Consider the following 72,089-nt stretch of genomic DNA (forward strand, 5'->3'; position numbering starts at 1 on the left):
AATTAAGGTGATATTAAAAAGTCAAGACTCACGTGAAGCTGCATAGATAGAAATTTGTACTTTTATTTCTCTTTTGACTGTTAATTTTTTATGTAATCAAGGATAAGAACCGCAATCTCGAGCCTCGATACAACCTAACTTAACTTCAAATTCATCACTTCATCTCTTTGAACTACATGTGACCTGATTCCTTCGTAACCCGAGATATGTAGGATGTTGTAATGACCTGGAAGGTCATTTTAGAAATTTTAAATATTCATTTAACTAGAGTTAATTAATTGATGGGTAATTGTAAACAATTGACTTTTCTACATAGTTAATGGGCTAAAATGTTAAACTTATTTAAGATCTTATACCACCTAACCCATATATATATATATCAAATAAGTTAGAAAAATTTTATAACTTTCAGATCATAATTGATTTATCAATTTAGGGAAAATAAAATAAGGGAAAAATGACGCCGCAAGACTATACGAAAGTTGCATGTATTATGAATCCTTTCAAAGTTCTTTCTATAATTTTCTTTTATGCAAAGTAATTATTGGTTGGATGATTGCTTAGTATTAATTTTATATGTATTGTTAGAATATGGAAAGGAGAAAAAGACAAAACTTGTCATGAATGGTTTTTTTTGAAAATAAAACAAAATAAAGTTTGGCTATGATGATTTGTGTTGCATTGGTCCCTGGGGAATTTGTGACTATGTTCGAACAGCAATTAATGTATGGATAACAATTAGAAATATTTGTTGGAAAATTAAGGTATATAGATTATTGTATGCTTGATAAAAGAGGGCGTGGGTTTTCTGGAAATTTAGGGCAAAGTGTTGGAGATTAATTGTGTGGTAAGGGAGGAATATATATTAATAGCATCACCTTTTGTCAAAGTAACTGTGCATTCTTCGTGATGGAATTAATTGTCCATGATTAGATAAAAATTTGATAATTATTTCATAATAAAATATAAGTTAATTGTATTGTGTTTAAAGAATGGCAGGATAGTTGTTTTTTTTGTAGCGATTTAAGCTACTGATTTGTCATTTTCTTTAGGGTCCTTCTTTTAGTGTATTATATTATATGCAATCTATTAGGGTTGTAGTGTTTGGAGGAATTACGACTTAACTCTAGGTTTGAATTTGAGAAATGTGAGAGTTCGAAATATTAATTGACATTAAGATTAGGAAAATGATTATAAATTCGAGGCGAGTTATTGACTAGACACATAGTAATATGGGTGTTTTTTGTTTTGAAATCTTATTGTGGTTAATTATTTGACTAGATCGGTTTGAGTTGGAAGTTCAACAAATGAGAAAGGCTCAAGTCACGAAGTAAATTCTTATTGGATTCAGGCAAGTGAATTTCTAAACTCTTGTTAAGTATATGGAATGCGTGTATTTCCTTGTGATATATGTGGTATATGTTTGGGAGTAATGAGACTTGGTGATGTGTTGACTTGTCCACATTGAATAATTCTAATGATGAAAACAAAGGGTGATAAAAGGCAATGTGAATAATTGCTTGTGTGTGATGTGTTGATAATAAAGAATGATTTGAAAAGTTTGTTGAATCATTGTTGATGTTGTTGTGAATTGCGCAGTGTTGTGAAAATGGTCATATCCTCATTATTTGTGTGAACATGTCATTTGCATTATTTTGTAACATGGTTGTGAAAGTGTTATGTGTATTGAGAAAGAATGAGAACTTAAAGAGGATGTACTATTTCGAGGGACGTATCGCGCGCCGCGATGGATACTATATTTCGAGGGACGTATCACGCACCGCGATTTACTATTATCGAGGATCGTGTCGTGCACCGCGAAAGATGCATGGACAGATATGTCCCCCATGGGTCCCGGACTGAGAGACAGCGGGTGTGTATCATTAGGTCAGACATGCATCATTATACTTGACATTGCATTCCATTGCATTGCACATACTTATTATTAGTGAACTTGATATCGTGTTTTGCTGATCTTCTGATTGCCTCCTGTGGAACTTGTGATAGATCAATATTGAGCTTGTTATTGAGGATATGGAATTTGTTGAATTATTGTTGTTGAGGGTATGTAATTTGTTAAAGTGTTGTTGTTGAGGATATGTAATTTGTCTAAGTGTTGTTGTTGAGCTACGTGCTATGTAAACTCTGAGCTGTTATGTTGGGTAGATTTTAATGCAGGTTGTAGTTTTGGAGGTTCAGTTGGGGGTGGTAGGAGTACTCGTATTTCATCCCCTTAGCTTGTGTTTAGAGGTTTACTTGCTGAGTACCGTGTGGTTTGGTACTCACCCCTTGCTTCTACAAAAAAAATTTGTAGGTTATGAGCCTTGATTTTTGTTGTACTTGTCATTCTCTTCTTTTCCGAGGCTTCTTGGAGATTTGTGAGGCAGCTGTTTCCATCTCTGCAGACTTTCTTCTCCTTAATTATGATCTTGTTCTATTCTAGAAACAAGTTCATTTGAGACTTGAGTTTTCTTTTGAATCAATTGTAATATTTTAGAGGCTTGTACACGTGACTACCAGGTTTTGGGGGGTTTTATTGAGTTGCTTATATTTTATTTCCGCACTTTATTGTAATGGTTGAGTTTTAGGCTGACTTGTCTTGGTGGGATAAGACGAGTGCCATCACGTCCATTTTTGGGTCGTGACAAAATGGTATCAGAGCCCCAGGTTCATAGGTCTCACGTGTGTACAAGTCGAGTCTAAATAGAGTCTCGATGATCGATATGGAGACGTCTGTACCTATCTTCGAGAGGCTATAGTGACTTTTTGGAAATATCTTCACTTCTTGGATCTCTATTGTGCGTACTTGGTCTCATTTTGATTCATATTGCTTCACTCCATTAGCTCTCTTTTATGTGATGACTCGTGCGTAGTTCCTTTTGTGAATCATTGGCATGTCATGTATTGATTTGATGTTAGATTTGGTATTAAGGTTGAAATGATATACTTATGAAACGAATGCATGATCATATTTGAAAGAGTTGAGTAAGGTTAGTTATCATTGTAAAATAATAATAATAAATATAGTACTTATCTGGTATAAGCAAAATATGGAGTGGTTCGACAATTAGAAGTTAAATGTTTGAAGAATTAACTAGATAATAACTAGTGTAACCATGAAAAATACAATTGATATAGTTGTCATACCATTAATGAGTTGCTTAGCAAATGATGTTGCACCAATTCAGGTCAGAATCCCTTCTGTGGTTTCAGAGATTGAGTGTATACCAAAGAAGGTCATGATACGACTATTACAATGGTACTGATGGGTACTTGGTTAGAATTATGGAGTGCGTTACTTTTGATATTGACCTTGCTTACGAAAGAATACATATAGCTTGGGTTAGATACAAAAATAATCTGGTAATATTTTACAGCTATTTGATGGAATCAGTGTGTGACCTATTTGGAAATGATCTTCTTAATAGATATGATATGTTCTAGTGGTGGATGTAATGAATTTTCACGATGTGTTACTAGTGGTACATGAAAACGGACATGTTGATTGTTAAGTGTAAATATTAACTACTTAAGAAGTTATCTATGGTATACATGCTCATATGATAAGATTTGGTGTTGAGTTCATATTTGAGAAACTAACTAGTTTGTTACTACGGTGTTGAGTTAAAACATTGCTATAAGGGATATTTTAGTGGTGAATTGTTGGTATGGTATTAATATGTTAATTTGTTGAGTGTATCTTGAGGTTTCTAAATGAGAAGTAGTCCAAGGGAATGGATAGAGACCAGAATGAAAAACTTATGGGTAAGAAAAGTCTCAAATAATATACTTGTGTAAAGATAATTGAAGATTTTAGCTAGAAAATGCATACAAAATTGGATTAATCCTTTGACTTTTGTTGGTATAACTGAATTTAAGGTGTCATATTGATGAAAAGGTTCACTTTGCGGTGATGATAAGAGCTAACTGAGCATAATGATTATAAGAGTTTGTGATGGATTATACAAATATGCAACTATATGATAAAGATTATTGGTTAAATGATTTTTTTTATGATAGTGACGACCTGCGAGTATTTATTGATATGATCTGCTACTATTTGATGAGTAACGTGGTTGCATAGAAAGTTATAGGAGGCGCTGAGACTCTGCTTGAATATTATTGAAAAGAGCTAGAGTCACAAATGAAAAAAATTAGTGGGATCTAGTTTAGCCATTGGAAGGAGGTGATCGAGAATAAAGATATTTACTTTGAGTGCAATTACAAAAGATATATCTTCAAATGGTAGAAAATGGAGTTTAGAGACACGTGATTTCATTTATTTTTCTCTACTTATGATAATAGTGTCACAGGTTCATCATATTGGTTAAATACTATTTGATAAAATTTAAGAAAGAAGTCTAAAGACATTTGACTTGAGTGTGATGATAAGTTTTTTTTTATGATTTTGAGTTTTATAATGAGTATGGTTCGATTTTAGGCAAATGATATGATAAGGTCGAGGGAGAGGCGATCAATGACAAACTAAGACACATTAATTCCTGAAAATATTCTAGTTAAAAGTTAATGTTGATAGATAAAGGGATTGAGTTATACAGTTGGAATCAGATTTTAAGTTTTTCATTACAAGTCGACATTCGTGGTAATATGTTTTGTCAAGGTATGAATTGGTAAGGGGTAAGAAATGATTGATCACATTGAGTATGAAGCATTTGAAGGACTTAAAAATAATTTGAGTAGTAAATTTGGTTACTTTTGATTGTTATACCTAAATGGATTTCATGTAATGTTTTAATTTCAAGGATAAGATAAAAATACCATAGGTTGTTGGTCAAAGGATAAGTTGGTAAGCGAGTCAACCAAAGAAACAAGAGTTGATGTATTGAAGAGTTCAAGATACTCAAAATTTTGTGCCATAAGAAGAATTTAAGCGAAACGAAAGAATAAGACCTTTCATATAGAATCTTGGTTTCAAGTTAAGGACGTATGAATTTTCATATATAATATCTAATATGACGTATGGAAGATTATACATGGTTATGTCGAGCTAGATTGTTTAGAATGTGATTAAGTAACAAATGGATGTTAAATAGTGTGGACCTACAGTTTAACATGGTTAATAAGGACTGGAGGGGATTAAAAGTATTTTATTGACGAGACAAAATAGATTGTTATAATGTGTTACATAGTCATTTTATGGTGAGTAGAGTTTATGAGATTATAGTATACATAAATATTGGAGTGATCAAGGGTTTCTTTGAGTTATTGCATGAGGTAAATAATGTTACAGATAGTGGTTGAAAATGGTATGTGAAAGTTTAGGTGAAGTTGACATTAAGTGTGACTTATATCTATCATGGGACGCTTAAATGGAAAGATAAGAAACCCTAGTTCAAAGTCTTGGAGACTACAATGTGCTTGCTAAGAAGAATGTGATACTACTGACGGTGTGAAAGTAAGGTAAATGGTTGGTGTGGTTATGATATTTGTTAATATTAAGAGTGTTGGCTTTGATGGAGTACTGTAAGAAGTATGCGGGGTTTGGCAAATCCAGCATGTGTAAAATTGTAATGGAGATCAGACTGGTTGGTTTTGGGTGGGAAAAAAATTAAATTAAAAAAAATTAAAATTGAGGGATGTAGTCAGATGAATGAAAATATTGATATGGAAATTATGGAGAAAGTATCTAGGGTTATTCGACCTTGATTCCGTACATTCTTAAGTTGACCATCTAATTTGTTTCGAACATGATTTGGAGTATGATTTATTGCATATGCCCATATTTTTTTTTACATCTATGGGTGAATTCCTAGTGGTGGATCGGATGTACCGACCCTCTTATTTCCTCTTGATAGAGTAGGAGCCTTTGACAGAATTGGTCATTTCATTTATGAGAATTTGGCGTTGTTGAAATAGTTAAATATCTCAACATATATACACACACAACCTTTATTATGAGAACTTATAGAAGAGCTTCTGTGAATAGTTACAGTTATTTGAGAGTGTTGTTAGAGGTTCTATATGCATGGGTGTATCATTTGCTAGGTGTTTACTCGATAACTTTCTTCTTTGGATTGGATAAGTTTGATTCTCCCTTAATGAGTACTCGATGTCTAGAAATACATTTTTTATGACTTAAGTTCACAAAAGATTTTATTGTGAGAAGGGAATCTTGAAAATAAAAGTGATCGTTTCTGCATTATGCGTATCTCGTGGTTGATTCAGGCTCACTCATGGTTGTAGCCAGTTTTGATTCAGAAGGATATCTTGGTTACGTGAGATAAGAGTCATCTTGATAGGTGTGTTATGCAGATGGGGTTCATGGGTTAGACTATGACTTGGTAATCACTCCTAATTAAAAGATTTTCTAAAATTTGGTTCAATTTTCAGTTCTTGATAGTCAATCTTGATGGAATGGTCCTAAGTATGAGTTTACTCGGAAAGAGAAACACGACTCTGAAAGTCATACCTTAGGCTCTTGGCATCCCCTAGTATTTGACTTTCTTTTACTTTATGTTCGAGGACGAACATGGATTTTAGTGGTGGATAATGTAATGACCCGGAAGGTCATTTTAGAAATTTTAAATATTCATTTAACTAGAGTTAATTAATTGATGGGTAATTGTGAACAATTGACTTAACCGATAGTTAATGGGCTAAAATGTTAAACTTATTTAAGATCTTATACCACCTAACCCATATATATATATATATATATATATATATATATATATATATATATATATATATATATATATATATATATATCAAATAAGTTAGAAAAAAATTTATAACTTTTAGATCATAATTGATTTATCAAATTAGGGAAAATAAAACAAGGGAAAAAGGACGCCGCAAGACTATACGAAAGTTGTAGGTATTATGAATCCTTTCAAAGTTCTTTCTATAATTTTCTTTTATGCAAAGTAATTATTGGTTGGATGATTGCTTAGTATTAATTTTATATGTATTGTTAGAATATGGAAAGGAGAAAAAGACAAAACTTGTCATGAATGGTTTTTTTTTAAATAAAACAAAATAAAGTTTGGCTATGATGATTTTTGTTGCGTTGGTCCCTGGGGAATTTGTGACTATGTTCGAACATCAATTAATGTATGGATAACAATTAGAAATATTTGTTGGAAAATTAAGGTATATAGATTATTTTATGCTTGATAAAAGAGGGCAGTGAGTTTTCTGGAAATTTAGGGCAAAGTGTTGGAGATTAATTGTGTGGTGAGGGAGGAATATATATTAATAGCATCACCTTTTGTAAAAGTAACTGTGCATTCTTCGTGATGGAATTATTTGTCCATGATTAGATAAAAATTTGATAATTATTTTATAATAAAATATAAGTTAATTGTATTGTGTTTAAAGAATGGTAGGATAGTTGTTTTTTTTTGTAGCGATTTAAGCTACTGATTTGTCATTTTCTTTAGGGTCCTTCTTTTAGTGTATTATATTATATGCAAGCTATTAGGGTTATAGTGTTTGGAGGAATTACGACTTAACTCTAGGTTTGAATTTGAGAAATATGAGAGTCTGAAATATTAATCGACATTAAGATTAGGAACATGATTATAAATTCAGGGCGAGTTATTGACTAGACACATAGTAATATGGGTGTTTTTAGTTTTGAAATCTTATTTTGGTTAATTATTTGACTAGATCGGTTTGAGTTGGAAGTTCTACAAATGAGAAAGGCTCAAGTCACGAAGTAAATTCTTATTGGATTCAGGCAATTGAATTTCTAAACTCTTGTTAAGTATATGGAATGCGTGTATTTCCTTGTGATATATGTGGTATATGTTTGGGAGTAATGAGACTTGGTGATGTGTTGACTTGTCTACATTGAATAATTCTAATGATGAAAACAAAGGGTGATAAAAGTCAATGTGAATAATTGCTTGTGTGTGATGTGTTGATAATAAAGAATTATTCGAAAAGTTTGTTGAATCATTGTTGATGTTGTTGTGAATTGTGCAGTGTTGTGAAAATGGTATATCCTCATTATTTGTGTGAACATGTCATTTGCATTATTTTGTAACATGGTTGTGAAAGTGTTATGTGTATTGAGAAAGAATGAGAACTTAAAGAGGATGTACCATTTCGAGGGACGTATCGCGCGCCGCGATGGATACTATATTTCGAGGGACGTATCGCGCACCGCAATTTACCATTATCGAGGATCGTGTCGTGCGTCGCGATAGATGGATGGACAGATATGTCCCCCATGGGTCCCGGACTGAGAGACAGCGGGTGTGTATCATTAGGTCAGACATGCATCATTATACTTGACATTGCATTCCATTGCATTGCACATACTTATTATTAGTGAACTTGATATCGTGTTTTGCTGATCTTCTGATTGCCTGTCACGACCCAAAACGAGCCGCGAGTGGCACCCACACTTACCCTCCTATGTGAGCGAACCAACCAATCTAAACCCCAACATTTCAACCGTAATAAACAGAATATAATGCGGAAGACTTAAAACTCATTAACGAAATCAATAATTAACTTCTAAAACTCAAAACTTATCATTATCCTCAAAATCTGGAAGTCATCATCACAAGAACATCTATCCTCAAATTACTAAATCTAAAAGTATCTAAGAAGCTAAAATAAGTAAAAGAGATGGTCCATGTCCAAACTTCAAGACATCAAGACGCGAAGGAAAGAATCCAGTCCGAGCTAGGAACAATAGCTCACCCTGAAATCTGATTGTGCTGAAGTCTGGCTAGAGTTGCGGACGAGTCGAAGTCGATGGCACGTTTGCTGCACTCCACAAAAAACAAAGAAAGAAACATACAAGTAGGGGTCAGAACAAGGCACAAGTACTGAGTAGGTATCATCGGCCAACTCAAAATAGAAAGCAATATATATCAGACAATAACATAAAATCAACTACAATACTCAACAGATAACAAAAACAAGTACCATAACCATTGGCCACAAACCAAACGCATCTATGAGGACTCACGCCTCCACACCATAATCATTTGGGAAATAGGTTCTTTAAAAATGAGTATATTAACATAATTCAAGATACATTCTTTTTACTATCCTGGTGTCGGAACGTGACACTCCGATCCTCTACTATCCTGGTGTCGGAACGTGACACCCGATCCTCTACTACTATCCTGGTGTCGGAACGTGACACCCGATCTACTACTACTATCCTGGTGTCGGAACGTCACACCCGATCCACTACTTCTATCCTGGTGTCGAAACGTGACACCCGATCCATTAACCTCATTCTTTTAGTTCATCAAGCCTTCTTTTATACCAAGGCATCATCATTAACAGAGAGGGTTTTAGGTTTAAGCTTTACAACCTCATCTTTTCCAATCCATTACAATTACATAATCACATCATTCAAGCATACAATTAAGCAGACAGAAGACTTTACAATACTACCCAATACATATCATTCGCTATTAAGAGTTTACTATGAAATAGCATAAACCATAACCTACCTCCACCGAAGAATTCGTGATCACGCAAGCTACTCCTCAAGGTCTTTGCTTTCCTCTTCGTTCTCTCTTCTCTCGCTCGTTCGTCCCTCTCTTCTGTTCTTTCTATTTTTCCTTTTTCAAACTCTTTTTCTTTTACCCTAATTACCATATAATTAAGTATAAACGATGGTAAAGGTAACCCACTATTTATTTCAAGGTTATCACCTTTAACCCCCAAGTAATTGAATTATTAACATTAACCCACTAACTTTGTAATTATAAGCAGGAATAGTCCAAAACGCCCCTTAAAACTTTTAACAGAATTCCGACCCAGTCAGGGTTACACAGTCTGTGACGGCCCGTCGTGCCTGCGACGGTCTGTCCTGCTGCTTCCGGTCACAAAGTTCAGAGACTAAATTTCATTAAAGGGGCTGTGACGGTCCGTCGTGTCCACGACGGTCCGTCCTGCCATGTCGTCGCGAAGTTCAGAGAGTTGTTCTCAATACCCAAATTTTTAGAATCTAAGTGTTTTGGAATGAGACCCCCTCGAAGGTCCGTCGTGCCCATGACGGTCCGTCATGGGATCCGTTGACCCAGACAGTTATTACCAGAAATAAAATTTACTGCTCAAAACGACTAACAGGTCGTTACAATAGATTCCAATTTACCCATCGTTCGTCGTTGAACGATCACAAGAAGAAAAACAAGGGCGAAAAGGAGTACCTTAATCTGTAAACAGGTGTGGGTATTTTTCTTGCATATCAGCCTCCTTCTCCCAAGTGGACTCTTCAATTGGTCAATTCTTCCATTGAACCTTGATAGATGCAATCTCCCTTGACCTCAACTTGCGGACTTCTCTATCTAAAATGGCAACAGGCTCCTCCTCATAAGACAAATTTTCATCAAGAAGAACTGAATCCCAACGAATGATGTAGTTTCCATCCCCATGGTATCTTTTCAGCATAAGCACATGAAATACCGGGTGCACTCCTGAGAGTCCTGGGGGCAAGGCTAATTCATATGCTACCTCCCCCACGTGCTTCAGAACTTCAAATGGACCAATGTACCTCAGACTAAGCTTACCTCGCTTACCAAACTGCATCACCCCTTTCATGGGTGAAACCTTCAGTAAGACTTGTTCACCCTCCATAAACTCCAAGTCTCTAACCTTTCGATCTGCATATTCTTTCTGCCTACTTTGAGCCGCTAGAAGCTTTTCTTGAATGCATTTCACTTTATCTAACGATTCCCTCAGAAGGTCAGTACCCCAAGGTCTAACCTCAAATGCATCAAACCACCTAATGGGAGACCTACATCTTCTCCCATACAGTGCCTCAAATGGGGCCATATCAATACTTGACTGATAGCTATTGTTGTATGAGAACTCTGCTAAGGGTAAGAAGTTATCCCAATGACCACCAAACTCTATCACACATGCACGAAACATATCCTCCAAAATCTGAATTGTTCGCTTAGACTAACCGTCGGTCTGAGGGTGAAATGCAGTACTAAGATCCAACCTAGTACCTAACTCGGCATGCAATGTTCTCCAAAACTTAGAAGTAAACTGCGTACCCTCTATCTGATATAATGGAAAGTGGAACTCCATGCAATCGAACAATTTCTGAGATGTAAAGTTTGGCTAACTTCTCTGCATTATAAATCACCTTGGCCGAAATGAAATGAGCAGACTTAGTTAATCTGTCAACAATTACCCAAATGGGGTCATACTTACCCATTGTCTTTGGAATACCAACCACGAAGACCATTGCAATTCTCTCCCACTTCCATTCAGGAATGGGCATTCTCTGAAGTGTCCCTCCAGGCCTCTGGTGTTCATACTTTACCTGCTGACAATTCGGGCATTGAGCAACAAAATCAACAATGTCACGCTTCATCCTACTCCACCAAAAATGTTGCTTTAGATCACGATACATCTTGGTTGCACCAGGATGTATAGAATACCTTGAACTATGAGCCTCTGTAAGAATAGTGTGAATCAAATCATCGACACGGGGTACACATACCCTTCCCTTAATCCTTAAAACACCTTCCTCATCGATTTTTGCTTCTTTAGCCTCTCCTCGCAATACCTTATCTCGAATCCGGATCAGTTTCTCATCAGTAAACTGCTTTCCCTTAATCTTGTCAAGAAAGGAAGATCTTGCCTCCACACAGGCCAAAAATCCTCCCTTCTCATTTACTTCTAGCCTCATAAGGTCATTAGCCAGAGTCTGAACCTCTCTAGCCAATGGGCGTCTTGAAACCTGCAAGTGAGCTAGACTTCCCATGCTCCCTGCCTTTCTACTTAAAGCATCTGCCACAACATTAGCTTTTCCCGGATGATACAAGATAGTGATATCATAGTCCTTCAATAGTTCCATCCACCTTCTCTGTCTTAAATTCAAATCTTTCTGAGTAAAGACATACTGTAAACTGCGATGATCTGTATAGACTTCACACTTAACCCCATATAGATAATGTCTCCATTGCTTTAATGCAAACACTACTGCAGCCAACTCCAAATCATGGGTCGGATAATTACGTTCATGCAACTTTAATTGCCTCGAAGCATAAGCAATTACATTCTTCTCTTGCATTAGCACTGCACCCAAACCCGAATAGCATGCATCACAATAAACAATAAAATTCTTACCTTCCACTGGCAGGGTAAGAATTGGTGCAGTAGTCAACAAGGTCTTGAGTTGCTGAAAACTTTCTTCACATTCGTCCGACCATACAAATGGAACACTCTGCTTAGTCAAGTTTGTCAATTGGGAAGCAACAGAAGAAAATCACTTGACAAATCGATGGTAGTAGCTAGCTAAACCAACAAATCTCCTTACCTCTGTAACATTAGTAGATCTTACCCAACTCTTCACTGCTTCGATCTTAGCAGGATCCACCATCACTCCATCCTTAGAAACCACATGCCCCAAGAAGGACACTGAATCTAGCCAAAACTCACACTTAGAGAATTTGGCATAATGCTTTTTCTCCCTCAACATTTCCAATACCATTCTCAAGTGCTCCTCATGTTCTTTCTTGCTCTTTGAGTATACCAGTATATCATCAATGAATACAATGACAAAGAGATCCAGGTATGGCTTAAAAATTCCATTTATCAAGGTCATGAAAGCAGCAGGGGCATTCGTAAGCCCAAAAGACATTACGAAGAACTCATAATGCCCATACCTGATCCTAAAAGCAGTCTTGGGCACATCCGTTGCCCGTATTTTCAGTTGATGATAACCAGATCTCAAATCGATTTTTGAGAAGGTACAAGCACCTTGTAACTGATCGAACGAATCATCGATGCGAGGAAGAGGATACTTGTTCTTAACAGTTACCTTATTCAGTTGTCTGTAGTCAATGCACATCCGAAAACTTCCATCCTTCTTCTTCACAAATAAAACAGGAGCACCCCAAGGGGATGCACTTGGTCTAATAAAGCCTTTCCCTAACAACTCTTGAAGTTGGGCCTTTAACTCCCTTAACTCAGCGGGAGCCATTCTATAAGGGGGTATGGAAATGGGACGAGTACCCGGCTCCAGATCAATACAGAAATCAATATCCCTATCTGGTGGCATACCGGAAGGTCTGCAGGAAACACATCCAGAAATTCACGGACTATCGAAACTGACTCAATTGAAGGTACTTGGGTAGTATCATCCCTGAGGTGTGAAAAGAAAGCTAAACAACCCTTAATAACCATCCTCTTAGCACGAAGAAAGGAGATGATACGAACTAGAGTGGGAGTGTAGTCACCCTCCCACACTAAGGGATCTGTCCCAGGCTTGGCCAATGTCACAGTTTTGGCATTACAATCTAAGATTGCAAAGTTTGGAGAAAGCCAAGTCATACCCAGTATTACATCAAAATCAACCATTTCTAAGATAACCAAGTCTACATGAGTATTGCTCCCCATAAAAGTCACAAGACAAGACTTATACACCTTTTCAACTATCACAGACTCACCCACCGGAGCAGAAACACGAATAGGCATGTCAAGCAATTCACAATGTAAATTAAGACCAGTAGCAAATGAGAAAGATACATATGAAAATGTGGATCCAGGGTCAAATAATACAGAAGCCATGCAATCACAAACCAAAAGATTACCTGTGATAACAACATCAGATGTCTCCGCTTCAGGCCTCCCAGGGAAAGCATAACAATGGGCCCTATCACCTGTCTTCCCGTTTCCCCTACCATGTTGCGCTGCAGAAGTTCAAGTTTGCCCGCCACCCCGGTTGATTTGGTGACCGCCATTACCTCGGCCACCACGTTCTCCATAATAGCGGCCTCTTCCATGACCACCTCTACCCCTGACTATTGGGGGTCTGTAACTCTGTTTTGGACAATATCTCTTAATATGTCCAATTTCTCCACATCCATAACACTCTCTGGGTTCAAGCATAGGTCTCTGTGAGAACGACGGAGTCTGGGGATAACCTCCAAACTCAGAGAAATGTTGACCGGTCTGCGGTGGACCCCCAGCTACAGCCTGTAGTGAAGACTGAATAGGTTGGGCTGGATAACCTCCTGAACTCTGCCCTCTGGAGTAAGAACCACTAAACTCACCTCCCTTACGAAAATTCTTAGTTGTTGACGCCATGGTGAAGTCATCTGGCTTCACTCCCTCCACCTCTATCACAAAGTCTACCACTTCCTGAAAGGATTTTGCTGCAGTAGATACCTGTAAGGCTGGAATCTGCAAATCTGACCTCAATCCCTTCACAAAATGGTGAATCCGCTCTTGTGGACTGAAGCAAAGCTGGGTGGCATACCTAGATAATGCACAAAACTTAGCCTCATACGCAGTAACCGACATCCTGCCTTGATCTAGGCTCAGGAACTCATCTCTCCTCCTATCCCTCAAAGTCCGGGGTATATATTTCTCCATAAACAAGCTAGAGAATGATGCCCAAGTCATGGGTGGTGCTTGTGCTGGTTGACACTCAACATATGATCGCCACCACATTTTGGCGTTTCCCTGAAATTGATAGGTCACAAACTCGACGCCAAATTATTCTACTATGCCCATCTTGTGTAGTAGCTCATGACAATCAACCAGAAAATCATAAGCATCCTAAGATTCAGCACCCTTGAAGACTGGAGGTTTCAATTTCAAGATTTTACTGAAAATTTCGTGTTGATCACTTGTTATTATAGGCCCTGTAGTCAATCGAGGAAACGTGCCTATTTCCAATGAGGCATCCATGCGGGGAGCCACAGCAGCTGCATGTTGTACTCCCGGAACATGAGGTGCTGGTGCAGAAAACACTGGAGGTGTCTAGCCTTGATTAGATAACCCGCTAAGATAAGCAAGAACCTGATTAATCATCTCTGGGGTAGGTTGGGGGGGTAATTCCTCACTCTGCACTTGTTTATTCTCCCCTTCCTCACCCTCTCTTAATACTTCCTCAGTCGGTGGAGGAGTCACCGCCCTAGTACTAGCTGGGCTAGGTGCTTGTCCTCTTCCTCTAGAGGACGTCCTCCCGTGACCTCTACCACGGCCTCTTGCCACTGTTCCTCTTCGAGTTACAGCCTCAGTGGCTGGTTCAGACGCATCTTGTCTTGCCGGTGCTGGTGTTGGCGCGGTTGTTGCTCTAGTTCTAACCATCTGCGAAATAGAGTGAAGATGATCACATAACAATTTGTATCACCTAGATACCAATTGGATCCAAGTAATAGCACGAAAAAAGGAAAGAATGGAATTTTCCTAAAGTCTTATATCCTCTCAAAGAAAAGTGAAGGCGTCCCCCTACCGTTCCTCAAGACTCTACTAGACTCGTTCTTGTGTGATGAGACCAACGAACCTAATGCTCTGATACCAAGTTTGTCACGACCCAAAATGAGCCGCGAGTGGCACCCACACTTACCCTCCTATGTGAGAGAACCAACCAATCTAAACCCCAATATTTCAACCATAATAAACAGAATATAATGCGGAAGACTTAAAACTCATTAACGAAATCAATAATTAACTTCTAAAACTCAAAACTTATCATTATCCCCAAAATCTGGAAGTCATCATCACAAGAACATCTATCCTCAAATTACTAAATCTAAGAGTATTTAAGAAGCTAAAATAAGTAAAAGAGATGGTCCATGTCCGAACATCAAGACATCAAGATGCGAAGGAAAGAATCCAGTCCGAGCTAGGAATAATAGCTTACCCTGAAATCTGATTGTGCTGAAGTCTGGCTAGAGTTGCGGACGAGTCGAAGTCGATGGCACGTTTGCTACACTCCACAAATAACAAAGAAAGAAACATACAAGTAGGGGTCAGTACAAGGCACAAGTACTGAGTAGGTATCATCGGCCAACTCAAAATAGAAAGCAATATATATCAGAAAATAACATAAAATCAACTACAATACTCAACAGATAACAACAACAAGTACCATAAACATTGGCCACAACCCAAACGCATCTATGAGGACTCACGCCTCCACACCATACTCGTTTGGGAAATAGGTTCTTTAAAAATGAGTATATTAACATAATTCAAGATTCATTCTTTTTACAATCCTGGTGTCGGAACGTGACACTCTGATCCTCTACTATCCTGGTGTCGGAACGTGACACATGATCCTCTACTACTATCCTGGTGTCGGAACGTGACACTCGATCCACTACTACTATCCTGGTGTCGGAACGTGACACCCGATCCACTACTACTATCCTGGTGTCGGAACGTGACACCCAATCCACTACTACTATCCTGGTGTCGGAACGTGACACCCGATCCATTAGCCTCATTCTTTTAGTTCATCAAGCCTTCTTTTATACCAAGGCATCATCATTAACAGAGAGGGTTTTAGGTTTAAGCTTCACAACCTCATCTTTTCCAACCCATTACAATTACATAATCACATCATGCAAGCATACAATTAAGCATACAGAAGACTTTACAATACTACCCAATACATATCATTCGCTATTAAGAGTTTACTATGAAATAGCATAAACCATAACCTACCTCCACCGAAGAATTCGTGATCACGCAAGCTACTCCTCAAGGTCTTTGCTTTCCTCTTCGTTCTCTCTTCTCTCGCTCGTTCGTCCCTCTCTTCTGTTCTTTCTATTTTCCTTATTCAAACTCTTTTTCTTTTACCCTAATTATCATATAATTAAGTATAAAAGGTGGTAAAAGTAACCCACTATTTATTTCAAGGTTATCACCTTTAACCCCCAAGTAATTGAATTATTAACATTAACCCACTAACTTTGTAATTATAAGCAGGAATAGTCCAAAACGCCCCTTAAAACTTTTAACAGAAATCCGACCCAGTCAGGGTTACGCAGCCTGTGACGGCCTGTCGTGCCTGCGATGGTCCGTCCTGCTGCTTCCGTCACAAAGTTCAGAGACTAAATTTCATTAAAGGGTATGTGACGGTCCGTCGTGTCCACGACGATCCGTCCTGTCATGTCGTCGCGAAGTTCAGAGAGTTATTCTCAGTACCCAAATTTTTAGAATCTAAGTGTTTTGGAACGAGACCCCCTCGACGGTCCGTCGTGCCCATGACGGTCAATCGTGGGATCCATTGACCCAGACAGTTATTACCAGAAATAAACTCTACTACTCAAAACGACTAACAGGTCGTTACATTGCCTCCTGTGGAACTTGTGATAGATCAATATTGAGCTTGTTATTGCGGATATGTAATTTGTTGAAGTATTGTTGTTGAGGATATGTAATTTGTTAAAGTGTTGTTGTTGAGGATGTGTAATTTGTCTAATTGTTGTTGTTGAGCTACGTGCTATGTAAACTCTGAGCTGTTATGTTGGGTAGATTTTAATGCAGGTTGTAGTTGTGGAGGTTCAGTTGGGGGTGGTAGGAGTACTCGTATTTCATCCCCTTAGCTTGTGTTTAGAGGTTTACTTGCTGAGTACCGTGTGGTTTGGTACTCACCCCTTGCTTCTACAAAAAAAATTTTGTAGGTTATGAGCCTTGATTTTTGTTGTACTTGTCATTCTCTTCTTTTACGAGGCTTCTTGGAGATTTGTGAGGCAGTTGTTTCCATCTCAGCAGACTTTCTTCTCCTTAATTATGATCTTGTTCTATTCTAGAAACAAGTTCATTTGAGACTTGAGTTTTCTTTTGAATCAATTGTAATATTTTAGAGGCTTGTTCACGTGACTACCAGGTTTTGGGGGGTTTTATTAAGTTACTTATATTTTATTTCCGCACTTTATTGTAATGGTTGAGTTTTAGGCTGACTTGTCTTGGTGGGATAAGACGAGTGCCATCACGTCCATTTTTGGGTCGTGACAAAATCCAAAATCAAGACTTGGTCGAACATATTTCTTTCTTCAAATACAAGTCCGGTCAAAACTTGTCATTTTATCTGCTTCTTTGTCCAAAAACACTTAATTTTTCCAGTCAAAGAGGGGCAAACTCTAGAAACATAATTTTTTATTGAACTTAAGTTTACCACCATTTTTAGGTCTTAAATATTTTATAAATCTAAATTAGATATTTTAATTCTTTTTTCTTATTTTAGTAAATTTATTTTAAAAAGATAAGAAAATAACAAAAATAATATGTTTTATTTCAATTTTAGTTTAATAAATAAGCTAGTAATTTTTTAGTTATAAGTTATTATTAGCTACCCATTTTTATTAGTTTATAAGTATTAAAGTAATATTCTTATATTATATTATATTATATTATAAAAAAAAACAACTAAAACTAACCCTACTATCACCACCCACATCTAAACCCACTACCATAACCCCACTACCACATTTCCCTCTTCATTTTCTACCACACTTCCCCCTATATGGCTATACTACTTCACACATACCATACCATACCATATAATATTGATCAACTCTACAACATACACGGGGAGACGACACCAAAAAAGAAAAAGCAAAACACGACACACACAACAATTTGAAAACAAAAAAGGAGCAAAAAGAAAAGATACACACTACAACATATAGAAAAAATCGTACGGGCAGGAAAAAATAAAGAAATTCCATTAAATTTATTTTCAACCCACACAAACATACATCACAAAGGAAAAACAAAAACATTGTTTTAATCAGAGGTTCAATCAAAATTCTGTTTTATTTATTCTCTTTATTTAAGGTTAAATTTTATATTATTTTTTGTTAATTTATTCATGAAATTTGATATAATTATTATGATAAGTTCTCTTACATTTTTGTTTTATTTATAATTTGAATGAAATAAAAAAGTGTTAAGAGTTATTTTTTTAAAATAGCTTTATTTGATGAAAAATTATTGTTGTTTATTTTGTCCATTAAAAATTGAGATTTATTTTAACAATTTATAATTTTTTTGTTGAATTAAAAAGAAATTACAATATGCATGCGTAATAAGTTAAAAAATAAAAATATAATATGTGTACGCCTAATTGTAACATTAATTTTAAGGGTGAATAAAAATAAAATAATACAAGATAATCTAAAATTTATATGGTATCTTAGAAGTTAGATTTAATATTTTTTTATTTTGTTTTATTTAATATTTTTTTTATAACATTAGATGTGGTTTAGGCATGTTAAAAAGAAAATGTGTTAAGGTAATTTTTTTAAAAATAGCTTTATTTGATGAAAAATTATTGTTGTTTATTTTGTCCAATAAAAATTGAGATTTATTTTAACAATTTATAATTTTTTTGTTGAATTGAAAAGAAATTACAATATGCATGCGTAATAAGTTAAAAAATAAAAATATAATATGTGTACGCCTAATTGTAACATTAATTTTAAGGGTGAATAAAAATAAAATAATACAAGATAATCTAAAATTTATATGGTATCTTAGAAGTTAGATTTAATTTTTTTATTTTGTTTTATTTAATATTTTTTTTATAACATTAGATGTGGTTTAGGCATGTTAAAAAGAAAATGTGTTAAGAGTAATTTTTTTAAAATAGCTTTATTTGATGAAAAATTATTGTTGTTTATTTTGTCCGATAAAAATTGACATTTATTGTAACAATTTATAATTTTTTTGTTGAATTAAAAAGAAATTACAGCATGCGTAATAAGTTAAAAAATAAAAATATAATGTGTGTACGCCTAATTGTAACATTAATTTTAAGGGTGAATAAAAATAAAATAATACAAGATAATCTAAAATTTATATGGTATCTTAGAAGTTAGATTTAATCTTTTTTATTTTGTTTTATTTAATATTTTTTTATAACATTAGATGTGGTTTAGGCATGTTAAAAAGAAAATGATTTCAAATAAGAATGTGTCCACACATTTTCTTCGAAATAATTAACGAAAATTCAAGAATGCGGTTAGCATCTTGTCCAATATTATAATAAACTTTTATTAATTTAAAATAAAACTCATAGGCAATTATTAGGTGTCATAAACTCGAGAAAGGAAAAGTGTTATGTCTCCAAATGTCAAGATCGAGAATGCAATTGTACATCTGATTCGAGGCTAATAAAAATTCAACAATTGAAAACAAAGCAAACCATGACATGTAGATACAAATTATCCCAAAAAATAATACATCAAGATAAGTAAAAATCAATAAGATGATAGTGCTAAAATCACGGGACTCGAGGTATGTCTAATATGTTTTCCTGGGTCAACAAAATTCCTTACCTGAATTTCTAGTTTGTAAATCAAAATAAAAAATAATTTCCTTTTAGTTAGGAATTAAATTAAAGTGACTTGAAATGCTATAACTCAATTCAAATGGCAACTCTAAAAAAAATAATCTTTAAATCAATAACGTCATTTAAATTAAAAAAAACCCTTCCACCTCGATGTGAGAAAAGGGGTGTGACAAGAGGCGTTTTTAAATGTGAATTTGTTATTAAACAAATCGATATTTGATAACAAATTCTAACTTCTCCATAAATGTACCTGACAAATGACTTCTTTTCATTAATTAATTTAAATGCGATTAAATTATACAGTTCTTCTATGTTACAAAAAACATAGTGTTGGAATTCTACCCTCCTGAATTCTTCAAAGGAACACGTATTTACTACTTGTTTGTGTTTAACAGTAATTAATTTGAACAGCGCTTTGTATTAATTGTAAATTTCAAGTAATACAAAGATTACAACTCTTTAGCTCTTAAGGAATTATAAACTCTAACTCCTTCTAATCAAGACAAAAAACTACTCTCTAGTTTTCTATCTTTTCAATCCTTAGTACTATAACTTGTCAAGCAAATCTACTACCTAGATTGTAAACAAAACTCTTAAATACAATCGTACAACTTTAACACTCAACTTGCAGCACTCAAAAGATTTTAACAAAACTCTCTCAACCCTCTTGATCGTGTTTTGAAATTCTCTCTTTGTAGGTGCGCAAGTTTTTCTGATCAAAATAGCTCTCTATTTATAAACCAGAAATTCAGCCAATCCTTGTACAAATCAACTTGTATTTGTCTTCTATAAATCCTTGTTGACTTCTACTAACTCTTTTTCTCGAAACCTTATTGTACTCAAATTTGTTTTTAATAGTTGTCCTTAACCAAGTAAACTACTATAAACAAAAACGTACATATAAGTTTCCATATATAACACATATGCCGCCACTTGCATACCTGCTGCAATATTTCACTGGAACATGTTGTACTAACTGTTCAATTCACTTTTGCCATATTCAAAATCTCAAGATTTAACAAATTCCCCCTTTTTTACTATGGCAAATAATCAGCTTGCATTTTGAATAGGTACACAATACATCAATCAACATATAGAGCACATATAGAGCACTTTAATATCATCCTACAAGTCTGCAGGCTGCTTCCCCCTTTTGCCATTAGCCAAAAAAACATTGAAAACCAAGGTACATATGCATACTAGAATAGAGCATCAGACAAAGTCATTAGTGACATCAAGAGTTAGTCATCAAACCAAAATACATACAAAAATAGTAATGTCTACTTCAGTCTTTAACTAGTCAAAAACAAAAAATTATAAGATAATGCATATATGAGGATTGATTAAACAGAGGGTGCCATAGAGGTGGAAGAGTTTGAAGATCCCTTGGTTAGCAACCCCATGATACTTTGTAGATGCCCAGCGTTCACTGCTTGTTCTTGATGTAACGAAGCCTGAGTTTGAGTGAGTTCTTCCTTAATCCTGCAGTTCTCAGCAATCAATTCCTCACTTTTCCAACTTATGAGCCATCTAAACCTGTTCCATCTCTACTGAATGAGCCCTTTTTAGTGCTTCCATCTCCTTTTCTACAGCTGTAAGAGAAGCCCTCAAGCGTTGAGTTTTCACATCAACCCTTTTAGGCGTACCAGGCATGTTCATGTAGTCCACCTTCCCCATGACATCAGAAATGGTTTAAATCTGCCACTTCTTTACAGGCACACCAAAATGTTCAAATACTTGTCCTAACCAAAATCCATAAGCCAAACCCCTTTGATTTTTATCAACCTTGGACAAACTATGTATGTGACTCATTATTAGGATCGGCAAGTTTATTTGAGTCCTAGACAATAGTAAGTCCATAAGTGTGAGATCCAAGTAACATGCTTCAGTCCTTTTTTGCTTTCTTGGAAGAAGAATTTTGTGAACTACATTAAACAGCATCTGATGTAAAGGTAACATACATCCCTTATCAACACTAGAATATTCTGATAGAGTAGGATCATTTGAGAATCGCCTACATATGTCAAGTTGAGAGGTGTTACCCTCTAAAGGAGGCCAATCCTTCTTGACATAGTGACCCCATCCCCTGTTAGGTATCCTGAGTATTGAAGACAAAGTCTCAGCAGTAAGTGTAAAAGAAATACCACACACAGTACTAGTAATTGACGAGGCAGTTCCTGTTGCATTGATATAAAATTCTCTGGTTTCTACTCTACCCATTTTACGCCTAAAGGATCCTTGAAGCATCAGTTCTGTCCATCCTTGTTCTTGTAAGATGATCACTAACTCATCCATCTCACCACCCCCAAAACCAGAAATTACTCTCCCCCTAATCACACTCCTCTTCTTAAAGGCTAATACTCTTGCATGGTAATCATTATCATCTAAATCATGAAATTTTGTTTTGGATGAAATTTTTCTCCGTTTCTGACTATTCACTGTTTCTGCTACAAAGTTTAACGATGAAGAAGACTTACTCTTTCTTGTGCGAATTTTCTTAGTTGATTTAGCCAAAGTCTCTGCTTCTCGAGTGCGTTGTGCAGATCTAGTTACTCGCATTGGTACCTTTGCGGTAAGAGTGATATTCTTCTGGAGTTCCAGGAAGAATCGTAGTAAGAGGTTTGCAAGAAGATGAACTTCGTTTGGAACAGGTTCTGATTTGGGAAAGCATTTCAAGCAAGGTAATATTTTCATTATCAGAACTATTTTCTTGGTCCTGTGACGAAAACATTTGTTCCCCCTCACTTCGTGCACTCATATTTTCTAACCCTTGACTTCTCTCTTCCCCCTGAACTAATGCATCTTCCATAAGAGACCATCAAGTTATGCCGGTCGAATCAATGTAGAGAATAGCTGGTAGGGCATCTAGGCTTTCTTGAGTATCAAAGGGAATTATGGCTAGTGAAAGATTGGAGGACATGGCCATTTTTTTTCAACAACACAGTGTGTATTATGGGATTTCAAGGGTTTGAGAGAGAATGAGAACAATCGGAGAAGAAAGAGAAAAGGGAACTGCATTTTAAGAGGGAGTATAGGGAAGTGTAAGGGTTTTACTGAGAATGGGAACATGTATGAGTTGAAAGGTTTTCTGCAGGTTTTGAATTGGAGGTTGTGGTTTGTGATGATGATTTATTTATTTATTTATTTATTTTTTAAAATTAAATAAAGGAACGGAATTCAATGCATTGGTCTTATAATTTTTAGTCTATCTCAGTTAAGAAGAGTAGACATACCTTTTAAGCATGCATAAATGATTTTGAGAGTCCAATTCCTTCAGCTTCTATTTGCTTAGTTTATCTTCATCATTCCTAGATCTAGCCTGTTCCTTTCAAATTGTTCCCTTGCTAATGCCTTTGTAAAGATGTCCGCGATTTGTTCTTCCGTAGTACAAAAGTTCATAGAGATTAAACCCTTTTCCACATTGTCTCTAAGAAAGTGATGACGAATGTCAATGTGTTTAGTTCTCTTATGTTGTACCGGATTTTTTGCAATGTTGATAGCACTAGTATTATCGCAGAAAATTGGAACTTGTTCAATTTTGAGACCAAAATCACTAAGTTGTTGCTTAATCCACAGAAGTTGGGCGCAACATGACGCAGCTGCTACGTACTCAGCCTCAGCAGTGGATAGTGCAACTGAGTTTTGTTTCTTTGATCCCCATGAGATGAGACATGATCCTAGAAAGTGAGTCATTCCTGTAGTGCTTTTTCTATCACCCAAGTATCCAGCATAGTCAGCATCCGCATACCCAACTAAATCAAAGTTGCTTCCTTTTGGGTACCACAGTCCTAAATCAGAGGTTCCTTTTAGATATCTGAGGATTCTCTTGACTGCTTGAATATGTGATTCTTTAGGATTAGTTTGAAAACGAGCACATAATCCTACACTAAACACAATATCAGATCGACTAGCAGTAAGATACAAAAGTGAGCCAATCATGCCTCTATACAGTTTTTGTTCAACAGCAGAACCTGTTCCTTCAAGGTCCAACTTAGTGGCAGGGGCTATAGGAGTATCAATTGGTTTAGCTTCATCCATTTTAAACCTCTTAAGCAATTCTTTAACATATTTTTGCTGATGAATCCATATACCTCCAGGTGTTTGTTTTATTTGAAGCCCAAGGAAGTAGTTTAATTCACCCATCATACTCATTTCAAACTCATTGCTCATAAGATTTGCAAATTCTTTTGTGAGACTCTTATTTGTAGCTCCAAATATGATATCGTCAACATAGATTTGCACGATCAAGAGACCCTTTTCTTTATTCTTGAAAAAGAGTGTATTGTCAATTTTACCTCTTGAATATCCATGACTTAAAAGGAATTTTGACAATCTATCATACCATGCCCTTGGAGCTTGTTTTAACCCGTACAGAGCTTTGTCAAGCTTATAGACATGGTCAGGGAAGTCATTATTCTCGAAGCCAGGGGGTTGTTTAACAAAAACTTCTTCTTGTAATAGCCCATTCAAAAAAGCACTTTTGACATCCATCTGGTACAATGTGAACTCCATGTGAGATGCAAATGCTATAAGCAATCTGATTGCTTCTATTCTTGCCACGGGTGCAAAAGTTTCATCATAATCTATCCCTTCTTCTTGATTATATCCTTGAACAACCAACCTAGCTTTGTTTCTGATTATGGTACCATGTTCATCTAACTTGTTCCTAAACACCCATTTAGTTCCAATTATAGTTCTGTTTGAGGGCTTAGGTACTAGATGCCATACTTTACTCCTTTCAAATTGATGTAATTCTTCTTCCATGGCTATAATCCAATCTGCATCTTGAAGAGCTTCACTTATTTTCTTTGGTTCTACCATGGATAGGAATGCACTATGCGCGTAGTGATTCTTCATTCTTGATCGAGTGGTAATTCCTGAAGAAAGATCAGTGAGCAGGTTTTCCAATGGGTGTGATCCTTGGTATTTATACTCTTTTAGGGTAGGAGTTGATCTTTCTTGTTCTTCATTAACATCTGGTTGTTTTTCATCTGTATCAACTCCTTCATCAGAATTTACTTGAGTTTCAGTTTCTTCTCTGTTTGTTGTGTCAGAGGAACCAGTTTCTTGGACCTGTTCCTGTTCAGAGACAGCATGTTCTTCAGCTGATGTGTTACTGACCAACACATCTTCATTTGACATAGTGCTGCTTTCATCGAAAATGATATGGACACTCTCTTCGACACACATAGTTCTTTTGCTGAGTATCCTATAGGCTTTGTTATGTGTAGAATATCCAAGAAAAATTCCATTGTCACTTCTAGCATCAAATTTTCCAATCAGATTTTTTCCATTGTTATGAATGAAGCACTTGCATCCAAACACTCTAAGATGAGAGATGTTGGGCTTTCTCCCTTTTAATAATTCATATGGAGTTTTTTCTAACAAGGGTCTGGTCATGCAACGATTTATGGTGTAGCAAGCAGTGTTTATTGCTTCTGCCCAGAATTGGTTTGCAATTTTGCTTGCGATCATCATAGTTCTAGCCATTTCTTGAAGAGTTCTGTTCTTTCTTTCTACCACACCGTTTTGCTGAGGGGTTCTGGGGGCAGAGAAGTTATGATCAACCCCATGATAGTCACAATATTGGGAAAACTTTGAATTTTCAAATTCAGTTCCATGATCTGATCTGATTGCCTTTAATTGTTTCCCATATTTTCTTTGAATTTTTATCATTAGTGAACAAAAAACTTTAAATGCATCATCTTTTGCAGCAAGGAATAGTGTCCAGGTATACCTAGTGTAATCATCCACTAAGACAAACACATATCTTTTTCCCCCTCTACTTTGAACCCTCATTGGTCCACATAAGTCCATATGAATTAGTTCTAAGGAACAAGTTGAGCTTATCATCTGTTTGGACTTAAATGATGATTTTATCTGTTTCCCTAGAGTACATGTTTCACAAACCTTATCCTCCTTGAATTTGTTTTTAGGCAGTCCTATAACTAAATCCTTGGTGATAAGTTTGTTTAATTGAACTTGGCTAGCATGACCCAACCGTTTATGCCACAACAAGGGATCTTTTTCCAACACGCTTAAACACACTAGATTTGTGTCAGAGATAGTTGAGGTGTCTACAGTGTAGACATGTTTATCTCTTTTTCCCGTTAACACTAATTTTTGTGTGTTTAGATTGATTACTTCAACACCAGTGGATCGAAAGATTACCTTGTTACCTTTATCACACAACTGAGATATGCTGAGTAAATTGTGTCTAAGTCCTTCCACATAGTATACTTTATCAATTAAATGTTCATCAGTTCTTCCAATCTTCCCACAACCTTTGATTTGACCCTTTTTTCCACCACCAAAAGCAACCATACCTCCTTTTCCTTCTTCTAGTGAGAGAAAAATGTCTTATTCCCTGTCATGTGTCTTGAGCAAGCACTGTCCATGTAGCACTGTTGCTTGCTTTCTCTCACTTCTTCCTCAGTTTCTTCAGAATCTGATTCAGGTTCAGCATCTGATTCTTCTATCGCCATCAAGGCAAGGTCTTCAACATCTTCATACATGTCCGAGGAACCTGTTCCCCAGGCTGCATACATTGCTTGTTCCTTTTATTTGGTTTTCTTTTTGTTGAGGAGTTCCTTCCTTTCTTTTTTAGCTTTTTCCTTTTTCCATTCTAATTCCCACATTGGGCAGTCCTTTATTTGATGACCTGTCTTACCACACTTAATACAACCTCCATTTTGTGATCGTTCAGAATTTTTTTCTTTCAAGGGTGGTGATTTTTTGGTAGAGTTTAATTCCCTTTTAAAGAGTTTCTTGAAGTTCCTACTTATCAAAGCTAGATCATCGTCATCTATGTCTGATTCATCACTTTCAGTTGCTTTAAGACCAAGAACTTTTTCTTTAATCCCTTCACCTCTTTTGTCTACATTCATCTCATAGGTCTTGAGATTTCCAACTAATTCATCCAAAGACATAGTAGTTAGGTCCTTAGCTTCTCTAATGACAGTGACTTTGATTTCCCACGACCTAGGCAAAATCCTAAGTACTTTGTCAACCTGTTCCTCAGTGGTATACACTTTGCCTAATGAGATTAGTTCGTTTACCACAGTGGTGAATCTGGTGATCATATCTTGAAGAGATTCTCCGGATTTCATCTTAAAGGCTTCATATTCTGAACACAAACTAGCAATCCTGAATTTTCGGACTTGAGTTGTACCTTCATGAGCGTTTTGTAAGGTATCCCATATTTGTTTAGCAGAGGTACAACTTGAGATACGGTTAAATTCATCAGGTCCTAATCCACACACAAGAATACACTTAGCTTTTGCATTTTTTCCTAGCATCTTATAATCTGCTTCATTATATGTATCTGCGGGTTTAGGTATTTTATTTCCTTCACTATCAGTGGTGGTAGGAATTAGTGGTCCCTTGGTAATTCTTACCCATAATTCGTAGTCTTCAGCTTGAATGAAGTCTTTCATCCTTGCCTTCCACCACGAGTAGTATTGTCCATTAAATAGTGGAGGTCTGTTGATGTGTTGCCCCTTACCGTGTCCGAGTGGAGGTGCAGAACTCATGTTGATCTTATCTTGAGTTGTTAGACTCTCTAAAGATAACCTTGCTCTGATACCACTTGTTGGAATTCTACCCTCCTGAATTCTTCAAAGGAACACGTATTTACTACTTGTTTGTGTTTAACAGTAATTAATTTGAACATCATTTTGTATTAATTGTAAATTTCAAGTAATACAAAGATTACAACTCTTTAGCTCTTAAGGAATTATAAACTCTAACTCCTTCTAATCAAGACAAAAAACTACTCCCTAGTTTTCTATCTTTTCAATGCTTTTCAAGTACTATAACTTGTCAAGCAAATCTACTACCTAGATTGTAAACAAAACTCTTAAATACAATCGTACAACTTTAACACTCAACTTGCAGCACTCAAAAGATTTTAACAAAACTCTCTCAACCCTCTTGATCGTGTTTTGAAGTTCTCTCTTTGTAGGTGCGCAAGTTTTTCTGATCAAAATAGCTCTCTATTTATAAACCAGAAATTCAGCCAATCCTTGTACAAATCAACTTGTATTTGTCTTCTACAAATCCTTGTTGACTTCTACTAACTCTTTTTCTCGAAACCTTATTGTACTCAAATTTGTTTTTAATAGTTTTCCTTAACCAAGTAAACTACTATAAACAAAAACGTACATATAAGTTTCCATATATAACACATACGCCGCCACTTGCATACCTGCTGCAATATTTCACTGGAACATGTTGTACTACCTGTTCAATTCACTTTTGCCATATTCAAAATCTCAAGATTTAACACATAGATTACTAGAAATGTAATTGTTAATAATAGAAAAAAATATATGGTTTCAAATTTTTGGTATCACGACTTTAGGACTAATAATATATAATTAAATTTTATGGAAAAATATTAAATGACGTTAACATATCTAAGTTAAAATTGTAAGTATGGTAATTTTTAATGTGTTAACGGTTTATTGATAAGAAAATTAAATAATCTACCCCACAACAATTAGCACTTATATAAAATTTTAATTCGTTCACCAACTATTTATTTGATAACTAAATAATCAATTTTGCGTTTAACTTATCAGTTACAGTTTGATTTTGAACACCCCTATATGATACATAACTAATATTTGTTTGCTAAGTAATTGGTGAAGGAGCAATTTATTTGTCAATTCTAAAAATTTAGAATAATTGTAATTTGAAATTTTTTTTAGATATGTTGTAATTAGTACCCAAATTGTTGAGCTTTATTACTTTATACCTATTATATTTACCTCTCTTGTTTATTTTTTTTATAGCAGAATTTTTAATTAAATTATATTTATATTATTAATATAAATATTGTAAATTGTAATGGGGACAAATTTGGCTAAACACTGTGGTTTTGATCAAGCGAGTCAGCAGATAGTTATCTGGGCTCATTTTTTTTGTCAACATGTAGCCCAAGGCCCAAATATTCAACAACTAGGGTTTCATCCGAATCTGTGCTTACTTATATAATGGATGCAAATCTACATTTTATATCCCTGTGAAAATCTTCTAAGAGCGTTTGTTCTTTTGTTTGTTTCTTCCTTATTTTTACTTCAATTCAATTTTTGTTTGTGAAACATTGCCTTCCGAGGCGTTGCGTGCATTGATATAATGATATTCAATGTACGTGTCAAGGGAAGCATAAATTGAATTTAATACCAACTATTTTATATCTTATATGTGATGAACTGATTTTCAGATGGTTTACTCAATTGTTGGATTGTTACATGTTAGATCTATTCAACTTTTATTTTCTAAATTCTTTTGAATGTCATTTTGGTATGTGTTGCTTCTTATGGTGAACTCTCTTTGTAATTGAGGGATGTTCAAGTTTCCGAAGCATAAATTAACTTGTCAGCATTAAACAGCATGGTGCATTTTCGATTGCATCATGTTACCTGTCTCCTGTTACATTGAGATGCTTCTTTTCGTTAAATTCTTCTAATGTTAATTAGATTAAATAATTTACGACATAAGTTATGGTGTACGGATGAAAAGTGATTTATTCTTAATAAAAAAATTTCTGTTTGGGTAGAAAAAGTTTGACTTTTGAATGAGCCGACATTGAACGGAATCATTTTTTTTTAGATAAAACAACGTTTATTATCTCCGGTTATTATCCATATTTTTAGAAAATAACAAATTATGATTACCATTACATCTACCTCTCTTCACAAAGGATTACATTTTAAATTTTGAGAGAAATTAGTCTTTAGAGTTTGATGAAATTTCAATCCTCTGGGATAAATATGTAATATTTTAGATTATATTTACAATCTAAATTAGATAATTAATTTTAAAAGGAATTTTACAAAAAAATAAATTAAATTCAAAATAACTAAAATAATTGAAGTCCAAAAAGGGGACTTAGTTTTCACTTTCTTCAAATTTACCTTTTTAACGGGTTTTTATACTTTAATGTTCACTCTATTTCATTTTATGTGTTATTAATACAAAAAAAAATTAACTTCAATTTGATGTTTACATTAAACTAATTTAATTTTTATTATTAGGTGATTCAATGAAGTAAGGTATTTGTGAAATAATTAAAATTAAGTAAAATGAACTATAAATTTAAATATATGATTTATATTTGTGGATTGATGTAAACAATTGGTGTGAATAAGTTTTAGCCATACTAATTAATTTGACACAACTTGTCTTCTTTTAAGTTGATTCACCTAAAAATAAATATTAATATGGTGATTTTATCATTTCAATCCTATTAATTATGAAGTAGATAAATTAAAAATTAAAATTTTTCAAAAATGATTATTTTTTTCAAAATAAATTAATTAAAGATATAATTGGTAAAAAAATTATTATTTTTTAATTTGTCAAAATAAACAAATAATTAAAGAACACTAAAAAAATGCGAACAAATAATTAAGATCAAAGAGAGTATAATTTTAAAAAGAGATTCAAAGTTTGGTTCTTATTTGATTACAATCACTTTTTCCCCAGATAAATTAAACAAATATATCACATAATGAGAATATTAATTATTTCTACTTCTATGAGAATTATTGAGGAGAACAAACGATAACACTGCAAATCAGGGGCGGAGCCTGCTAATGTTGGTCAGGTAAACTTGTTTGGTCGCAAAATTATACTCGAAATATAGATAAATATTGTTTATAATCTGTATATTTAATAAATTAAATACGCTTATCCATAATATAAATTGTTGGTCTGGCGGTAAACATACTAGTTTAAGATTTTGAGGTTGCCGGTTTGAACCTCTTAATTGTGTTTTCTAACACTATTTTTGGGGCTAATGTAGGTCTTTTGAGGTCAGTGATTCAATAGGCCTTAGCTGGCTTTTAACACAATATTTTCAAAAAAAGAAATAGTCGCCTCATATCTTTTTTATTTTTCTAGCATTATATTTGACCTAATAATTAAGATTTTTTAAAATATATTTTCGATCTATATTAAGTGAATTATTAGGTATAATAAACTCTTAAGAAATTATTTCAAAAATTAAAATTAAAGATCACTATCCACTATTATATATTTTTTTAATTATTTATAAATTATTTTTTAAGAAAATGTGAAATAGTTAAGAATGTTATTAAAAGAAAAGGTAAATATGAAGAAGAAAGTTTCAATATTTTCTTGAACTTTAAAATATTCAGTTATTTTGAATCATAAAAAAGTCAAAACAGTCACTTAATATGAACTAGAGGGAGTTATATTCAACTAGTAGCTAAAATTGTTTATGTTCACTATTGATAGTTTTATAATTTTAAGTTTTCGTATAAAAAAAAGTTTTCATATTATTTAGTAACTTAGTGACATGTAATTCAATTTGTAAATTTGGGTGCACTCACTCATCAGCAAATATAAATATTTTGTGCACCTACATTACTAAAAAAAAGATTATCGACTTTTTTAAAATTTAAACAACTTTAATAAAAAATTTAACTCGCCGTAATTACAAACGAATGGTTGTACAATTGATGAATAAAGATAGTAAACATTAGAATAGCATGTAAATAATTTTGAATAAAAATTATTACACAAAATCTATGTGAGCTTTCAAATATTTGTTTTATATTGATAGGAAGTAACAAATATACACTTTATCACTTATTATAGTACTTTTGAATATTTTATTTTTTATTTAAAATATAAAATCAATCTATTTAAATTAGATTAAAAGCTAATCACATTAGTTCTTGAAAAGTGTAATATAATACTAATGGAATAATGCACAAGTACCCCTCAATCTATATTCAAAATTTCAGAGACATACTTATATTATACTAACGTCCTATTACCATTCTGAAGTTATTTTATTAATAAATTTCTATTCTTTTTCGATTTACATGACACTATCTTGTGAGCCGAACACTGGTTAACTTTTTTTTCATTCTAGTGTCACATAGGTCGAAAATGGAAGAAAATTACTTATAAATAAGTTCAGGGGAATAATGAGATCTTAGTATAGTGTAAGTGTGTTTCTAGAATTTCAGACATAAATTGAGTGGTACTTGTGCATTTTCCCTAATACTAATCAAAAAGAACATTCGGAAGTCTCAAAATCCCCATCACAGTATATACTCAATGCAATGCTCACAACCTTAATTTTACCACCCATAATTTGTTAATACTTTACGTTCAATAATTAATTATCTATTGTTGACTTAACTAACTTTATAAGAAACATATTATGAGTAATACTATTATTTTATTTTTTTTTGACTTTTTTAAATTTAATATTTTGAATAAATCTTTTAAATGATAAATAGTATTTAAAAATAAGAATAAAATAAACACAAAAGTTAATTATATCTTGATTTTTTAAACTAGAAAAATATTAATAATTATTTTTAATTTACTAGACAATTATTAATTGACTGAGGGAGTAAAATGATTAACACTCTTAACTTATTTATAAAAGTAAAATTGTAAAACGATTTTTTTATAAAAACTGAAATGAACAAGTGGTGGTAATGACATAAGTGAAAATTAAGAGTTTGTTTTAAGGAACATATTATAAATAACAAAATGACACTCTAAGCTAGTGTTTAATCGTAAATTTTTAACTATTCTTGGTAAATATTATTTCGGTGAAAATCTTAGCGAAATTCATCACGTGTTTGTCCATAGTATTTTGAGAAACATATTTCAATCTTTTAGAAAAATATGATTTATATCCATAAATTTTAAAAACTATCAAAACTAGCCAAAAGATTGTACAATAAGTCAATTAGATTTTTCATTGCAATAAATAACAAGTAGTGTTCATGACACTCGAGCAATTTGATAGTTTGGACTGAGTGCAACAAACATTATTTCATACATTGTGAAGTAGACAAAGCACATGCATTTGTTATCCCGAGCTAATTGTTCATTCTTTTCATCAATAACCATATCATCACTTTCATATTCACTAAATTTCATTACTATTTGGGTGTTCACGTAAAAAAATATGTAATACAACGCAAACAACTATCATAGAGGGTGTTTTTGTAAAAGATAAAAGTTAAGTGTAAAAAATTCAATTTTTGAAAGATCCAAAATAATGAGATTTGATCTAAATACTAAAAAAAACTAGTATTTGAAAATTTGAAATATTTGCTAAATAATGATAAATTGTATGGACAAACACTGTTTGCCATTTCTCCCCCAAATATTATTTGAAAAATTATGGCCAAACGTGTCCTAAATTGTATGTGTTTGTATTAATTAACTAGTTTTCAAGGTTTATAGAAGTTTGGGACCAATTTATCATGGAAAAATTGTACATGATAGCAAACATTTAAATCAAAATACATCCTATAGCTACTTTTGAAACATTTGTATTCCGTAGCAAATTTTGCACGATTTTTGCCATTTGGTTTGGACCCACTCATCAAGCGGAAGATTCATTTTATCCAAATTCATTCTCTATCTTTTCTCTCCTATTTTCTTTCGGTTATCCCTCAAATTTCTCCCCAAATCAATTATTCTTAATTGGTTGTGGCCCACCCTCTATTTTTATACAAATCTGTTAGCTATCTTTACTCTCCCAATTTCTTTCAATTTTTTCTAAATCTCTCCCCAAATCCGATTTTTCTTAAAAAATTATATATACGTATACAAAACCCAAATCTATAAAAATTTGTTTGTGTTTTTATAAAGAGAGAAAATTGTATAAATACATATATTTTTGTTTCCCTCTCTCCCCTCTCCCATATCTCGCTCGCCACTCTCCCTAATCTCGCTCACCACCCTCGCCTCTCTCGCTTATACAAACAAAAACGAAATGTATAAATTGTGTTTCTGTTTGTATAAAGCAAGAGAAAACTGTATATACACATTCAATACATATTTTTTTGTCATATAAACTTATAATTATACAATAAAAATACTCCCCTCCCCAAATTTTTTCCTTTCTCTTTTTCTCGTTTTATACAAATTCAAATTGAATATAATTTCTCTCTTTCTCGTTTTATACAATTTGATTCAATTGTATATTCCCTGCGCAAATCTCTTTTGTCTTTCTCTCTTTTCCATTTTATACAAATTAAAATTGTATATAATCGTTCTATATACTTATAATTATACAATTGATTTTATATACTTCGTTTTATATAATTTTCTGTCCAAGTCTCTTTCTCTTTCTCATTTTATACACTCCGTTTATACAATTCGCTTTAACTGTATATGTATATCGAATTATAAATTTATATGTTTGCTATGGAGTCCAATTATACAAACTTTGCAATAGCATACAAATATGAATTTTATATTTGTTATATGTGAAAATTGTCCATTTATCATATATGTTATAATAGAGGGCTTAGGCCCGTGCCTTGCATGGGTCCAACAGTGACCTATTTGTAGAAACCGTTGATTGAATAGTTGCATGCCCTGCAAAAGCGATAACATGCCCTGCAAAATCGATAACAACATTAGAGACATTAGAGGTATCTTTAAATTATATGTATGATTCAATATAAACTAAACAAATTATAGGACCATATTTCTCCTCCTTCTAAAAGGGAAAAAAAGAAAGCCTAAAAGTGTTCATTTAGCAAGCCTTTGACTAAACACCATTTGAGCAGCCCCTTATGTTGGCAATAATAAACTCATTACAGGATGAGTACAACTTGCAAATAAAGTAGAAGTTACTACATTACTTCCAATCTTGAACATTTATTTAGACGAAAATGTAGTATAACATACCTAGCTGAGGGCATTATATCCATTTGACGCAAAATCGGAATCGCTGAGGCGGCCCAAAAACTTGGAGAAGTTGCATACTATTAACTTTTCACAACTTCTCGATTCTCGTGGGTGAGTTTTAATTGAGATACCGTTGCTTGAAGATTCGGATTCAAGAAATGTTGCTTTTATTTCTACCTCGTGTAGGACAGAATTGTGAGCCAGAGAGCCACATAGTAGTAGGCTAATAACATGTGTTGTAAATGGATAGTGGGTTTGACATAGGATAGGAAAAAAAAGAAGCATTTATTTAGATGACAAATTTCACCAATCATAACAATACTATATAGAGGTGTTTGTGTTATTATCAACTAATATCGTGTGGTGAATGCTAAAGTTATTTTTTTGGTAAACTAACTCAAAGAACATCGAATTTTACTTGCAAATTTTGGAAGTCAAGGCTGCCAAAGAGTATAGTTATCTTTCACATTATCAGTGTAAGAGTATAATTCTACAATGGGACAATTATGGAAAAAAGGGAGGAAAATAGACAAAAATGACTGTCACCTACCAATTTCCGTATAGTGTACTTGAGAATTTCGCTCACAAAGTCTATTTGTATTCTCATTGAATTCTTCTTGATAAAATCATACACCTAAGAAATTGAGATAAAACAGTAATGAGTTCACATAACTGCAAAATCAATTAAAGAAAGAGCGCCAAATGTTCATAAGATTTCCGAAAACTGAAAGGAAAATAGAACTTATTATGTTACAAGTGTCATTGAATCATAGCACATACAAAATAAAAATATCTTATACGATCTCACTTTACTTTTACAAACTTAAAAAGTTGGGAACTTAAATATATGTGCAATAAATGTGGTGATGAACATTGGAAAATGAAATAGTTCAACTTTCTCTAGTGAAAGATTAACCTGCAAAGTTTGAATAGCAAACTTCAAACACGAAATTATATAATTACATGATTGAGAAACCATGAAAGATAAAGCACAAAAGGACTCCAAAATATCTAACACTTAAGACTGAAAGTAGATGATAACTCTTTATTCACAAAGAGAATATGAGACTCCAACTTTCATAATTAGCAATTCAATCTTTGAAGGGATAGTAGCTATTAGATGAATGACTATCAATCAATATAGAATGGACATTCCCCATCATAGCTAGGTTGCTTTATGGCTTTTACCAAATTGGATAAGCTGAGCCACAAAACCAAGAAAACACTATAAGGATACATTTAGGAGTTTGGACAAGTTGGATAAAGATTAGACTAGGAGGATGGGATTAGTAGTTGGCTAAGAAGTCTATCGGAATAGGAATGATCCGTTCCACGAAACACAGTACGTAAAAGCAGCAACCATTGTTGCATAAGTCTCAACAGTCCAATATGTGATCTTGAGTCTGTTTTTTTGGTAGCACATACCATCGTGTAGTCCAACTGATCTGCCAACTTTCTTATTCACTACACTCTGGATTCCCATACTACAGATTAAGGCCACAGAAAGATCCAGTATTTATATCAACATGATGGATTAACTAATGCACTATTAAAAGAAAGTATCCCTTGTCATATAAGCACATTATAGTTTGTGTTAATTCACATATTAATGAACATTAGAATCTAACTGTATATCCAAATGGAAAAGAGGAAGTGTTTTCCAAGGTGAATGAAAAATGATTTTTCCTTTGTGAGCGAGACGGTAGTGTCTCATTTTACCCACATCAAACATATAGATGCTTAAAATTAGTGAAATAAGTTAGAATATGTAAAAGCCAAAAATAATGAATTATAGAAGAGGAAAAAAAGGATTATTGGCTATTATATGGTACTATAGCTTTTCTCAATTCTAAAACAAAAAACATATAAGAAGTTTATTTACTTGAATAGAGATGATCTAATAAACTGCCAGATTCCTGAACACACAACGATCATTTCAGATTGTTTTTACGAAGTATCCTTATATTACCATTCTAGCAAAGTTGTTTCACTGTTGTCAAAGTGTTGATATTGTTCATCAGTAAACAACTATTATCAACTACATCAAGCCACAAATTCGCCCAAAGTACAATAAATATATTTTTCTTTTAAGTAAGGTATCTGTCGAGATGCATCTATATCAAATTCATTTACCTGAGAATTTGCTCCTGCAGATATAAGCACGGTGAGAGAATTTGAAAAAGCAAGCCCATTTATTCTTTTCTGTTGTCCTTTGAGCTTTGTCTTTACCTACACAAAGGGATCATACTTGATGTTAACGCTGAATTAATAATATTCCAAAAATCTCAAAATTAAATAAATGTCTGAATAGCTCAACCTCGTCAACTCGGACATCATATATCTAGATGGAGGAGTCATCCATTCCTATGGCAATAACATTGTTATCTTGAGGATAAAATGCCAAAAAGATTGTTGCGAGTGGGGCGGACATAAATGTTGTCATAGTGTGCATTTGCAAGAGAAACAATATACAGATTAGTGGAAAGCAAAATAAGATATAACTTCATGCAACTAATTTCTGATTTATAACTTCTTAGCTAAACTGCTAGGCTAAAACTAGAGTGCAAGTTGCTCAAAGTTTCTCTCTTTCATTCCCATATGCAACCAAATTACCTGTGGACAACTCAACATGAAATGATGCAACATTTTACCTTAAAAGTCATCATATCGAACAATGATATTTTCCCTCCAGAAGCTGACATGACGTAGGAGTCATTCTTCGAGGGTGCAAAATACGAAATAACGTCTTTAGTATCATTTGTGATCACTGTCCCACTTGCAGGTTGCCATAGTTGTGGAACAATACTTGCATTAGCTTATTAGAGAATTGCAGAATGATATATATATATATATATATATATATATATATTTGCGAAAGAGTGTTGAAGTTGTAAAATCCAATACCTTCCCTGTCGGGTGTCGGTCATTTCTGGGCCATTTTCGAAGTTAGTGCTCAACATTGGCAGCTATTGTCAATATAATGTATCCTGCATTTGTATATATCAACCTAACCTGAAATATCAAAAAAGGAAACTGAAAAATATTAGAAAAAATGACTACTTTTTCAGCTTAAATGGAAAATTGGGACTTTTGATCAAAATAATCTATTATTTCATTCAATTCATCAAAATAATATGAAACTTTGAAATTTTACAAAACTAGTATAAACGTTGTTGATAGTAACGTATTAGGCTATATTTCATTTTTAAAAAATAGACAGACTAAAAACATTTGGTAGACGGCGTTAAGAAGCATTACGTTACTGACAGTAACATTTTAAGCTTAAGACGTTACCGTCAGTAACATGTCTTTGTACATCTGCCACTTTCACATCTTTGTAAATTTTAAAGGGAAAACGTTACTCTTAGTGACGATTCTGTCAAACAAAATCACAAGTCTGGGAAAACGTTACTCTTAGTGACGTTTCTGTCAAACAAAATCACAAGTCTGCCACCTTAGAATCTCTGTACGAAATTTGACGTCGAAGACGTTACTGGGAGTCACGTTTTACATATAAAACGTTACTTGGAGTAACGATTATATCAAATCAAATTACAGGTCTGCCACCTGAGAATCTTTGTATAAAATGTGACGTTAAATCGTTATTCTGAGTCACGTTTTAAGACTAAAATGTTACCATGAGTAACGATTCTATCATGTCACAGGTTGTTAATTTGATCTTCCAATAAAACGTTACTGTATGTTACGTTTTAACTTTAAAATAAATTCTTAAAGTGTTGGCCACAGAACATTATAAGAAATGGTTGTGTAGAATGTTTAGCACATTCAAATAATGTTCTACAAAGCTTCTGCTTATATGCCCTATTGTTGAATTAATACTCACAAAATTTCAATAGGTATGGCTTGTCAATATATTGTAATGTACTTATAACATATTTTTAATAACTATAATGCATCTTATTTTTGTGTGTAGGATTTTTTGATGGCTAATTTTGAAGATAACGTGATGATTGCTTTGTATTGGGGCGGTGAAATAATCACTAAAATGAACGGATTTCGATATAACGAATGTGCCAGAATGATTGTTAGCATGTCTATTTCGACCAACTACGTTGAATTAATTAAATAGTTGCATGAGAAAATGGGGACTGATGGAGAAAATATTCAATTGGATATTTCTGGAAAATATCCATGCTCATTTCAAGGTAACATTATAAGATTTATTGAGTTCAAAATTGAGAATGACCAATCTTTGGTACAATTTTTTGCCATTCCTCAGAAATTTTTGAACAAGATTGATATAAATCTTTTGGAGATGTATATAAAGATTAGACCAATAAATCAAGATAATCTGTTTCGAATGAATGATCAACATGGTTATCATATGAATTTATTGGCTCAAAATTATGGATTTGCCACATTCAGTCAGCCTCATTTTACATACACTGCAACACATGGTATTCATCAATCATTTGATGAAGGCTCGGGTAGTCAAAGACATATTGAGAGTAGCCACAATCAATATGAAATCAGGTAGAATAATATTTTCAACTAATTTTATTTATAATAACATGAATAATTAATTATTTTCATTTTTTTTTGTATTTCATGAAATTATTTTTTTTCTATAGTGAAGATGAAGCTACCTTTGATTTGTGTAATGATGCACATGCTCAAAGAAGTGATGAAAATTCGGAGGAGGATGAACCTTCAAAAGATGATGGAGAGAGTAAAGTCATTAAAAGTGATTCCGATGAAGATATTGAAGATTTACCTCAAAAATGAGAGTGCGGTAAATTTTCAAAATCAATTTGATGAAATGCAAAATAATGGTATACCTTACTTTACAACATTGGAGACTGAGCAATATATTTTTATCTCTACTCGTGAATCCAAAATGAAATGTTGTTCTGTTTGGGTCGAGGATGCAAAAAAAGATTTAGAAAAAAATATGTATTTTAGTAGTAAAGCTAAGTTAAAACGGACTGTGACAATTTGAAATTTGCGCAAAAATAAAGAATTTAAGATTGTAATATCAACTAAGAGCGTATGGACTGTGAGATGCAGATTTTATGATTCTTTGGGTTATCCATGATTTCTTCGGGGTCGTAAGGTTGGAGGTAGACTTTGGAAGATAGGAAAGTATTTTAATAATCATAGATGTGAGACTGAAGGGCTTACAACAGGTCACACTAACTTAGATACCAATTTAATTGCATCTCTATTTTTAAATCAAATAAGTAAAAATTCAAAATTGTTGGTAGTGGATGTCATGTCTAAGGTTCATGAAAAATTTGGTCATCAAGTAACATATAGAAAAGCGTGGCTTGGGCGTCAACGCACATTTACATTGGTATATGGTTATTTTCAGAAATCATTTAGTGAGCTTCCAAAGTTTTTTGCAGCTTTTCAATACTTTAATCCTGGAACACTTGTGGAATGGAAACACGAAGAGTCAATGAATTCGCCAGAGGTAAAAACTTTTAAGTTTGTATTTTGGGCTTTCAAGCCATGCATTGACGGGTTCCAAACTTGTCGTCTTGTTATTTCAGTAGATGGAACTCATATGTATGGAAAATATGAGATAAAATTGTCAATTGTTGTTGGAAATGACGGAAATGATAACATTCCTCTTGCGTTTGGTATTGTTGACAAAGAGACGAAAGAGGCATGGAAATGGTTTTTTAGGAAATTGAGTGCAAATGTGATAAAAGATAGAGAAGATATTTGTATTATCTCTGATAGGGCAAAAGGAATCTTGACTAGTTTATCGGAGTTGTGGCGATTGCAGGAACCTTGGGACTTTCATCGATTTTGTCTGAGACATCTTAAAATTAATTTTCAATCTCAATTTTCAAATAGGGACCTCAGTAATCTTATGTGGAGGGATGCTACAACTCATCAAGTAAGGAAGTTTGAAGCTTTGATGTGGGAAATTCAAGAAGAAAATAGAGAAGCATATGAATACCTCATGCGAATTCCATTGGACAAAAGGACTGTTAGTCATGATAATGAAAAAAGATGGGGAGTATTGACAACAAATCTTTTAGAGTCTTTCAACGGACTTCTAAAGAAAGCTCGAGGCTTGCCTGTCACTGCTATGGTTAGACTTCCATTGGAGCAAATCGTTGAACAATATACTCGTAGATGTCAAAAAATTCACCAACTTGTTGAGCAAAAGGAATTATGGACAAGCAATTTCAAAAAGAAGTGAGAGAAAACTATGAAAATTCAAAAAGACACTTTGTTTATGATTGGAATATATCCACAGGGGTATATGAGGTTAGATCAATACAAATTGATGGTAATCCTCATTGTATTTCATTAAGTGAAAAAAATGTGATTGTGAAAAATGGGCTAATTTGCACTTCCCGTGTTCACATGTCATGAAGGTTACTGAAAGATGGGAGCATTAGCTAGAAATTTTGTCAGCGAGCATTTCACAATAGAGAATTATGTTACAAGGCATATTAACCATCGCTAAGATTTATAACGAAAAGTAATGAATTCTATCGACGTCCCAATCGATCAAGGACCACTAGAATTCATAATGAGATGGATCGTGATCCTGCAGCATATGGGCAGGCTTGTGGATTGTGTAAACATACCGGGCATGACAGGCATCAATGTCCAACTCGAAATCAAATTTAAGTGGGTAGTCTAATTATGTATTTCTTTTACTTTCAAACAGCTCTAATTGTGTATTTTTTATAACTTTCAAACAACTCTAATTATGTGTTTTACTTCATTTCAATTTGTATTTTCATGACCAAGTTTATATTTTTGTGTGTTCCACTCAATAATTACTTCGCTCATATTTGTTCAACTAACCTGCCCTCATAAGTTAAATTAAATGGCAACACCTTTTCAAATAGGCAATGTAAACTTACATCACCATTCTGAAGCCTTTATACTTTTGAAATTAAAGTAATCTATTCACAAAGTAAAATTATACCATACCAAAAAGTACAGTGATTATAATGTTAGGTTCAGAAGCACCAAAATCTTTAAGCAACAACAAAAGGTTTCAGCAGCACAAAAAAATTCAGCCGCACCAATTTCAGCAGTACTAGCTACAATTTTCAGTATCAACAAAAAATTTCACCAGTATTTGCTGCAATTTTCAACAACAACAAAAAGTTTCAGCAGCACCAATTTTCAGCAGTACTGGCTGCAATTTTCAGCAGCACTAGAAAATTTCAGCAACACCGATTTTCAGCAATATTGGCACAAATTTTTAGCAGTACTGGCTGCAATTTTCGGTAGCACCAAAAGATTTCTGCATCATCAATTTTCATTACTTATTCTTTGCTCTTTTTTTTTGACATGTTGGATAGCATAGTGACCGCCTATAAAGAAAATATAAATGTTCTATTATTATAAAAGAGAGAAATCAAATGAAAAATGTTAGATGTTAAAGTACCAGTCCCACAAGGCTAAAGTTTAATTTTACGCTTCTCCCTCCTTGATGGTTCACTATTTTGAATAGTCGTATCACCGCCTTCATTTGCATCCTTTGGATCATTATAGTCCACATCATGATTCGGGTCCTCTAAATTATTAGTGGCATCAGGGGTCTCAATGATCAGAGGCATAGGCGATGAGGTAAAATTTGGGACATTCTCAAAATTACCAATGACATTCTGAAGTCATGAAAGACTTGGATGACTTGATATTTGTAGAGTCTATGGCATCACGTATGGCATGATATCTGTTTCTGACAGTTGATATGTCATATTTGATGCCTGAGTGAATTCATGAGTGCAACCTCCTGAAATAGAACCAATATTATAATTGGATGTTGCTTGATCATCTTCTGAGGATTCTTGGACATTTTGTGTGGCCTGATCCATTTCAACATGTGTTTGTCCTCTTTCAACAACACGTTCTCTCCTACCAGCAACACCACCTTTTCCTCGCCTACAAACTGGGTGATGTAACAGGACAGGTTGTACCACATCTCTTCTATAATCGGCTGACACATGAACCCTGTCAGCCTCATGGACATATTTCAAACAATCAGAACCTTGATCTCGCACCATTTTTCTAAACATGTATAAGGCCTCATATGATGGATTATCATCAAGTGTTTTAGCTTCATCAACCATCGAATAAATGTGACGCACCTAAATAAATTAAAGTGAAAGTTATTTAATGACGCACCATTAATCTGATGATTTAGATCAGACTATCACTTAAGCAATGAATTCACTGCCAACTAAAAAATGCAACTGGCTGATTCCAATCATTCATGAAAATGAAAATAACATCTACATCTCCTCATCAGTAGCCCCACTTCACTACTCTCACTCTTTTAATTTTCCTATATATATTACCTTTAGCATTTTCCCAAACACTTAGCAGTGTACCAAGAACAATGAAAAACTTGCCAGCAACTACACTAAACAAAATAAATGGCACACTAAAATCAATAAAGACAAATAAATCATTTGGTAGCAACAATACTTAACAACACTAATCAAAAAATGGCATACCATAGTTTCATATGCCGTCGAATTAGACACATAACCTTGTTGATTTTGAGGACGTGAATTAGGATTACCAATAACAAGATGAGTAATGCGCCTGAACCAAATAAGATATGGATCATCATAGCTAAGTGGTTCATTATTAACCGGTGCATCACAACTATATTGGAGACGTTGGTTCCAAAATAATAACCAATGTGCATGTTCCAACTCCCAATTTGTATTTGGTCTTCCCCGACGATCATGGCGAAAGTGATTAGAATCAAATGGAAACGGAGTTGGTATAGCTTGTTGTAGTCCAAATTGCCTCATAACACGATTTGACAAATGAACCTCAACCACATCCCAGCAAAAGATTGGAACTCTAACTCGCCATATGCCTCGTCCAACATGACAATAGAGAGGAAGGACTCTCAATTAAGTCATCAGAATACGGTTCACAAATAAACATGAAAAAAGAAAAGAGCAAAGTGAGTCTCTACATTTACAATATTTATAAATAAGTAAAAGCATTGTACCTGATCTTCTATCATAGAGTCAAGTGCATCCCTATAAACTTTCAACACATGCTTGGTAGTATTCGGCCAACTAAGATGTGCAAACCATCTAGTAACATGTGGACCCCTAGGCAAACCAACATGAGAAATAGTTCTTGCATCTCTGTGGGCTACTATTTGAGGACGAAGAACAGTGACTCTCTCCCACGCCCAAATCTGGGAGAAAGAGTCTTAGGATTACATCTCTAAAAAATTTCATCCTCCAATAACACTACGGAGTCAAATTTAAAGAAATATAAATAAATTATATGTACAATCATTAGGTATACCTGAAGTAGTGGATAAAATTCGGCTATCTCATTTTGGGTACTCTGTGAAGCTTTACAAAGAAAATGATACAAGTATGCCAAGGTCGCACTCCCCCAACTATAAGATCCAATTTTATTAATGTCTTCAAGCATAGGCAGATACATAAGCTTCAAATAACCACCAGATGTATCCGCCATCATCATACCTGCAATCATCCAGAACATGTAACATCTTGCCTTCTGATTGACCATATCTTGTGTTGCCATGTTCGACAAATGTGTCTGGCTTAACATGTGTGAATTAAATGCAGCGACCTTGATGGAATTTGTTTTGAAGTCTTCACGAGAATAAACAAAACCTAATAATCTTTGACAAATGTTTTTCCAATCCCCTACTGTCCTTATCATTTCAATACCAAGTACTGGATCACCATTCACCGGTAATTCCATACAACACCTCTACGTCCTGCAAGGTAATTGTTGCTTCGCCTGTTCTAAAGTGAAAAGTATGAGCTTCGGGACGCCACTGCTCAACTAGTGCAGTGATCAAACTATGGTCAATATCAGGCCGATTAGATTTGTAAACACCATATAATCCAGATAATCTAATTACTTCAAGAACCATGGATGGATGAAATATTTCTCTATGAGCTTCCAAAAATTTCCATCTTCTCTCCTCGTATTAAGAATCATATTAACATTTCCTTCCCATATATCTTGTGATCTATGAGTAAGTTGTCCCGTTAATACATTCGATTTCAATGGACCGGGACCAACTTGTATTCACTATCATTAGCCATAAAAATACCTATGAAATACACATGAAAGTAAACTTAAAGGTTAGCCCGAATTATTATGTAAATTTTTCTTGGAGACATGCTTCAAAAGTGATATAAAGTTATGAAGTCACATTTAAAAGTTTTAAAGTCATTCTCTTTAATTTAGAAGTGTGTTGATATAAGACAAACCATCTTAGACTACACTAAGAAACAATAGAACTCGAGCATAATCTTTTTCTTGATATATGTTGAGATTCGAAATTTGCAGAGAATTGTTAAGAAAAACAAACCTTAAGCAAAGAAATTACCTCTCGAAATAATTATGGCTCTTCTTTTCCGGCAACACTTACAACGAGAATCGAACCAGCAACGTGCATATGCTCTCTTAGCGAGGGAAAGAAAGGGGAAGAAATATGAAATTGGGTTTAGGGTATAAGGTGAGGGAAGTACGGCTAATGGATAAATTGGATTTAAGATAGAAGGATCTAGTATAATAATTCTAAAACGTTACCAGTTGTAACGTATTTTGACTTAAACTCCAAAATGTTACTTGCAGTAATGTATTCCTACTTAAACTCTAAAACGTTAATTCTAGTAACGTATTCTAACTTTAACGCCGTCCCCCGTTAGTTTTGGTCTGTTTCTTGGCAATGGCCTAATGCGTTACTATCAACAACGTTTATACTAGTTTTGTAAAGTTTTAAAAAAATTTATTACTATCGTAAATTGATTTAAATAATAAATTATTTTGGTCAAAAATTCTGGAAAATGACATTAGTCATTACGAATCAAGTACAGAATGCAACCTCACATCTCATAAAGAAATTGTTTACAGGCAAAAATTTTGGTCATGGTTTTATATAAGCAATAACTCATACCCCCCGTGCTGTTGCACTGTCAGGAATCTTCAAGGATTTGCACTGTGATTTTTCTTTAATTTTAGTCGGTTTCTAGATTTTTGATTTATCGTAAGACTCTTCTGCAACTCTTAGGCCTTACATCACCTAAATTTTACTTTCACCATTCTACCAAAAAGTTAAAACAAAAGGCCTGATCAATAAATGGACAGAAGTATGAAAACGTATAAGTATGAGCTGCACTAAAAAAATTACTATTTAATTAGAGAACTGTCATGGATGTCATTGTCACTCTGCAAAGCTTGTAACAACACAAGTGCTAGGAGGCCCAAAACTTTCCTCCGTGGAGGGATGCATACATGTAAAGCATTTTATTGACAACCTATTATTGCACCTTATTGTGTTATGTAGAGTCTTGTTATAGCTTTTATGGGTGACATTTGGTGTCCTTTAAGGCTTAGTAGGTGTGGCTTATGAAGGATAGAAAATTTAGGATTTTAGATGAATGCTTTTTGAATGATTTCTTTTTACCCTATATTATACATATAATGTTAATTTTTATCTTGAACTATAGGAGAATGTATTAGTATTTTGACTTTTTAAAAAGTTGTAGCAATGGATAAAGCAACATAAAGTTGACCGTGCGAGAAAATTGGTTCGCGTAAATAGAATCCTAGGGGATCTAATGTTTGATGTTCATCTTTGTATATTATCATTGCAAAACATAGTCGAATTAGATATTGTGTTCTTTTAAAAGCAATAGGTAATTTTTCAATAATGGGATTCTTGGAAAAATACCTCTGCTGATGCTAATAATGAGATTCTTGAAATAAATACATGTGTGTTTTTATACTCTCTGTTGGCAATAGTATCACTTATAACATGCTTATATTTATTAAAAACACATTATTAGCATAAAAACACACATGTATTAATCGTGTTTCATTACATAATCTCTCGGAAGAATTTGAGTATCACAATAATATAACTGGACAATCTTTTCTCAAAGTCAATTTGTATGGGGTAAACCAACCTAATTTAAGGTGTGTAAGAAATCCTAAAAAATTGACATTAATCACATGATTTTAGATTTTCATCAAGTGAAATATATAAATTTTAGCATCATTAGGAAGTTGATGTATAAGCATATCATTAATTTCGTTAACAAAGTTCTTTTTCATCGTTAAAATAACTCGGAAAGTTACAGAAGATAGGTCTGAAAAATGTGCTTATATCAGAATAAGGTTCTTTAAATAATTGATTTAGGGGAATCTATTTCATTTGTATAAGGAATGATAAAATTATGTGGAATTTCAATTATGTTGTTTTCGTTAATTATTTCTTGTCCATTTCCAACTTGCATTAAATCTTTAGAAAACTAGGATCTTCTTTATTTTGCATATTTTCGAATAAGCATGAATTTTCAAGTTGATTCTATATATTATAATATAATAAGATATAAGGTACAAGGTCTTCTCTTTTTTCATTGCAAACAACATACGATGTTTGTCTAAAGTCCCCCCCCCCCAAAGTCTGTAGCTTTTCCACCAAATAAATTTGGTTTACCTGTGAGTTCCTTTAAATGAGTATCTAAAGCTTGCATAATTTTATGTTTGACCATTGAAACTTCATCCCAAACAATTAATTTTGAATCTCGAATTAGAGATGCTAATGAACTTTGTTTACTAATGTTGCAAGTAAAGTTATTGTAAATATCAATTGGAATTTTAAAATGTGAATGTGTAGTTCGGATTCCAAGGAGAATTGAAGCTGCAATACCAGAACTTGAAGTTGCTAAAGCTATAAATTCTTTTGATCTTACATTTTCTAATAAGCCTCTATATGAAAATGTTTTCCCAGTTCCTCCTGGACCATAGATGAAAAAAGCACTCGATTTATCTGAATCTACCCTATCAAGTATTGTATAAATATCCTTTTTGATGAGGATTTGACTTTGTTTGTAATAGTAATCTTCTTCATTTACTATTATATTTCTTTCAAAGTGAACATCTCTTCTTTAGTTATTGTAGAAGGTATAATATTTTTAGAAACAAAATTATATTCCTTTATACTGTATCTCATTATATGTAAGAATTCATTGATGTGATTTATAACTGAATGTTGAATAGATTATGTTCCTAAATTAGATTTTTTTGAAATATTCAGATATTAAATCTTCAAATATTTCCCATAGTTATTTTGGATTAACAACATTGCAGTAAACTAATATTATGACGAATAGACGTCTTAAGCTATAAGGCATTTAACACAACTTAAACATATACTCTAGTAAACTTTTATCAGAATGTAATAAGCTTTTTTTTCTCTGAAGCTTCTCTTAATGTTTCATTGTAGCGACCCTTTCCATGAGATATTACAACTTGATAGAAAACCTAATTTAATACTTGCGACATTTAAAAGATATTAACTTAGGACTTACTGATATTATTCTAGTTGAGGGATTAGGTTCATAACGAATAGTTTAGTTATGGATGTGCGTCTTGACCATTTAAACATTTATATGTGGTCAAAATGATATGACCCAAAATTTTAACTTATGACCAAAAAGTCTCCCAAAAGCTGTTAAGAAATAACCGACAAGCTTTTCATGCATATATTATCCTCATACTTAAGGACGAAATAACAATAATATTACAAACTTTCGTGTAGTGAAATCAGAATGTTCATGCATCCCACGAACTTGAAAACATATAGTAAATTACTATATTACAAGATTTGGGTTTATATCCCCCAAAAGATAAAAATGTATATTCCATACTTATATTACAACCTATGGTGACATTGTTAACCAAATTGTGTTATCAAAACCCAAAAATTACCGATTGTAATAAATTATTCCGAAATTCGAAGTAACTGAAATTTATAGAATCAGTAAGCAAGATGAACAAAAATTTATTTCATAAAATACTTAAAACGAACGTACAAGAATCTGAAACAATCTTTTAGTTTGGAAGAAGATCAAATCCACTGAACTCGTAGTGTCCCCTTAAGGAAATTATTCCCCTCTAGTATCCGATATTTGATTTGGAATATAACCTCCCAGGGTAAAATGATCTTAATCAGCAGAGTGTAGATACCAAAACTCTACTGTCAGCGAATCAATCCACAGCAGGAAAGTACACCAAGAAAAATGTGTTTAGAAGAAGAAGGATGATTAGAAAATTCGTTGAAAAGAATTCTAAAGACTGAGTGGTATTTATAGGCAAGAAGAATATGTTCTAAAAGGTTGCAACCCTTTCACAATTGACACGATCACTAATGAAAGTTTGCAACATTTCAAATGGTATTGACTGTTCCTGAAAGTTGCAACCTTTCAGAACTGTCATGGCGGGAAATAGAATATAAAATGGGTCACGTGCGTGGATCTAAGTCGGGTCGGGTTAACTAAAAAGTTGAAAATATTTCGGGTAACTTATGTTATCAACTAATTAATTGAAAATATTTTTTGGCCATTTAATTAATTAAATAAATAATTAAAACAAATTTTATCCAAAAAATAATCTCTCGATCGATCATTTGCCAAAGCCGAAGCCGAAGCCTAAGCGAGCGACGACGACGACGGCGTGAGGGGGGTCCCTCTTTCCAACCCTTTTAACAATTAATAGGAGTGTTTATGTATTTAAATTCTACTATTTTCCTTTCCATTATCGATGAGGGACAATTTCCTTTTCATTAAAGCATAAGAGGACTTTTCAAGTTCCCAACTCTTCAAGTGCTCAACTTTTCAAATTCCTCTCCTTTCCTCTTTTTCCCATCAATTCTTGCTACATACCCAATAGACATGACCAAATCAGCCCTCAAAATCTCATGTAAATATACAACACATAAATCATGTACAATTCCCAAGGTTTATACAAAATATATATGCCTATATGCAAGTGTGATCTTCATTAAGGATTTGAAAATCTCCATCTTCAATGGCCAAGTTCAAGCGTCCTCTCGAACATTCCCTATGCTAGAAATAACTATCGCTAATCATATAACTTTGTGGTGTAACAACTGTGGATTCAAAGCCATAAGATTCACCAAGTTATCATTCTTAAGTTAAGGGAAGAACAATTGAAACAGAATCAGTAAATCAAAAAAACAATATACAAAGAGTTTCAAGTTGAATATTTAAAGCTCCAAATGTCAATAATGCTCATAGCACCATTTCCCAAGGTTTATACAAAATATATATGCCTATATGCAAGTGTGATATTCATTAAGGATTTGAAAATCTCCATCTTCAATGGCCAACTTCAAGCGTCCTCTCGAACATTCCCTACGCTAGAAACAACTATCGCTAATCATATAACTTTGTGGTGTAACAACTATGGATTCAAAGCCATAAAATTCACCAATTTATCATTCTTAAGTTAAGGGAAGCACAATTGAAACAAAATCAGTAAATCAAGTAAACAATATACAAAGAGTTTCAAGTTGAATATTTAAAGCTCCAAATGTCAATAACGCTCATAGCACCATTTCCCAAGAGGTTCAATAACAAGACTCGCCCAATATATACATCATGTCGTCACACCAAGCACGAGAAAGTATCAAGAAAGGTTGACGCGCTGTATCAAGAAGGGTCAAAGCCCATTAATCAAGAGAGCTAAGAACCATATTAAAAATGACTTTCTAGTTCGTATTTAAATGGACAATTCCCATACTTGAGACAAGCTAAAAATCAAGAGTTAAAGATGGCAAATGATCATAATGAAGAGGGTTTCCAATAGTGACAAAGTTACAACCACAAGAAGGACAAGTTCCCAACAAGAGTACCAAGTGATCAAATAATCAGTACAAGTGGGCAAGTTACACAAGCGTCTTTAACGTCTTAAATGTCAACAACACACCAATGCAAAGTTACAAGAGATAACCAACGTTCTAAGATAAGCTTTCAGATATACCAACATGTAAAAATAGTACAAGTACAAGTTTATACACAAATCTCAGTTCTTTAGACAAGAAATAGTCTAACAACACTTCAAGAGTTCAAACCATACACCAACCAACGTATGAAGGTCCTCAACTTGTTCAAGAGTACATACAACCTTAAAAATATAATTAAATAAATTATTTAATTCCTAGTAGCTCAATAATGTTTATCTAAAACAAAATTATCATCACAAATAAGCTTAGCATTTACAAATACGACTATGTTCCCAAAATAATGATTCTGGCAAGCCTAATACCTCATGTCGAAACTTAAATTTGAAAAGGATAAAGTCAAAAATGGACTTTATAACCTTCATGAAAGATGTAAGCATATCTCTTAAGCTTGCAAAAAAACAAGAATACCACAAAATATATTCTATGCAAAAGATATACTCAAAACACTAATAGTTGAACATACAAGATTTCTAATTCCAAAATCTGGACAGACTCACTATAAACTAAGTTCTATTAAATGAGATATGACTAAAATACCAAACACTATCCAGCTCATAAGTAGATTATGTCACTTACCAAGAGGAAGTATGTGTGTGTCGGATTCAAGCCAAAAGGACCTCGTTTTCTCTTGATTTTGAAGAACAACTCTTTAGATAATGTTTTAATGTTCTTATACATGAGTGAAAAACGAATTCAATCAAAGGATTTGTAAAATATATAGCTACAAAAGTGATCCTCATCACATGTACACATGTCCTTCATAGGTGCTGCCCAAATAAATGTAGGCTTCCCAAAAAGCATACATATATAACTATATGTATATACTTGATACGGTAACTTCTAATTTATATGTAATTCTAATTAGAAAATTACGCAAATACCACATACAATACCTTAAATTAGGATAACAATTTATGTTAAGCACACTTTCTATTGTTGCAACATTTCAAGTTCGAAAAATGTAAATAAAACACATTATAATAATTGAGCAATAGTGTAGCGACATGAAATCTCGGTCTAGTATTTTAGGGGTGTTACAATCATAACATATTCCATTAACTTCACGGATATCTACATATGATATAGGTCCTTTTACATTTGTTACAAGTAATCTAAGATATTATCTTTCCCCTTTAGTTGGATGACATGTAAAAATTCTATCAACAACATTACTATGTCGCCGTCGACATGACCACATTTTTTTGACCAAACAAAATACTTTCGGAAGTCTTTATATAATAAATTGATTTCTATAGATTTTTTGTTGATTCTATTCATGAACAAAAATTCAGTTCATATTCTTCTTCTTACCATTGAATTATTTAAAATTTGATCCACAATTTGATTGCTTTTAAGGGATAAATATTGGTGTCTGTTAAAAAAATAGTTGAAGTTGGTGCAAAGTTGGAGTCATGACACTATGGGAAAAGAAAATAGACACCATGCAACTTCTGAAAGAGAGAGCCGTTTATTAACTTGATATTCTTTTATTTAATCTATTTCAATATTTGAGTAATTACTATGTATAGCAATGCAACTTCTTCATGCCCTTTACAAATATATTTATAGTTGAATTTTACCATTTTAATGGCTGTACAGACTTCAAAACTAATATGAAAATTGAATTTGCGAAGTAAGTAGGGATTATATAGGAGTACCCAAGTATTAACAATATTGTATCCTTTGAATTGTACATGTGTTTCTGAAGATTCCGAGATTCGTACACATTTAGGGCTTTTTTTTCATAGTTTAACTATCCTCAAATGCCTAATTATGCTCTTAGCTAATGCTAAAATTTTGATTCGTAGAAAGGAAGGATAAGAAGTAAGCCAAGGACATTACCGGACAAAAAGAATGAAAAAGTTGAAGATGTTGAAGGAAGGTAATCCAGCTGTTATGACCCAAAGTACCCCTATGCGTAACCGGCATCATTGTCCTCGAAAAGGACTTAGACAAGCGTCTTAGCATTCGTCATAACATATCTTAGGTAAAAATGCGGGTAAATTTAAAACTTTATATGTATACGTAGTGAGGTTTACATAGACCTCTCAGATAGGAAGCTTACTTAGGATTCTCGTTTAGACATCATAATAATACACAAGAATTTAGTCTAAACTTTGTCTCACATTAAAACTATCTAAACAAAGTAAAACATCCGGGCATAACCCTTATACAAATTCATAGCTGCCACTTAGGGCTTACACCAAAAACTTCAACAATAGGAGAGAAAAGAATGTCTTTAGACAATACAAGTATGACTAAGGCATAGTATGTCGTAGCATCCTCGAACTAGAGGACACACCAAAACTTGGAGAGTCCAGTCCAAGCCTTCTTGTTTTAGCCTCAAGATACCTCAATGTCCCGAACCTACAATGTTTGGGAAAAAGGGAAGAAATATAGGTTAGTACAAACCACATGTACTAAATATGGGTTCTCTGCATAAAATCATTACTGCATGAGAAAAGGCACAAGTTAGTCAAAACCACGCATAACATTCAATAACTCAATATACACATATATGGAACATCATAAGTCAACCCAATATATAAGCAACTCAAGAAATACTTGTGCAATGCCAAGAATAAAGCCCCATAACTCTATCTAAAGCTAAGTACCACATTAAGAAACCCACTTCACACTTACAACACATTTCATAACGTGCTTCATACATCAATAGTTACTCAAAGCTTATCAATATAACCATAATCATAATCATAGAAGAAAACTACTAGAACCATCCCTTAGGATCCCACATGTGCAATGTGTAAGAGAAGTCCCATACCCTCCTAAAACTATGTAGTAGCCTTTAATACAACTTTAATAAGAGTTTACATAATTAACTTGTTCATTTACTTTAACATAAGGGAAATAAGTGCAATAATCGAGATGAGATCATGTGAGCTACATGAAATTCAGTGTTCTACTCCCACACCGAAAAGAGAGGGTTAAAACTTGCTTAAGGTTCAACCGTTGGTACATAGCTATCTGGGTTGATGCACTAAGCTAGAGTCCTATGTAGGCACATAGTTAAGTGTCAAGGATATTGTTGCTAGAAACCTTGACTTACTAGATGTGGAGGTTTCCATCTCATGAGACAACACACATTTGGGGATCTGGACTTACTAACATTAGGAAAACCCATGTGGGAGGCCGATTTTACTAAATGTGAGACGTCCATCTCATTTACATGCCTTGTCGGTGCTAATCAATTGTTCCCTTTAGTAATCATCTTATTTTATCATACAAGTTAACATTAGTCTCTTCACTTTAGACACAGCATCACAAGTGAGTAAACCTTTCACTTAGCACTTTATTATAATCATGATAAATTACTTTCAATCATATAATAATCAGATCATAACATGGAAACATAATTCATGTATAATTCAATGTCTTAGGGTTAGGAATGAGGAACACCTAGCATCACGTCACAACCACACATTAGACATAGAAGTATTACTATCTAAGTAAAATATAATTCACAATTGATTCCAAAAAAAACTTATCAACATACCTTGTTTGCCCCTTCCACGAACCTTCATACTTCTATTACCAAGAATACATAATCAATTACATAACCAAGGTAAATTTAAGAAGCAATTACATAATTAAAAACAATGTTGTGAATCTACATGTTCATAATCTTCAGAATTCATATTGTGGGTTAAATGGGTATATGGAATATATTTTAAGGATGAAATGTATATATGGAATCATAGGGTTCTCTTATATTGTAGTTTGTATTGGAGAAAACTCAATGCTATCAAGGAGCAAATGAAAGGCTAGTACTATCAAGGAAGATACATGCTAACATAAAATGGTACGTATTCCATAACGCGAAGTTATCTGGAGATCAAAGGGAATAGACAACAACTCAATACTGCTGATTTAGTGTGGACTGTGTGGCTATACAAAAACATAGGTTCTCAAAAGAGAAAGTTGAGACTGCAAATTTAGGTTGATGACACTGAATCTTGTCTGTGTGAAAAAAGAGTAATGGAGACCATAAGGCATTTGTTTGAAGAGTGTAACTGGACTAAGAAGGTATGACATGAAATGTCTTAGTGGAGAGGTATAAATATGGCAAACAATGGGATCAAACAGATTCTTGATAGAATAAAAATGAAGCATTGGAAGTAATTTCAGAAGGAAATTATTGCGGCCATTTTAATAGAGCAGTCCTATATCACACTTGGCGTGCAAGAAATTGGAATAAGTATAAAGGAAAGACGGTAAATACAAAAGATGCAATCATCCAAATGAAGAAGGAGATAACAGAGAGAATACATTTCCTTGGTAATTCAAAAAAAGCACAAAGATGTAGTTGTTTCATTCAATACTTACTTTGTAATTAGTTTCTTGTCTTTGTTGGAGACCTAAACCTGTTATCAGGAGACGATTCTCTTTATTTGTAATTGTTTTTTGGTTGGTTATGGTTATAGTTTACATTGGTTACCAAAGAAATAAATAAATTCAAGGTTTTCATGAAATTGGGGGAAGGACATGAGTCTACGGAAATCTTATAGGAAATCATCAATTAGCCATCAATATATACTTAAACAATGTTAATTTATCATAATTCATCACAATTGATTCATAATTTCGTTTTCGAAAGAAGACCCATGTGAGAGGACAAAATCCAAGTTTTGGGAGATTTAGAAATATTTTTTTTGAAGGGATCTATTGGGGAAAAGAATACCAAGAGTGATAGAAACCATACCTCAAGGATGAATCACTATGAAATTTAGTAGAAACTTGGAGGATTTGGTATTCTTCTTCAACCTTCAAAGCTTCTTAAATGGAGGATGAATAGAGAGAGAAAGTAGAGAGAGGTGAGAGCTTTTGGGTTTTGATTTGGAGATTTGTTTTTATGGGAAATTGTGGTTAAAAACTAATTTAAAATAAATATATAATCCTCCCCTAAAATACTCAAAATACCACTCACTTAAGTTGACCTTTTAATGAAGTCAAACTTGAATTCATATTTCAGATTTTCATCGAGAAACAAGTTCGCACCGCGGAGCTGTTCCCCATGATTTTTCAAAATAATTTTTAAAAACATAGATTCCACCATGTTCTTGCGTCGCAAATTAAATTTTTGGCCTTGGGTGTGCCAAGTCCGTTACGCGGACTGTCACCCTCCATGCACAAAAGCTGCTGCCCCTCGACATATTCCTTGGTCCAAAGTGGGTCCCTTCTTGGACCCTTGGGCGATCCTTGGGGTGTCGGACATGGAAGTTTTAACCCTATATACATTATTTTACATATATAAAGCCATTTTACAAGTTTTAACTTCATACAACACTCTCAAACCTTTCCAAGACCTAAGAACGTTCACTAGTTTAATTTCGCTAGTTTCCGGACGTCATGCTGGTTTCTTAGCATTTTGGTTATAACATTTATTAGACAAGTTTATTACAGTTATTTAGGTGTAGAATCATCATTACTCATATTGCCAAGCTCTAGTCTAGGTCATAGATATCCTCCCCCATAGGATCATTCGTCCCCGAATGACATCTTTAGACCTTTATAGGAAGAAGAGACTCAAGTCTAGAAGTACAAACAACAACAATTTATATCAAAGGAGTCACAATTCATTGGAGAAATTCTCCACTCTTTTCAATATATAGTCATAGCATTAACACAAAGGAACTTAATCCACAACTCATGACACATAAGAGCTCATTATTTACATCACATAAGGAGCAACTACCTTCTCCATTTCAACATGAACCCAACATGAATAATTGCAAGGAGTTGACATGCTAATTCTTATAAATTGAACACCAACATATGCCCGAAAAAATTCTCATGAAATCAACATAGCACACTTCATATTTAAGTGCAAGTTAATCTAGAGAGCCATATTTTACAAAAGCTAAATTTAGGCATGATTTTCAACAAGTTTATGAACATATTAGATAAACATGATAAGTTCAACATAACTCATAGGAATCATTTATGAGAACGCTACTAACCTTAACTTTGTATAGGAGGTGTGGAAAAAAGATGAGGATATGGGGTCTTCATGTCGGCCTCGGCCTCCCATGTTGCACCCTCAACAAGGTGGTTCCTCCGAAGAACTTTTATGGAGGCAACCTCCTTGTTCGCAGTTTCTTAACTTGGCGATCCAAGATCTCAACCGGGACCTCTTCATAATAAATATCCTCCTTTACCCCTAAACCTTCAATGGAAGGATGGAAGCCGGGTTGCCTATATACTTTTTGAGCATGGAAACATGGAATACCGAGTGAATCGTGGCCAACTCATTAGGAAGTTTAAACTCATAGGCAACACTCCCGACTCACCTTAAAATTTTATACAGCCCCACATACTGGGGATTAAGTTTCCCCTTCTTTATAAACCCCATCACCCCTTTCATGGGCGAAATTTTCAAATACACCCAATCTCCTACTTCAAATTCAAGGTCCCTCTTTGTATTGTCAGCATAAGATTTTTTGCGACTTTGAGCCGTTTTTAGTCTGTTCCTTATATTCTGAACCTTCTCAAGGGGTTCACAAACTAAGTCAGAACAAAGTAGAGCATACTCACCTACCTCACACCACCCAACTGGGGATCTACACCTCCTCCCATAGAGTGCCTCGAAAGGTGCCAAAGAGATGATCAATGGTAGCTATTGTTGTAGGAGAATTCTATCAAAGGTAGGTGGTCATACCAATTACCTTTGAAGTTAATGATGCATGCACTCAACATATATTCTATGGTTTGGATAGTGCATTCGACTTGACCATCCATCTTGGGATGAAAGGTGGTAATAAGCTTAACTTTTTTACCAATCCCACTTTGGAAAGTCTTCCAAAAATGGGAGGTAAATTGAGTGCGTCTATCCTAAATGATGGATAAAGGGGATCCATGTAGCTTCACTATTTCTTTGAGGTACAGTTTGGAATAATCTTCCGCCGAATAAGTGACTCTGATGGGAAGAAAATGTGCCGACTTGGTCAATATATCCACAATGACCCATATCGAGTCGTGTTGTCTTCGTGTATGAGGAAATCCCACTATGAATTCCATGTTATTATACTACCACTTCTATGAGGGTATATCTATATTTAGTTTTAAGCCACCCGGCCTTTGATGCTCCGCTTCGACTTGTTGGCAATTTGGACATCTAGAAACAAAATCCGCTATATATTTTTCATGCCATTCCACCAATAAGTTTCCCACAAGTCGCCGTACATCTTTGTGGCACCCGGGTGAATAGAACATTAGGATCCATGAGCCTCTTTCAAGATCAATTCCCTAAAACCATCCACATCGGGTACACACAATCTTCCTTGGTGCCTACACACCCCATCTTCTCCTTGAGAGAAAGACTCATTAGATGTACTAAGGACCGTTTCCTTCAAATCCCTCAATAGAGGATCAAGGTGTTGCTTGGATTTCAGCCCAACCACTAAAGATGACTTAGATTTATGGCGAACCATGAAACCACCCTTTGGAGAGTCTTCTAGTGGGACACCTAAATGAGCCAACCTATGAAGCTCTTTTTACTAACTCTTTCTTATCATCAACCACGTGAGTCACACTATCCATGGACACTCTACTCAAGGCATCCGCTACCATATTGGATTTTTTGGGATGGTAAAGGACACTAATGTCATATTCCTTTAAAGGTTCTAACCATCTTCTTTGATGTATGTTCAAATATTTTTGATTGAACACAATTGTAAACTCTTGTGATCGGTGAATACATCAACATGTACCACATAGAGATAATGCCTCCAAATTTTCAAGGCCAACACCATGGCCGCAAGCTTAAGGCCATGAGTTGGGTAGTTATTCTCATGAGGCTTGATTTTCCTAGAAACATACGTTATAACCTTACCATGTTGCATAAGAACACATCCTAGACCCAGTTGGCAAGCATCAAAATAAAACCATAAATCTTTCGGTATTCTCGGGTAAGGTTATCACCGGAGCAGAGTGAGCCTATCCTTCAATAATTGGAAGCTCTTTTCACAAGATTCCGACCATTCAAACTTGGAATTCTTTTGGGTTAAGGCCGTTAATGGAGATGTGATAGACGAAAATCCCTCAACAAACCTCCTATAGTAACCGTCCAACCATAGAAAACTTTGGATGTCTGTAGGACAAAGGTCTAGGTCAACTTTTGACCACTTCTGTCTTCATCGGATCAACCTCTACCCCTTCACTTGAGAAAATGTGGCCGAGAAACGCAACCGATCTCAACTAAAATTCACATTTATTGAATTTAGCAAAAAGTTGGTTATTCTTGAGAACTTGCAAAACTATCCTCAAATGACCATATGATCATCCTCACTCCTCGAGTATATCAAAATATCATCAATTAAGACAATCACAAACAAGTCAAGATACTTTCTAAGAACTCGATTCATAAGGTCCATGAAAGCCGGCGGCGGCATTACTTAGACCAAATGACATAACTAAGAATTTAAACTGAACATATGTTGTTCAAAATTCCACATTTGTAATATCAACCTCCCTTACTCTAGGTTGGTGATAACCCATTCTTAAGTCAATCTTTGAAAAGTAACTAGCTCCTTGGAGTTGATCAAATAGGTCATCAATCCTAGGGAGCGGTACTTATTATTTATGGCGACTTTGTTCAATTGACGATAGTCGATACAAATTCTCAAAGACCCATCCTTCTTTTTTACAAACAAAATCGGGGCACACCATGGAGATATGCTCAGTTGAATAAAACCCTTATCGAACAAATCTTTAAGTGGGGAATTTAGCTCCTTCAACTTGGCTGGGGCCATCTGATAAGGAGGGATTGAAATAGGTTGTGTATCCGGTAATAGAGGAAGTCAATTTGTCGCTCGGGAGGAATTACAGGTAGGTCATCGGGAAAAACCTCTGGAAATTCTTTCACTACGGGTACCGACTCTAAGGGTGGGACCTTGAATTCAAGATCCCTAACTCTAACTATGTTAGAGATACATTCCTTTGCAATCAATTTGATAAATTTTAGGCATGAAATGATTTTACCGTTAGGATTTGAGTTTCCTCCTCTCCACTCAAAAGTGAGTTCATTTGGAAATTGAAATTTGACTACCCTTAAACTACAATCAATAGAGGCAAAGCAAGCATGCTACCAATCCATTCCCTATATGACATCAAAATCTAGAATATCAAGTTGTATCAAGTCAACTAATGTAACTCTATTTATCAAGGAAATAGGACAACCTTTATAAACTCTCTTAGCCACCAAGTAATCACCCACCGGGTAGAAACTGACAAAGGTTCATATAATATGTCGAGTAGTATATCAACCTTCATGGATACAAGATGGGTTACAAATGACAATGTACCTCCCGGATCCAACAAAGTATATTCATCAAAGGAATATAATTATAATAGAACGGTAACCACGTCTGGTGATCTCTCTTATCACTTCGGGATTAGAGAGCATAAAAGCGATACTTTTTAGGAGCATCCAGATATGGGGTACTTGCTTCAGCTTAAGAATTTTCCCTTCTTGAGATTTAATCATTGGAAAATCTCTCTTCATGTGACCACTCTTTCCACAACCATAACAATTACCCGTGCCAACTATGAACTTACCATCATATCTCTTATCACATTTTGCACAAAGAGGCTTCTCAACATAAGATCTTCCACCTTTTCCCTCTTAGGGCTTGGGAGTGGACACCTTACTCTAGTTGACCCTTGGAGCATTAGAAGGGCCTTGAATGGAAAACCTCTTTTTGAACTTTGGTTTGTCTTGAACCTCAAATCTAGTCTTAAAAGAATTCCCGTCTTCAGTTATCACCTTCTTCTACTCTTTACCAACTTGCTTAAGCTTTTTCTACTCCATTTGTTCGTCATGAACCATGAGACGAGAGTGTCCATTCTAGGAATCAACATAGTGACCACTCGTTAACCACAAAATCGGATATCCCCATGATAAATTTGTTCATCTTTGCCCTAAATCCTCAACCATAGTAGGAGCATGTTTTGATAGATGAGTGAACTTGAGACTATACTCCTTCACGCTAATACCCCCTTGAAAAATGTTGATGAATTCTTGCATTTTTCTCTCTCTTAATTCCAAGGAAAAGAACCTATCAAGGAAAGCCGACTTTAAAGACTACCAAGTAATCCGACCTTCTCTAACCGGTCTCTAATATTGCCATCTCTCATACCACACTTGAGCAAATCTTTGAGTTGGTAGGTGGCTAGTTCAGCCTTTTCTTGAGAAGACACCCCCATATAATCAAGAACTTTGAACACTTCATCTATGAACCTTTGTGGGTCCTCCTGCACCTTATAACCAAAGAAAGTAGAGGGATTCATCATTGTGAAATCCTAATCCTTGTAGCAATAGTGTTAGCATTGGGGTTCACTTGCACGCTAGAATCCCTAGCAACTTGGGTAGCCAAAACTTGAGTCAAGCTATGAATGGCCGACCGAATCTCAACATTAGACATAGCCTCTTATTCATTAGGAACTTGAGGGTTTTGAGAAGCTTGAGGGGGAACTGCCTCATTCAAATTCTCCTCTTCGGCCCTTCAAGCATTGTTCCTCCTTATCTCGTTGCCTATAAGCACAACAAAAAGGATCAGAAGAAAGGACTAAATAGAGCTAGAACTCGTAGTCACAACTTAAGGACTAACAAGAGAGTGAAAGTTCCTAAGCATCACATAGTCTCTCATTCACAAGTTTGGCCTGCTTCACAATTATAAATAAGACACTACATAGACGTTGTTTAGTGAGACATCAAACCTAAGATTACTAAGCCTCATTCTCTAATACCAAGTTCATTATGACCCAAAGTACCCCCCATAGGCATAACCGGCGTCCTTGTCCTCGAAGAGGACTTAGACAAGACCCTTAGCATTCATCATAACATATCATAGGTAAAAAATGCGGATAAATTTAAAACATTGTATATATACATAGTGCGGTTTACATAGACCTTTTACATAGAAAGATTACTTAGGATTCTTGCTTAGACATTATAATAATAAATAAGAATTTAGTCTAAATCTTTGTCTCACATCAAAACCATCTAAATGAAGCATCCGGGCATAAACCTTATACAAATTCATAGTTTTCACTTTGGGCTTACATCAATAACTTCAACAATAGGAGAGAAAAGAATGTCCTTAGACAATACAAGTAAGACTAAGGTAGAATGTGTAGTAGCATCCTCAAACTAGAGGACCTACCAAAACTTGGAGGTCTAGTCCAAGCCTTATTGGTTTAGCCTCAAGATACCTCAATGGCCCGAACCTACAATGTTTGGGAAAAAGGGAAGAAATATGGGTTAGTATGAACCACTTGTACTAAGTATGGTTTCTTTGCATAAAAATCATTACTGCATGAGAAAAGGAACAATTTAGTAAAAACCATCATAACATTCAATAACTCAATATTACATCTATGGAACATCATAAGTCAACCCAACATATAAGCAACTCAATCAACACATGTGCAATGCCAACAATAAAGCCCCTTAACCCTATCCAAATCTAAGTATCACATTAAGCAACCCACTTCATACATACAACACATTTTCTTAACATTCTTCATACATTAATACTTACTCATAGCTTGTTAACATAACCATAATTATAATAATAGAAGAACACTACCTGAACCATCCCTTAGGATCCCACATGTGCGATGTGTAAGAGAAGTCCCATACCCTCCCTCACACTATTTAGTAGCCTTTAAAACAAACCTAATAAGATTTAACATACTTAACTTGTTCATTTACTTTTACATTAGGGAAAGAACTGCAATAATAAACATGAGCCATGTGAGCTACATGAAATGCGGTGTTCTAGTCCAACACCGAAAAGAGAGGGTTAACACTTTCCTAAGGTGCAAACATTCATACATAGCTATCTAGGTGGATCCACTAAGTTAAAGTCCTATGTGGGAACATAGTTAAGGGTCAAGGAGTTTGTAGCTAGAAACATTGAATTAATAGACGTGGAGGTTTCCATCTCACGAGACAACACATATTTGGGGATTCAGACTTACTGACGTGAGGAAAACCCATGTGGGAGGTTATACTTACTAAACGTGAGACGTCCATCTCATTTGCATGCCCTTTCGGTGCTAAGCAATTATTCCCTTTAGTAATCATTTTATTTTATCATACAAGTTCATATTAATCTCTCCTTGACCTCTATGTAAACATGTTATCATATTTTCTCATATGTCATCATATGTGAGAACAATCCTTTCACTTTAGAAACCACATCACAAGTGAGTAAACCTTTCACTTATCACTTTATTATAATCGTGATAAACTACTTTCAATCATATCATAATCGTATTATAACATGCATACATACTTCATGTCTAATTATGTCTTCGGGTTCGGTATGGGATATACCTAGCATCAAATCACAACAACACATTAGACACGAAGTACTACTATCTAAGTAACACGTAATTCACAATTATCCAAGAAGAAGACAAATCAACATACCTTATTTTCTCCTTCCAAGAAGCTTAATGCTTCCATTACAAAGAATATATAACCAATTACATAAAAAAGGTGAATTCAAGAATCAATTACATAATTAAAAACAATGTAGTCAATCTATATGTTCATGATCTTCATAATTCATCACATCAAGTCAACATTTTCATGAAATTGGGGGAAGGACATGGGTCTAGGGAAATATCATAGGGAATCATTAATTAACCATCAATATATACTTAAAAAATGTTAATTTATCATAATTCATCACAATTGATTCACAATTTCATTTTTCAAAGAAGACCCATGTGAGAGGAAAAACTAGTTTGGGAGATTTAGAAGTCATCTTTTTGAAGGGACCTCTTCAGGAAAAGAATCACAAGAGTGAAAGAAACCATACCTTAAGGATGAATAACCACAAAATTGACTAGAAACTTGAAGAATTTTGTCTTCTTCTTCAACCTTCAAGCTTCTTCAGTGGAGGATGAATAGAGAGAGAATGTAGAGAAAGGTTAGAGCTTTTGGGTAGGCCTGGGCGTTCGGTCGGTTCGGTTCAGTTCGTAAATATCGGTTCAGTTTTTCAGTTTTTGGTTTGTCCTAATATGAAACCAAATAAAACCGAAATAAATTCGGTTTGGTTCAATTATTATAAGTTTGGTTTGGTTTATTTTGGTTCAGTTTCGGTTTAACAAAATTTAATATAAAAAATGGTAAAACGGCCATCACGATTACTAGATATCGACTCAATCAGTAATAATAAAAAAACTATCAAAGGTCAAGACAACATCACAACAACACTAGAAAGTTCAACAAACCTGTGTCCATCACTAAAATAGAGTTAGTTACAAACTAAAGTCATCATTGTCTGGCTCATTGCAACTTCCATCATCAAAAAGATTTAGAAAACCAACAAAACATCGTTGCAACTTGCAACCTCTATCAAAAGTCAAGACAACAATACAACAACACTAAAAATTTCAACAAACTTGTATCCATCCACTAAAATAGAGTTAGTTACAAACTAAATTCATCATTATCTGGCTCATTGCAACTTCCAGCAACAATGACAACAAAACATCGTCGCAACTTGCAACGTCGATTGCAATAGCTCCAAAGTTCTAGCAGATAGCAACCAAGAAAATAACAAAACATTGATGGACCTGCGAGAAAATAGAACTGTTTAGACAAATGATCTATATTTATTAATAGAGTATATAAAACTATCAAGCAAGTTATGTAAATAAGTTCTTTACTTACTCGTTACCACACATCACTAGTTGATAGTTGAACTTACAAGCTGCAACTATATATCCATTATACTAGATTCAGTCCCACTACAAGCAAAATCTAAAAAAACATGAAAGAATTTGTTAGTTGCTAAGAAACACAAATAACAAAATTATTTACAATATAGTTAATACAAATATCAAATTCTTACCAAGTTCAAGTTGTTCAAGATACTCTAAATATTTCTCAATATTGATTGGAAAAGACTCACTTCTAAGCCAATCTTGAACACAAATAAGAGATTTCACAATTTTACGAGTTAATGAACTCCTAAAGGGATCAAGAACACGACCTCCTGTGCTGAATGCACATTCTGATGCGACACTTGAAATGGGAATGACTAACACATCACGAACCATTTCCGCGAGAATAGGAAATCTTGGCTCATTAACTTTCCACCATATTAATATATCAAATTCATCACTATCTTCCTCAAGATATCTTCTCAATTCTGAATTATTGCCTGAACTTCCACTAACTTCTTTATGCTTCTTAAATTGTTGTTTCGTTCTCATTCTTCCTCTATTTACAAAGTTGCCACAACCACTCACACTAGATATACTTGATGAATTGTTAGATGAAGTGGGTGAAAATGGTACATGTAAAGAGCTTTTTGGGGATTTCTTGACATAATACTCAAACAACATGTTCATGTATTTTTTCACTTTTGAACATAGCTTTTTGCCAACTTCTTTTCCAAAAATATCCGCAATTACAAATGGAACATAATCAAGCTTGTTACAGGGATCAAATATAGATGAGATAAAGATCATCTTGTTCATTTTTTGTGGTTCACCCCAATACTTTTTGAACTTCTCATTCATACTTCCCGCCATTTCTTTCAAATTACGATCTTATTTTGTCATCATCTCTTTCAAAATAAGATTAAGTTCAGAAATTTCAACAAAGTGTATATTGCTAGTGACATAATTAGAACCATAGACCTTCAAAGTAAGTACATAAAAAGTTTCAAGAAATTTCACCATTGACCTCTCATTTTTCCAGTCAACACTTGAAAGGATATTTGCAGTAGTTCCATCTTCAACACTAGTTTCATCTTCAACACTAGTTCCATCTTCAACACTAGTTCCATCTTTGTTTTCAGAAGAATCACAACCAAAGGTACGAAGATGATTCAAGTATCCAATATCATAAAAAACGTTATCTTTCAAATGCAAGCTCAAAATGTTGTGCTATATGAAGCATCAAATATGTAAAGTTCCACTTAGTAGGAACATCTAAACATTATGATTTCTTACAAGCTATAATTCAGATTCACAACATTCTTTAAACTTTCTAAGTCTTGCAGGAGATTGTTTAATGTATTTCACGGCTTGTCTCACTAGCTTGACAGACATTCCAATTTCCTTCAACCCATCTTTCACAATAAGATTATGGATATGTGCCATACACCTCACATGACGATGGTCACCATCCATAGTTATAGTTCCCCAATTGCTCAAATTTTTAGATATTTCTTTCACAATAACATCATTAGAACTAACATTATCAACTGTTATAGTAAACACGTTATCCAAACCCCATTCAAGCAAATAATTAGTAATGCAAGCTGCCATATCCAGGCCTTATGACTAGAAATAGGACAAAATTTATTATTCTTTTATACAAAATCAAATTTCTATCTTTAATGTGGGCTGTCAAACACATGTAGTTTATTTTTTATATAGAGGTCCAAGTATCTATTGTAAGACAAACTCTTGGACGTGCTTCTTTGAAAATCTTCTTCAGATTTTTTTCTTTAAGGTATAGTTCATAACAATCTCTCGTCACAGTTCTACGAGAAGGAATATGAAATTGCGACATTGTAACTCTCATGAAGTTTTTAAAACCCCTTTTCTCAACAAAACTAAATGGTAGCTCCTCAACAATTATCATTTTGGCTAAAACTTTCCTACTTTGTGCTTTGTCAAATTTCCAAGTGCTAATGACCCCTTCCTTAGCTTCCGTCAAAGATGGTAGAAAATTAATTAGATTTTGACCTTTATCTACGGTGTCACGAGGAAATTTAGGACATGTTCTCATATGAATATTCATTGATGACGTACCATTAGATGATGTAGAAGCTGCATAAGCTTTTGCACAATACTTGCATTTGTCTTTACTAGCTTCATATTAATCGGTGCACTTTTCAAAATGCTTCAAAATGAGGTGTAAGGTATGCTCTCATTTGAAGCTCCACTTTCACTTCCCTTACTTCCAGTTTGTGTCATATATAGAAAAGTGAAACAAACAACAAGAACAACAATCAACAAAGTTACAAGGATCAGGCCTCAAAAAGTCACAATTGCCATCGCCTCTCAGCTTTGTTACAACTTACAAGGAAACAAACAATAAAATAAAACACAAGAGCACAAGGAGTAGGAACAACAACAAAATCAGTGAATGAGAGTTGAGATATGAGTGATAATGAGAGTTTAAGACAATTTGACTAACTTACAGTTACGAGTGATGACAAACGAGAGCTGAGAGTTAAGAGATGAGTGAGAGTGATGAACTAATGATAAGACGGAAATGGAGACCGACGTTAGCCTGTGCTGCTGCTGCGGGCTGCGGTCTGTTCATCTGCGTGATAGAGTGGGTCGTGAGTCTCGTGACTTGCTGACTGCATCTGTGTGCTGACCGGCATGGCGGTATTACAGACGACGTGGGTGGTCGGCGTTACGGACGGCGTTGCGAACAACGTCACTGGTTGGTGTGTGTGTATGTAATTTTTTATGATTTTAATTTAGGAATTTATCATTTATCAATTGATAGGAAATTGTCTTGGGTAATTGGGTATTTGTGGTGAAAAACTGATTTAAAATCAATATATAACCCTCCCCTAAAATACCCATCACTTAAGTTGACCTTTTAATGAAGTCAAACTCGAATTCAAGTTTCAGATATTTCATCAGGAAACAAGTTCCCGTCTTGAAGATACTCCCTCCTTGCATAAAAGCTGCTGCCTCTCGGCAACTTTCTTGGTCCAAAGTAGGTCCATTCGTGGACCCCTCGGGAGGTTCTTAGAATTTTTAACCCTATATACATTATTTTACCTATATAAAGCCTTTTTACAAGCTTTAGACTTCATACAACACTCTCAAACCTCCCCAAGACCTAAGGACGTTCACTAGTTCAATTTCGCTAGTTTCCGGACGTCATGATCGTTTCTTCGCATTTTGGTTATAACACTTCTTAGAAAAGTTTATTACACTTATTTAGGTCTAAAATCATCATTAGTCATGTTGTGAATCTCTATTCTAGGTCATAGAATTTCTTGGGTGTGTCACCATGTGATCGCCAAGACCACTCGGCAAACCATCGAGTGGCTCTTTAGCTTGCCTTAATTCCTCGCTTGCCAACCCAGGAAAAGAACATAATTGGTGACATAAATGGACTGTCTGCATCACCAAACAACTTGGAGCGTAGGGCGCATCACCGACTGGGTTAGAGAGGCACGTCTAACTACGTCTAATGGCCTCGATGGACAAAATTTGGAAAATAATAAATTGGATATTAAAAATAATAATGGAAGTTCTTATCCTATAACATTTAGAGTTTTAGTTTTCTCTGAGTTTTTGAGTTTCTATTGTAGAATTTAAAGCTTTCGAGACTTAGTTTTAGGAACTGCAATTGGGTTTTTGATATAATTCAATTTGAAGCATTTTAGAGACTTGGAAACTTTTACCCAACTCATGGCTAATATAGTTCGTAATTGTTTCTCTTTTTTTTTTTAATTATGTGTAGCTAAAACCCCAGTTCTTGGGGTGTGATCATGTGATTATTGACTTAATTAGCTTGTGGGTATCGTTATTTACTGGTTTAAATTCTTAGTTAATGTGGGTTTAATCGATAATTATGTATTTGTAACCACCCAACTTTTTAAAACGTCTAAATTAACTAGTATCATTGTGAGAAGATAAACAGCGTGACTAATAAATTAAGAATGATGTGGTATGTCATATTTTAAGTGTTCAAGGGTTGTATGTCAAGTTTTGAAGTTAGGAAAGTGGAAAATAAAAATTGGCCAAAGTTATCACAAGTTCCTTTTAAAAGATTTCTCTGATATTTGGGTCAAATTTCTCAGAGGTTTTCTCCCAATATATAAATATATATGGTCAAACAACCTATCAAATCGAAGTACAATTATAGTTTCCAATGCATCAAACCGTTCGTGTTGTATCAAATTGAAGTACAATTCTAGTTTCCAATGGATAAAACTGTTCATTAATACGAGTTCAGATAGTGATATTCACATTTTTGCAAGACTGCGCAAGCATGCACGCGAGGTGGGGACCTTAGTCGATGGAACTTTTTATATATCTTCTTCTTCGATTTTTTCTTCATTTTTTAGTTAAGAACCTGGAAACTTAGAAAACCCATTTCTTTGATCAACCAAATAATAGGTTTTCTCGACTTCTATCCTTGACGAAAGTTGTTCTACACATTGAGCTCGCCATCATGGTATAATTTGTTTGATTGATTTTGTAGTATATCATACTTTGGTGTTGGGACAACAAGGATTTGTACATATTTTATTGTTTTGAGGTGTATTATGAATTTAAGATCAAGGTTAGATCCTTCTTACATCGACTCTAGATTTTTGAAGCCATAAATAACTACTTGTGATGGAGATACACATCTTTTGTTGGATTATCATGGTATCTTCTATTCTTGTGTGTTCATTATGGTCGTTCCTTTTTGTAGTATTGAGCGGGGTTGTGAGTAAAAGTTGTTAGGCCATGTCAATTCAGTAAAAAAGGTATGTTAAGGTTATTCCCTCTTTACAACATGTTCCCTTAAAGCTTAGGAGTAATGTAATTAGGTTTTTATCGTCTTATACTTATAGACATTATTGTTGATTTTTGGCTGCTCGAGTGGATATAATACTCCCTTGTCGGGAAGTAGCATCCCTATGTCAGACACGAGTTAGAGGCTATTCGTATAGATTGCTTATAGATAAATTACTCTATTTTAGACTATTGGATTGTTATTTTTGCTCTAAGGGCTATTGTGGTTAGCTACAAGAATGTGATATATGACTAGAAAGGCTATTTCTGCCTATAAGGCTATATGAATGCCTAGAAGGAATATGAGTTTGTAGCGACCTCCAAAATGAAATAGAATGACTTAAGAGTCTCACGCGCAATTTATGGTTGGAGATTAGTTTAAATGATGAAAAACAACTATTTAAGTTAGTTTAGAGGTCAAGCGTTAAGAAAAGACCAAGACGTTTGAAAACTAGTCTTTTACGTGTTGGAGTATCCTAGTATGTTTTTCACATTTGTAGGTGTTTTTTGGAGTCTAAAATCAGTGGAGGTTACTCTAGTGCCTTAATAAATGATATTAGGGTCAAAAAGTGTGGGAAAGACTCCCCAAGGACCACCCTAAGGGTCCTCAGAGGACCCAAACGATTGAACAAGAAGATGACTTGGCAGCCTTGAGCAATAGCTCAAGCAAATGGATCCGCGTCGCGGACAAATTCCCCCCAAGGTAGAATTCTTCCATCGCATCATGGATGCTGTCATAGAGTCCTTTGTCCCACACTTTTATTTTGTGAATCTAGGGAACATTTGCGCATCGCGGACGTGTTCCGCGATGACACGTGCAACAATTGAAGTTAAGTTGGACGGTTATTTTTAATTCCAATTAATGTAGGATTTCTTTGGGATACTTTGGAGATTTATTAAAAAAGTTTTTAGTCATTAGACCTCAATTAATGTCACTTTACATTAGAACCAAATTCAAAAACCCCAAATTCTCTCAACTCAAATAATTCACTCTCTAAGAAGAACCACTATCGAAGGAGTTCCTTAGGGTTGACGAAAGAACCAAGATCAAAGAGTGATTTGCTTAAGGAGTGTTCTAAAGATTTGTTCAAGGTATGTTAAGCTCTTCATACATGGGTTATTCCACCCATGGAGTACCCTAGAATTTTCCCTAATTTGTGAAGAAGAACTCAAATTAAAGTAGGGTTACTTCCAATGCATGCGTTTTAGGTGGGTATGATTCCAAATGGTTGGATGATACTCATATATGATTCAATTTATGTCAATCCAAGTGATTATGAAGAATTTATGTGAATAATTGATTTACCCTAATTTTTGAAGTATGTGGTTTGTATCCTTTGATGAGGAAATTGATTGTTCTTGTTAGATTTTTTTTGGTTGTTGATATATATATATATATATAATATATTCAAGAATGTGAAAATGAGGTCATGAATTGACTAGGCTTATGCATATAGGTGAAGATATGATTTGAATTAATTAATAATGGGGATTGTTAGTGAAGTATGCTCAGAATTAGCTTATGACTAAGTCTTAAAACTAATGTGTCTTGAAATATAAACTAGTAGGAGGATGATGAAGTAAAGTTTTAATGTTGGGCTTGAAGTCATATTTAGGATCACTAGGGATTGTAGAATGAATCTAATATGATGAGTATCTTGCATAATGTAGAATGTGAAAGTTTAATCACCTGAAATGAATCATGATTGTTGTAATAGAATAGCTTTAGGTTGAGTCTTATGATTACCTCATGGATAGTTGAATTTTGATCTTGGGATGGTTGATCTCATGGTAGCTTGGCATGGTGTATCTCATAATAGCTTAGGATTGGGGAAGTATGCTCTTTCATATTTAGCTTGGTCTTGCATTTAGTATAATGCTTGTTCATGGTAGCTTTCATTAGTAGTAAGAAAGGTAGCCTAGGATGGAGGATGGATATTCTCATAGGGTTAGATTGATGTAGCATGACTAGAGGGACTTAATGGTAGCTTGATTTGGTTAGGACAATACCACTTCATGGTAGCTGAGGACTGAGATGTTACACTCTTCTAAGAATAGCTTAGGGTTGAGGATTTATGATCTCTTATAGATAGCTTGCATATACATGAATGGTTGAATGATATCTAGGTTGGTATTATTATATCCTTCCTTTGTTACCTTGGATTGTATGTTGTGATGTTTTCGATGGTAGTAGGTCTACTATGTTAGTATTCTAAGCTTAATAGACTAGAATGGAGATAAGTTAGCATGGATTAGGTTAGCCTAAAGAAGTACTTATTATGAATGGTAGTATGGGATTCCATTCAAAAATGGCAAATGTATGGCTTTAAGCTACTTATGAAATGACCTCTTATGTGGAGTATGCCTAGATTGGATAGTTGCTATAGTTGCCTTCCATGATACAGATGAGTTAAGATGATAGTACCTTGTCAATATGAAGTAGGTCTATAGTGACACCTAGATTTCATAAAAGTGATTAGGGTGACTTAAAGATATTCTTAATGTGTGTGGTAGAATGGGATGCCCCACATATGTTGCACCTGTGTTCCTTGAGGTGATCTAGAGGGTATAGTTCTCTTATGTGATGAAGAACTTAGGTCTTTATTATGAAATTGGATTATGATCAAGAATGACCAAAGAAGAGGTACTTAGCTTAGGTAGTAGTATGGGATTATACCTTGGCCTTGCACAAGTATACTTGGAGGTGTCTTATGATGTAGTTCACCTGAGTAAGAAGGATAAATAGTTGAAGTATGAACTTATGTATGTCTTATGTTCAATTAGTATGTTAGAATTCTTATCTCGGAATTATGTTATGATTTTGTTACTGTATCTTATGGTTATGTCTTATGTTGACTAACCATTTTGAGATATCTTATGTTTTATATGTTAGCTTTCATACTTAGTACCTTTGTACTAACACATATTGCCTGCATTTCTAACCAAATATAGGGTATTTTGGGAGATTGAGTACTTGGAGGCTAGGTTCTTATTATTGGAGAAGATTGAAGATTGGTGAGTCCTCATAGC

The 72,089-nt window shown here is 34.3% G+C and overlaps 2 protein-coding genes and 1 non-coding gene across 3 annotated transcripts; 2 read left to right on the forward strand and 1 right to left on the reverse strand.

Annotated features, from left to right (window-relative positions):
* Window positions 1-26,385: 26,385 nt before the first annotated feature.
* LOC138348673 (uncharacterized) lies at window positions 26,386-27,576 on the reverse strand. Its single transcript, XM_069298241.1, has 2 exons — window positions 26,715-27,576; window positions 26,386-26,582 (listed from the first exon to the last, which is right to left on the reverse strand). Exons 1-2 carry the CDS (start codon window positions 27,574-27,576, stop codon window positions 26,386-26,388), a joined length of 1,059 nt encoding a protein of 352 aa, XP_069154342.1.
* Window positions 27,577-29,356: 1,780 nt separating this feature from the next.
* On the forward strand, window positions 29,357-29,487 carry LOC112941614 (small nucleolar RNA snoR137). Its single transcript, XR_003247035.1, has one exon. It is a non-coding gene; the product is annotated as a small nucleolar RNA snoR137 (small nucleolar RNA).
* Window positions 29,488-39,980: 10,493 nt separating this feature from the next.
* LOC138348674 (uncharacterized) lies at window positions 39,981-40,922 on the forward strand. Its single transcript, XM_069298242.1, has one exon. It carries the CDS (start codon window positions 39,981-39,983, stop codon window positions 40,920-40,922), a length of 942 nt encoding a protein of 313 aa, XP_069154343.1.
* Window positions 40,923-72,089: the final 31,167 nt, after the last annotated feature.

This window comes from Solanum lycopersicum, chromosome 5 (assembly GCF_036512215.1).
Source record: "Solanum lycopersicum chromosome 5, SLM_r2.1".
Classification (NCBI taxonomy): Eukaryota; Viridiplantae; Streptophyta; class Magnoliopsida; order Solanales; family Solanaceae; genus Solanum; species Solanum lycopersicum.

Bases quoted from the DNA above. Each gene is read 5' to 3' on its own strand.
- LOC138348674 (XM_069298242.1), top strand. From the start codon at position 39,981: ATGTCTAAGGTTCATGAAAAATTTGGTCATCAAGTAACATATAGAAAA.
- LOC138348673 (XM_069298241.1), bottom strand. From the start codon at position 27,576: ATGAGTTCTGCACCTCCACTCGGACACGGTAAGGGGCAACACATCAAC. The intron at 26,583-26,714 runs GTAAGACAGGTC...CAATGTATGCAG, and splicing joins TGGAGGTTGTATTAAGTGTG to CCTGGGGAACAGGTTCCTCG.